The following is a 72089-nucleotide window of genomic DNA, read 5'->3' on the forward strand; positions in this document are numbered from 1 at the left end:
ATCAGGATTGTCATTGAAAGACTACCGAGCCTCGTACAGTCCATTGATTATTACCCGCTGCTGTTGTTTCACATGGGCACCAGTGATGATACAGCCAGGAGCAGTCGTCTGAGGAGTATCAAGAAGGACTACAGAGCCCTGGGAGCAGCAGCAAAGGACTCTGAAGCGCAGGTAGTTTTCTCATCAGTCCTCCCGGTCAAAGGGAAGGGGTTTGAAAGGGCCAATCAAATTGGGCAAATCAACACATGGCTACAGGACTGGTGCCACAGCCAGGGATTCGGCTGCCTAGACCATGGAACTCGCTTTGAGAAACCTGGTCTACTGGCGGCCGATGGGGTCCATCTGTCAGAGAGGGAGAAGAACATCTTGGGTCATAGGCTTGCCAAGCTGGTGAAGAGGGCTTTAAACTAGAGTTGCTGGGGGAGGGAAACCTCAGTCCATCCCAGTTCAGCCAGCTTGATGTCAGGGCCAGCAATAAATGCCCAGAGCCTGGAGAAGGATGGCAGGTCATCAGGAGAGCACCAGAAGAGCAGCGGAAAGGAATTTCAGGCAGTAAGTTAGCTTTGTCGGGGGCCCAACTGAAATGCCTCTAAGCAAATGCACGGAGCATAGGGAACAAATGAGGAACTAGAGACGTGCGCATACCTGCAAGGATAAAAACTTACTGGCATCATGAAAACATGGCGGGATGGCTCCGATGACTGGAGAGTTGGAATGAAAGGATACAGGCTCTTTAGGAAGGACAGGCAGGGGAGACAAGGGGGTGTTGCCCTCTATGTCAATGACCAGTTGGAGTGCATGGAGCTCTGCCTGGGGATGGAGGAGAAGCCAACCGAGAGCTTATGGGTCAGGATTAAAGGGAAGGCAGGGATGGGAGACATTACAGTGGGCATCTGCTACAGGCCATCCGACCAGGAAGACCAAGCGGATGAGGCCTTCTATAGACAGATAGGTGTAGCCTCACATTCACAGGCCCTGGTCCTCATGGGGGACTTCAACCACCCTGATATCTGTTGGAGGGACAACACAGCAGAGCACAAGCACTCTAGCAGGTTCCTGGAATGCGTGGATGACAACTTCCTTCTCCAAATGATAGAGGAACCAAGGAGGAGAGGTGCCATGCTGGACCTTGTTCTTGCCAACAAGGAGGGGCTGGTGGGGGACGTGAAGCTCAAGGGCAGCCTTGGCTGCAGTGACCATGAAATGGTGGAGTTCAAGATCCTTAGGGCAGCGAGGAGGGCGCACAGCAAGCTCACGACCCTGGACTTCAGGAGAGCAGACGTTGGCCTCTTCAGGGACCTGCTTGGTAGAGTCCCTTGGGATAAAGCCCTGGAGGGAAGAGGGGCCAAGAAAGATGGTTAATATTCAAGGATCACCTCCTCCAGGCTCAGGAGCAATGCATCCCAACAAAGAGAAAAATGAGGCAAAAATGCCAGGAGGCCTGCATGGATGAACAAGGCGCGCCTGGATAAACTCAGACACAAGAAGGAAGCCTACAGAGGGTGGAAGCAAGGGCAGATGGCCTGGGAGGAATACAAGGAAATTGTCCAAGCAGCCAGGGACCAGGTTAGAAAAGCTAAAGCCCTGATAGAATTAAATCTGGCCAGGGATGTCAAGGGCAACAAGAAAAGCTTCTAAGGTACGTTGTTTAATAAAAGGAAGATTGGAGAAAATGTGGGCCCTCTCCGGAAGGAAACGGGAGACCTGGTTACCCAGGATATGGAGAAGGCTGAGGTGCTCAATGAATTTTTTGCCTCAGTCTTCACCAGCAAGTGCTCTAGCCATATCGCTTAAGTTGCAGGAGGCAAAGGCAGGGACTGGGAGGATGAAGAACCGCCCACTGTAGAAGAAGATCAGGTTCGAGACCATCTAAGGAACCTGAAGGTGCACAAGTCCATGGGAACTGATGAGGTGCATCCACAGGTCCTGAGGGAACTGGCCGATGAAGTTGCTAAGCTGCTATCTATCATTTTTGAGAAGTCGTGGCAGTCTGGTGAAGTTCCCACTGACTGGAAAAGGGGAAACATAACCCCCATCTTCAAGAAGGGAAAAAAGGAAGACCTGGGGAACTACAGGCCAGTCAGTCTCACCTCTGTGCCTGGCAAGATCATGGAGCAGATCCTCCTGGGAACTATGCTAAGGCACATGGAAATCAAGGAGGTGATTGGTGACAGCCAACACGACTTCACTAAGGGGAAATCATGCCTGACAAATTTGGTGGGCTTCTACGATGGGGTTAAAGCAGTGGTGGATAGGGGAAGAGCGACTGATGTCATCTACCTGGACTTGTGCAGAGCATTTGACACTGTTCCACATGACATCCTTGTCTCTAAATTGAAGAGACATGGACTTGATGGATGGACCACTCGGTGAATAAGGAATTGGCTGGATGGTCGCACTCAAAGAGTTGCGGTCAACGGCTCGATGTTTAAGTGGACACCAGTCACAAGCAGCGTTCCTCAGGGGTCAGTATTGGGAACGGTCCTGTTTAACATCTTTGTCGGCGACATGGACAGTGGGATTGAGTGTGCCCTCTGCAAGTTTGCCAAGGACACCAAGCTGTGTGGTGCGGTTGACACACTGGAGGGAAGGGATGCCATGCAGAGGGACCTCGACAGGCTTGAGAGGTGGGCCTGTGCGAACCACATGAAGTTCAACAAGGCCAAGTGCAAGGTCCTGCACGTGGGTCAGGGCAATCCCAAGCACAAATACAGGCTGGGTTGAGAATGGATTGAGAGCAGTCCTGAGGAGAAGGACTTGGGGGGTGTGTGGAAGACCCTCGGCCTGCAAGCAGCTGTGCTTTACTTGGGGAGCAGAAGATTTGCTTGGGAACACAGCACTGAGAATAGTTCTTGCTTGCTTTTAAGATAAAGGAGCCAAGACCAGTTCACAGGGCCTTTTGAGGCATGAAAGAAGTAAACATGTGTTGAAGGTCAGTTCTGAACACGGAACTGAAAACAAGGAATGGTTGTTGATGTTTTGAGCCCAGAACACTGTGGCTCTTCCCAGAATGGGTGATGAGTGCTTAGTGTGTGAATGTTGATGTTATCTTGAACTGCATAGTCCAGCTCCTGCATTGTAGCAGTTAAATAGGGTAGTAGAATAACAATAAAAAAAGCCTTAGGCCTTTTGGCTTATGGCCCTTGCATCCTAGATCTGAGTCTGTGCTTCCTTTTCCACCGCCCCAGGGGTGATGTTTGATGAGAAGCTCAACATGAGCCAGCAATATGCACTTGCAGCCAAGAAAGCCAACCATATCCTGGGCTGCATCAAAAGCAGCATGGCCAGCAGGTCGAGGGAGGTGATTCTGCCCCTCTACTCTACTCTCCTGAGACCCCACCTGGAGTACTGCATCCAGCTCTGGGGCCCCCTACATAAGAAGGACATGGAGCTGTTGGAGGGAGTCCAGAGGAGGGCCACGAAGATGATCAGAGGGCTGGAGCACCTCTCCTATGAAGAGAGGCTGAGAGAGTTGGGGCTGTTCAGCCTGGAGAAGAGAAGGCTCCAGGGAGACCTTATAGCAGCCTTCCAGTACCTGAAGGGGGCCTACAGGAAAGCGGGAGAGGGACTTTTTACAAGGGCATGTAGTGATAGCACGAGGGGGAACAGTTTTAAACTGAAAGAGGGTAGATTTAGATTAGATAGGAAGAAATTCTTTTCTGTGAGGGTGGTGAGACACTGGAACAGGTTGCCCAGAGAAGTTGTGGATGCCCCCTCCCTGGAAGTGTTCAAGGCCAGGTTGGATGGGGCTTTGAGCAACCTGGTCTAGTGGAAAGGTGTCCCTGCTTGTGGCAGGGGGGTTGAAACTAGATGATCTTTAAGGTCCCTTCCAACCCAAACCGTTCTATGATTCTATGACTGCACCCCATGGAATGGACCCACACTGGAGCAGTTTGTGAAGAACTGCAGCCCGTGGGAAGGACTCGCATTGGAGAAGCTCATAGAGGACTGTCTCCCCTGGGAGGGACCCCATGCTGGAGCAGGTGAAGAGTGTGAGGAGTCCTCCCCCTGAGGAGGAAGCAGTGGCAGAGACATCATGTGATGAACTGACCACAACCCCCATTCCTCATCCCCCTGTGCCACTCTGGGAGAGGAGGTAGAGAAATCAGGAGTGAAGTTGAGCCTGGGAAGAAGGGAGGGGTGGGGGGAAGGTGTTTTAAGGTTTAGTTTTATTTCTCATTACCCTACTCTGATTTGGTTGGTAATAAATTAAATTAATTTCCCCAGGTCGAGCCTGTTTTGCCCGTGATGGTAATTGCCGAGTGATTTCCCTGTCCTTATCTCGACCCATGAGCCTGTCGTTATATTTTCTCTCTCCTGTCCAGCTGAGGAGGGGGAGTGATAGAGCTGCTTTGGTGGGCACCTGCTGTCCAGTCAGGGTCAACCCATCACACCTTGGCTGGAAGAGCACCAGAACTATAAAACTCAGCACCCACAGGTACAGGGAGTCCACACATGTTCGCAGCACGCTTCCCGCAGCGATCAGCCAGTGGAATCCGGCGAGGACCCCCCCATGGTGCTCGGCTGAGGCGGTGCCACCTCCAGGGGCCAGATCTCAGCTCAGGCAGGGGGACATAGCCAGCCACCACTGCAGCCAAGCTCCCACTGCCGTACCTGAAAGCCGACTCCACCGCCCTTTACAGCCTCCCAGCAGACAAACCCTGGGCACAAGTGGCCCGCCCTGGATCATGGGCCTTAGCATCACCACAGCCCCTGGCAACTGCCCGCCATTTGCCTGACTCACTTTTTCCCTCATGCGGACGGTGGGCTTCCCTGCTTCACCTCACCGTCGGGGGAGGCAGCAGGCCTGCACAGCTCCTGACACGCCAGCTGAAGAGGCATAACCTTGGACAACTCCAGCAGCAGAGGACTGCGATCCCGTGACCAGCTGTCACCTGCCATGCACAGCCCCCCACACCCCACTTAGACCCTTCCAGGTCTGCACCCTAGGAGCTACAGGCTGCACCCTCTTCTTAGTTTCAGTTCTTTTAGTGGTACAATTATTTCTTCAAAAGGCCACCAGCCCTCATATCTAAAGGAATCAGAAAGACAAGCCCCCATAGAGACATTTATAGATATTAAGGTAGGGAAAAAAATCCTGTCAGGCAAAAGTATCAGGGAGCTGCACAAGCATTTCTCACAGTGAACACAAAGCCATGGCAACGATGCAAACACAGGCATGCTCCCAAAGTTGGGTCCAGCTATTGCTGAAGCTGGACTAGGTCTGAACTGGTGAGTCAGGAAAGGGCTCCAGCTTCTGTTGTACCTGCCTGAGCTGTCAAGTGTTTGACAAGTTACTTCTATTTTCATTAAAAACAGGTTGTTTTAATTTTTAAATTATTTGCTAGCAGCAAACACTATAGCTTAAGAATAAAGTTGTTAGAAATAACAAAAAAAAAAAATCTAACTGCACACTACATTTTCACAATACTTCAATCCTTAAAAATAAGGAACCAAATGAAACATCTACTTAAACGTTTTCCCATTTGAAATAATAATGACTTACAGAATTTGTGTAAGAGTACCATATTCTGCACTGTTAGCTAATTAAAAGTTCCACTGCAAAGCAGAGGCTGCACAATCCTCCTCTAGTGACCATTTCACACAGGACTGAGATCCTATTTCATCCTCATAAGTCTACAGATGACACTTGCTTTGGCAACTGTTTTCAAAAAAAGCAGCTAATTCTTTCTTATATTGTCCAAATAATTCAGCAGCTCTCAAACTATTGATCAGCTCCCTTTCCCCTCCTTGCCCTTCTTTGAGACATAGCTTGTGGCCTCTCATGACTATTATATATAAATCTACAAGTCTACCACTAACCTCAATCTCAATTTAATGCTCACTTCTAATTTTGTATCCAGACACACCTCACAGGTTTTTGTTCATTCCCACTTTTCAATTTCTCACTGCCAAGACCCCACTGCTTTAGCTGATTAGTTTCATTCAGCATAAATTCAAGCATTCACCCCACGTGACACAGCCCACCGCAGGCCCCAGGCAACAAGTTCAGCCATGTGCCACTCCATTGTAAGCTACAGACCAGTACCTGCATAACACAGGGCACTCTGAGAACTAGCAGTATATGCTTAGAGTAAAAAAACTCCTCCAATGGTGCATAGGTCTCTGTTTAGCCCGCACCCAGGGCTAAACAATAAACAGTTTTTTTTATCACCAAATGTCCCTTCCCCAAACAAGGAAGGGAATTGGGAAAAGGAGGGAGACTCATGGGTTAAAATTAAACAGATTTAATAAAATAAGGAAACCAATAACACCACAAAACACACAAAAGTATACTTATCTATAGAACACTTGCAAGCTGCTCAAAGAATGAGGAACACATAGCAGAGGAAACAAAAAAAAAAAAAACAACCAACACACCCCACCTCTCCTCACCAAGCCCTCCCTTTTATAGTGAACTTGATTGTTAATGATACAGAATACACCTGTGGGCCAGCCTGGGTCAGCTGCCCTGCATTTAACTGCTAAGAGCCTTGATCACCATGGCTGGCCACAAACTGAAACAAAATCCCAATGAAACCAGGACAGGATTCCACCCCTTATTCTATATCATTTACAACAAGTCACTACTATTTTCCCCATCCCTCAACACATAGACACAGAGATATTCTCTCCAGTCCATGGGCCATCTCTCCAAGAAGTCTATTAAATCAATTCAGTCCAAATCCATGGGTTCCATTCCTCATCACAGTCTCTCAGGGCAGGAAAAACATTGGTGTGGGACTCACTCAGTTGGCAGATCGGGACCAGGCCTCAATATAGTGTTATGGACTGTTGAAGTTGGGTGCAGCAGGATGGTGTATTGCATCTTGATCTTGCAGTGCATGTATCTGCTGCAGCCCATGTTCAGGGTCTGGGGTGATTCTTACTGTAATAAATGACACTTACCATCATACAGTTATTGGCTATTCTTACCCAGAATCAAATCTCCTTGGAGTACACATCTAACTTCCCCATCCTCCTGCATCATCCACCACATGCACCCAGATCCTTGAGCAAAAGCAATTCCATGCATGGGTTTGCCTTTGCTCAAGGCAGGAGCAATCCAAACTGTTTTCCCAACATATTTCTTGCATGAACCACAGGGCGCTGACTCCCTCCCAGTGCACAAGGCGAGGAAGGCGCCAAGGAGCTGTGAATCTTCTGCTGTCAGTCGGCAGCAGCGGTGGCAGCGATAGCGACTGAGGTGAGTGCGGGCGAGGGTGAGATCAGCCTGTACCGGGTGGGTTCCGTACTCAGGGCCACCCGAGCAGCAGCCCCCGAGTCCCGTCCCAGGAGAGGAGGGGGCGTAGCCAGAGGCACCGTGGGAGATTTGAAGGGCCCCCTGGGGCGCGCGAGCGACCCGGAGCGTGGTGAACAGGAGCGCGCAAACAGGGGCGTGGCAGTTTGCGCGGCAGTTTGCGCAGCAGTTCGTGCAGGCAGGGCGAGCAGAGTAGGTGGGCAAGAAGGTATGGTTTCCACTCGACGGGGCCCTAAGTCCCTTGCGGGTGCCAGAAAAGACATGGCAACCCAAACGGACCTGCCGCGGAAGCACGCGGAGGTGCAGGTGGCAGGCTGCAGGGAGTGCCAGAGCCTGGCCCTGGCACTCGAGGGTAACGGAGACCTCACCTGTGTGAGGTGTGAACAGGTCAATGACCTGATCTCCTTGGTGGCCCAACTCAAGGAGGAGGTGGAAAGGTTAAGGAGTACAAGAGCATCCCAGAAAGAGGATGGCGAGCAGTGCTGTTCCCTGCCTGTCCTGGGGAAAACGGACGGGCCTAATGCTCCCCAGGTAGTGGAGGATCCTCTTCCTCCTCCACAAGGAGCAGGAGGAGACCTAGGGGATGGGGGGGAATGGAGGCAGGTCCCTGCTCGGGGTGGCAGGCGAATCCCATCCCGACCTTCCTCCCCTCCCCACGTCCCCCTGCAGAATAGGTATGAGATGCTGGAGCCTGAGCGTCTTCCTGAGTGTCAGGAAGGCACAAATCTAGGTGAAAGACCCTCTACGGGGCTATGTAAACAGAAGCAACCAAGTAAGAGGGTTGCAACCAGCTCCAAAAAGGAGAAAAGAAAAGTAATTGTTATAGGCGACTCCCTGCTAAGGGGAACGGAGGGCCCCATATGCAGGCCAGACCCGACTCACAGGGAAGTCTGCTGCCTCCCTGGGGCTCGGGTAAGGGATGTTGCCAGGAGGATTCCTGAACTGGTGAGGCCCTCTGACTACTACCCACTATTAGCATTCCAGGTGGGTAGGGATGAGATTGAAGAGAGAAGTCCCAGGGCAATCAAAAGGGACTTCAGGGCCCTGGGGCGTTTGGTGAAGGGGGTAGGTGCGCAGGTTATATTCTCTTCAAATCCTTCGGTGTTTGGTGAAAATAGGGAAAAGACTATGAAAGTACAACAGATTAATATGTGGCTAAGAGACTGGTGCCGTAGGTGGGATTTTGGGTTTGTTGACCACAGGGTGGCTTTCATGGCACTGGGCCTGCTTATGCCGGATGGGGAACAGCTGAATCAGAAGGGGAAAAGGGTTATGGCCCAGAAGTTGGCAGGGCTGATCAAGAGGTCTTTAAACTAGGTTCGATGGGGGAGGGGGATAAGACCAGGGCAGCCACAAATGAACCTAGGGGTGACAGGCCTGTGTCAGGGGCAAGGCCGCTAGCCCAGCTGAAGTGCGTTTACACCAATGCACGCAGTATGGGCAATAAACAGGAAGAGCTAGAAGCCACTGTACAGCAGGAAGGTTATGATGTGGTTGCCATCACAGAAACGTGGTGGGATGACTCTCATGACTGGAGTGCTGCTATGGATGGCTATAAGCTCTTTAAGAGGGACAGGCGAAGCAGGAGAGGCGGTGGGGTAGCGCTGTATGTTAGGGAGTGCTTGGACTGTGTCGAAATTGAGGAAGATGGTGAGGATGACAAGGTTGAATGTCTATGGGTGAAGATCAGGGGGAAGGTCAGCAGGGCGGACATTACGGTGGGAGTCTGTTATAGACCACCCAACCAGGATGAGCAGGCGGACGAGGCGTTTTACAAGCGGCTGTCAGAAGCCGCCCGGTCGCCGGCCCTTGTACTCGTGGGCGACTTCAACTTGCCGGATGTCTGCTGGAAATACAACATGGCAGAGAGGAAGCAATCTAGGAGGTTCCTTGAATGTGTGGAGGACAACTTCCTCATGCAAGTGGTAAATGAGCCCACTAGAGGAGGGGCCCTGCTTGACCTGTTGTTTGTGAACAGAGAAGGACTAGTGGGAGATGTGAGGGTCAGTGGCCGTCTTGGGAGTAGCGACCACGAAATGTTAGAGTTTTCGATAGTGGGGGAAGTAAGGAGGGGCAAGAGCAGAACTTTTGCCTTAGATTTCCGGCGGGCAGATTTTAGCCTGTTTAAGAGGCTGGTGGACCGAGTCCCTTGGGAATCGGTCCTGGAGGGCAAAGGAGTCCAGGAAGGCTGGACATGCTTTAAAAAGGAATTGCTAAATATTCAGGAGCAGGCTGTCCCAGTCTGTAGGAAGACAAGCCGTCGGGGAAAAAGACCGGCCTGGTTAAACAGAGAACTTAGGCTAGAACTTAAGGGAAAAAAGAGAGCCTACTTGCTCTGGAAGAAGGGTCGGGTAACTTGGGAGGTCTATAGGGACGTGGCCGGGTTGTGTAGGGAGAAGATTAGAAGGGCCAAAGCTCAATTAGAGCTTGATTTGGCTGCTACGGTCAAAGATAACAAAAGAAGCTTTTACAAATACATCAACAGCAAAAGGAGGGTCAAGGAGAGCCTCCACCACTTGCTGAATGAGGAGGGTAGTGTAGTGTCAGGGGACGAGGAAAAGGCAGAGGTGCTCAATACCTTCTTTGCCTCGGTCTTTAATGTCAAGACCGGTTGTCCTCAGGAGACTCGGCCCCCAGAGCCTGAAGTTAGGGACAGGGGGCTGTGTGAACCTCCCATAATCCAGGAGGAGACGGTTAGTGACCTGCTGTGCCAGTTGGACACCCACAAGGCTATGGGCCCGGATGGGATTCACCCCAGAGTAATGAAGGAACTGGCAAGTGAACTTGCCAAACCACTCTCTATTGTCTACTGGCAGTCCTGGTTAACTGGAGAAGTTCCAGCTGACTGGAAATTAGCGAATGTAACGCCCATCTACAAGAAGGGTTGGAAGGATGATCCAGGGAACTATAGGCCTGTCAGCCTGACCTCGGTGCCAGGCAAGGTGATGGAACAGATCATCCTGAGTGCCATTACACGGCACATGCAGGACAATCGGGGCCAGCCAACATGGATTCATGAAAGGCAGGTCCTGCTTGACCAACCTGGTCTCCTTCTATGACCAAGTGACCTGCTTAGTAGATGAGGGCAGGGCTGTGGATGTAGTCTATCTAGACTTCAGTAAGGCATTCGACACTGTCTCCCACAGCATCCTCCTAGACAAACTGGCTGCCTGGGGCTTGGATGGGTGGACTCTTTGATGGGTTAAAAACTGTCTGGATGGCCGAGCCCAGAGAGTGGTGGTGAATGGGGCAAAGTCCAGCTGGCGGCCGGTCACTAGCGGTGTTCCCCAGGGCTCAGTTCTGGGGCCGGTGCTGTTCAATATCTTTATAGATGATCTAGACGTAGGGATTGAGTGCACCCTCAGCAAATTTGCAGATGACACCAAGCTGGGTGGGAGTGTCGATCTGCTGGAGGGTAGGAAGGCCCTACAGAGGGATCTGGACAGGTTAGATAGATGGGCCGAGACCAACGGCATGAGGTTCAACAAGAACAAGTGCCGGGTCTTACACTTTAGCTACAACAACCCCATGCAGCTCTACAGGCTGGGGGAAGAGTGGTTAGAAAGCAGCCCGGTGGAAAGAGACCTGGGGGTGCTGATCGACAGCTGGCTAAACATGAGCCAGCAGTGTGCCCAGGTGGCCAAGAAGGCCAATGGCATCCTGGCCTCTATTAAGAATAGTGTAGCCAGCTGGTCTAGGGAAGTGATCGTCCCTCTGTACTCGGCACTGGTGAGGCCGCATCTTGAATACTGTGTTCAGTTCTGGGCCCCGCACTTCAAGAAAGATGTTGAGGTGTTGGAGCGAGTCCAGAGGAGGGCGACCAAGCTGGTGAAGGGTCTGGAGGGTCTGACCTATGAGGAACGGCTGAGGGAGCTGGGGTTGTTTAGCCTGGAGAAGAGGAGGCTCAGAGGTGACCTTATTGCAGTCTACAACTACCTGAAGGGAGGTTGTAGTGAAGTGGGAGTCGGCCTCTTCTCCCAGGCAACTAGCGATAGGACAAGAGGACACAGCCTCAAGCTTCGCCAGGGGAGGTTCAGGTTGGACATTAGGAAGCATTTCTTTTCAGAAAGGGTCATTAGACATCGGAACGGGCTGCCCAGGGAGGTGGTGGAGTCACCATCTCTGGATGTGTTTAAGAAAAGACTGGACATGGCACTTAGTGCCATGGTCTAGTTGACAGGGTGGTGTCAGGGCAATGGTTGGACTCTATGATCCCTGAGGTCTCTTCCAACCTGGTTGATTCTGTGACTTTATCCCCCTCTACAGTGCACAACAGTTCGGATTGAGCAGGACCAGCCCAGTTGACAGATCCCTGGGATTAACTAACCAGGTGGCCTTTGCCAAGTGTTCATCCCAATTTTTGAATGTGCCATCACCCATTGCTTTCAGTGTCATCTTCAACAGTCCATTACATCATTCCACTTTCCCAGCAGCTGGTGCATGGTAGGGGATGTGATATATCCCTTCAATACCATGCTCTTTACTCCAGGTGTCTATGAGGCTATTTAGGAAATGAGTCCCCTTGTCTGACTCAGTTCTTTCCAGAGTGCCATGTCACCACAAAATGTGCTTCTCACGGCCCCCAATAGTGTTATAGGCAGTGGCATGAGGCACAGGGTATGTTTCCAACCAACCGGTACTTGCTTCCACCATCGTGAGCACATAGCCCTTGCCTTGGCAAGTTCGTGAAAGCAAGATGTAATCAGTTTGCCAGGCCTCTCCATACTTATGTTTCAGCCATCGTCCTCCATACCACAGGGGTTTTAGTTGTTTGGCTTGTTTGTTTGGCTTGTTTAATTGCAGTACATGTTTCACATTTGTGGATGACCTGTGCAATGGTGTCCATGGTCAAATCCACCCCTTGGTCACGTGCCCATCTGTATGGAGCATCTCTGCCTTGATGGCCTGATGTATTATGGGCCCACCAAGCTAAAACTAATTCACCTTTATGCTGCCAGTCCAGGTCTACTTGGGACACTTTGATCCACCTGATCCAGCTGGACACTTTGATCCAGCTTGATCCACCTGCTGGTTGTTTTGCTATTCCTCAGTGGCTTGACTCTTGGGTACGTGAGCATCTACATGATGTACCTTCACAACCAGCTTCTCTAATTGGGCAGCAATATGCTGCCACAATGGAGCTGCCCAGATGGGCTTGCCTCTGCACTGCCAGTTGGTTTTCTTCCAGTGCTTCAGCCATCCCCACAGGGCATTTGCTACCATCCACAAGTCAGTATACAGGTAGATTACTGGCCATTTTTCTCACTCAGCAATATCTAGACCCAACTGGATGGCTTTTACTTCTGCTGACTCGACTCACCTTCTCCTTCAGCTGCTTCTGCCACTTGTCACGTGCGACTCCACACAGCAGCTTTCCACCTTCACTGCTTGCCTACAATACGACAAGATTCATCAGTGAACAAGGCATGATGCTTCTCATTCTCTAATAGTCTATTGTATGGTAGGGCCTCTTCAGTGCGCATGACATCCACCGCTGGCACCATTCCACAATCTTTGCTTTCAGGCCAGTCCATGATTACTTCCAGAATTCCTGGGCAATTAAGGTTCCCTATTTGGGCCACTGAGCAATCAATGCAACCCACTTACTCCACTTCGCATCAGTTTCATGATGTGTAGAGGGGGTCCTTCCTTTAAACATCCAGTTCAACACTGGCAATCCAGGTGCCAGAAGGAGCTGTGCCTCAGTGCCATTTACTTCTGAGGCAGCTCCAACTCTGTCATAGGCTGCCAGTATCTCTTTTTCTGTTGGAGTATAACAGTCCTCTGATCCTCTGTATCCCCGGCTCCAAAACCCCAGGGGTCAACCTTGAGTCTCCCCTGGTGCCTTTTGCCAGAGGCTCCAGGTAGGACCATTCTCACCAGCTGCGGTATAGAAGGCGTCCTTTACTTCTGGTCCCATCCGGACTGGTCCAAGGGTCACTGCATGGACTATTTCTTGTTTAATTTGCTCAAAAGCTTGTTGTTGCTCAGGGCCCCATTTAAAGTCATTCTTCTTTCGAGTTACTTCATAGAGAGGGCTCACAATCTGACTGTAATGGGGAAAGTGCATCCTCCAGAAGCCTACTACACCTAGGAAAGCCTGTGTCTCCTTTCTGTTAGTTGGCAGAGACATGGCTGTTATTTTGTTGATCACATCCATTGGGATCTGACAGCAGCCATCTTGCCACTTGATCCCTAAAAACTGGATCTCTTTTGCAGGTCCCTTGACCTTAACTCATTTGATGGCAAAACCAGCTTCTAGAAGGATTCCATTTACTTTTTCCCCTTTCTCAAAAACTTCTCCTGCTATTTTACCCCATACAATGATGTCATCAATATATTGCAGGTGTTCCAGAGCTCCACCCTTCTCCAGTACAGTCTGGACCAGTCCATGGCAAATGGTGGGGCTATGTTTCCACCCCTGGGGCAGTCAATTCCAGGTATGCTGGATGCCCCTCCAGGTAAAAGCAAACTATTGCCTACACTGCTGCCAAAGGTATGGAGAAAAATGCATTTGTGATATCAATCATGGCATACCACTTCACTGCCTTTGACTCCAGTTCATAATGGAGTTCTAATATGTCTGGTACAGCAGCACTCAGTGCTGGTGTGACTTCATTCAGGCCATGATAGTCCACAGTTAGTCTCCATTCCCCATTGGACTTTCACACTGGCCATATGGGACTGTTGAAGGGGGAGCAAGTTTTGCTGATCACACCTTGGCTCTTCAGTTGACGGATCAGCTCTGGATGGGGATCAGTGAGTCTCCATTAGTACGATATTGGCGTCAGTGGACCATTGTAGTAGAAATAGGCACCTTTTGCTCCTTGACCCTCAGCAGCCCCACAATAGAAGGGCCCTCTGATAGGCCAGGCAGAGTAGACAGCTGTTTCATTTCTTCCATCTCCACAGCCACTACACCAAACACCCACCTGTACCCCCTCAGGTCCTTGAAATACCCTCTTCTCAGGTAATGAATAACAAGAATGCGTGGGGCATCTGGGCCAGTCACAATAGGGTGCATCTGCCACTCAGTCCCAGTCAGACTCAATTCAGCTTCCAATACAGTCAGCTCTTGGGAGCCCCCTGTCACACCAGAGATAAAAATTGATTCTGTCCCTTTATAGTTTGATGGTGTTATGGTGCATTGTCCACCAGTGTCCACTAAAGCCCTATACGGCTGTATCTCTGGTGTGCCAGGCCATCGAACCCAGACAGTCCAAAAAACACAGTTGTCCCTGTCCTCCACCTGGCTGGAGGCAGGGCCCCTCTGATCCTGGACATAGTGTTCATTATCAACATCTCGGTTCGAGCAGCTCACGTAGATTTGATCCCCATTAATCACCTCTGGTAAATAGGGATCCGAAGCCCATCTACACTGTCTGGAGAGCTTCCTGTTGGAAACTGGAGCAACAAATCTTCTGGAAGAAGCCCCATTCCTAATCAGTTCACCTTGCAACTCACATACATAAAGCCGAGGTAGGTTTTCCATTCCATTTCCTCACGTCCTCTCCATGGTCACGCAGGAAAATCCACAGGGTGCCTTGTGATGTGTACTGTCTCTCCCAAAAAGGTCTTGCAGGGGAGCACTGTCTCCTGATGGCTGAGACATTCATCAGTGCAGGTGGGGAGCTGGGTTTGTCCTCCACCTGGGACAATTTTTGCAACACCTTACCAAGCAATTCTGTGGACTTGTCAGATGGTTTTTCCACAGCAGAGACGCTGGCCCATGGGGAGGAAAAGAGACTGCCTGCATATTGCTGCATCCAATTATCCATGTCGCCCACCGTTGGTACGTCGGCATCTGCTCAGCTAAATAATGCTAACGAGTTGCCATATGACGGTGGCACGGTCTGTACCCACTTGCGCCACATGAGTCTAGTAACTTTGAGTGCATCTGGATCTACTGGTGTCTGCAGGTCATCCAGGTCAGCAAAAATCAGCTCCCACACAGCTATTTCCCTTAGATTCTTAACACCTCTCTCAATGGTTGTCCACTTGCCTGGGTGGTATATGACATCATCCCTAAAGGGATACCTGTTCTTCACGCTTTGCAGGAGTTGCCGCCCTAGAGTGATGGGCTCTGCACCAGTTACAAGACCCCTATCAATACCCACTTCTCTAGCCATTGGTCCCAGCTGCTTGGCTTCTCTACCCTGTAACTCAAAACCATTGGCTCCATTATCCCAGCAGCAGAGCAGCCAAGTAACAAGTTGCCCGCCTTCACAACGCCTGTAATCTCTACATATATCTTGAAGCTCACTGAGGGATAGGGATCAAGTAGTTACCTCTGGTTCAGCCTCCTGTGATGTCCCTGGTCGGCCATCATGACCTGCTCTTTTTGTGGTTTCCATCTTCTGCACAGGGGCAACCAATACTGGCACTGGTTGAGTCCCTAGGTTAGCTGCATCACCCATCACTGGAGGCTGATTAGCTACAGCCCTTGTTGCCAAAGTCTGGCTCATCACAGCAAGTGCTTCCTGGAGTTGAGTAATCACAGTACTCAGTGCAGAGATGTGAATAGCCTCTGGGGTATCCAGGATGTCTGCTGCAGGGACTAGCAGGGTCTGAGTATCTGCAATTCCAGTTGTGGGTGCCAGGGCAGCTGCAGTGTTTGTTACAGTGGTAGTAGCAGCTGTCCTGTATCCACCCTTATACTGACATTTAAGCAAGAGCAGGAACTGAAAAACATTCAAAAGGCCTGACAATATGAGCATGGTGGTCAAAACATCCCACAGGTATTCAAAATTCTCAAAAGCCATTAAGATCAGTTTTGAGGGAAAAAGAACATTCATGTCACCCACTCCCATTCCATAGAAATCAGAAATGGTCACAGTTCCAAAAGAATTTATAATACCATAAACCAATGCCAAACCACATAGCAGAGTAGTACCTTTAAGTCCCTGCCTGGAAGTGATAAACTGCACAAAACCAGTCATAAACAGCAGCAAAACCACACATTTGATAAGCCACCCCAAAGGCAAATATAAAACAAAACACCCGAGAATTCTACCCAGCAGCCCTCCTACCAACACCAACATGATGAATGCTCGTAACAAAAGCAGTGAAATCTATGAAAACTTCAACCCTCTAAGACTCTTAGGTCAAAAGTCTATGGCTCTCCCAGGTAATCTATTTACACTGGGCACCAAATAAACTGTTCTCATTTAGCCTGCACCCAGGGCTAAACAATAAACAGTTTTTCTATCACCCAGTGTTCCTTCCCTAAAACAAGGAAGGAAATTGGGAAAAAGAGGAAGACTTGGGGGTTAGAAGTGAAACAGATTTAATAAAACAAAGAAACCAATAACAACACAAAACACACAAAAGTATACTTATCTACAGAGGACTTGCAAGCTGCTCTAGGAATGAGGAAGAGGAACAATAGAACGGAGGAAAGCAAAAAGAGGCCCACCCCTCCTTACCAAGCGCCCCCCCCCCCTTTTATAGTGAACTTGATGTTAATGATATAGAATATACCTGTGGGCCCACCAGGGTCAGCTGCCCTGGATTTAACTGCTAAGGGCCTTGATCACCATGGCTGGCCACAAACTGAAACCAAATCCCAATAAAACCAGGACAGTAATATCAAGTTGGGAGAGGTCTGTGTGTCTATACAGACATTTGGGGCAGAAAGAGGATGGTAAGGTGGCTGTTACAGAAAACAACCAGAACTTTTGACTCTCCAAGTCAATCATACCTTCATCAGTATCAGCTGTTGCAGTAAGGAGGCATAGGGGACTCCACTGGTGAAAGCAATTTGGGCTTTAGACATTTGGAAAGGAAATTCTAGGGAACATGGGGTTGCAAAGGTTGCTCTCCAGTGGAGTTATTACTTGAGGAGAGCCTTTCACCCTGTCCCTCAGGCTGAGGAGGGGATTGCTCATGGTCCCACCATGCTCCCACCCAGGCTCAGCAGGAGTCTGGATGTAGGCAGCACTGGGCACAACCACAGAGCATTGTTTCTCTCTTACCAAATTTGGAAGCTGTTGTTGAAAAGGGGAGATCAAACACAACAAAAAAAAATAGCCCAACTGTGCTTACCAAATGTCACGGTTTAAAGCTGGGCCGGCTATTAAACCTGTGGCAGATGCCCTCTGTTATCCCCCCCCCTCCCCCCAAAGGGAAAGGGAAAAGGGAGAGAGACTTACGGGTTGGAAAGTTAAAACCGTTTTAATAAACTATAATAATGGAAAAGAGTATAATAATAATAATAGAAATAATAAAATATATACAAATATATATACAAAACCAAGATTGAGCTCCCCTGAAGTCAGCCACGTCACCACCGGCACTGCAGGGCAGGCTCCGGGAAGGCCCAGGCTGGGCCTAGCGATGGTCGAGAGCTGGATTCAGGGATGCACGGATCGGGATCGGGGGCAGCAGGAAAACAGACGGAGTCCTCCCTGGACACCGGCCATAGCAGAAAGAGGGCGAGACCCTCGTGATCCCCCCGCTTTATACCGAGAATGACGTGTATGGGATGGAATACCCTCGTTGGTCAATTTTTGGTCACCTGCCCTGTCTGCTCCCCCCTGCAGCTGCGACCCCCCTTCGGCTCTTCACTTGTAAGCAGTGAGGAATTCAGCAGTGACCTTGGTTTCTCTAAGACTAAGTACAGCAAGAGCCTTACTGCACAACATCCCTACCGGTGCCTCAGTGATAACTACAAACTTAGTAGCGTTATCAGTCCTGGAAGCAGACACTGTCTGCAAAACATGCAGTTAGTTTCAGAAAGTGCAGTTACTTAGAGGAGACTTAGCTGAAAGTAAAAATCACTGAAAGGAAAATCAGCCTGGTTTAGGCCAAACCAGGACACCAAACCACGGCCCTGTTACCAATACCACATACCTTCTCAATTTACATTGGACTTTAAATTACCTAAAAGTTAGTTTCAGTGGTTAGACAGACAGCCAGATTGTTCCTTTAATTCCACAGATATAGACCTTGTGTCTATATGCACAAATACCTAAAAAATTAGAGTTATGCAGCTAAACAAGCAGGCCTGTCCCCCGTGTGTTATCAAAAGACAGGCTTCTTATTAGAAGCCAGGTATAAACACAATATCCAACTTTTACTTTCATGATTAACATTGGGCCACATTCTTCCCTCTGCACAGAATTTCATCACATATTACTTGCATCTCAGAAAACACAAAACATCATAAAAAAAGAATGCAAGTTACGTTAATCAAATTGTTTGAAATTTTAATTGAGATCCATGTTTGTTTTGCAACAGTTTCTCAAAGGCTATGCTACGATGAAACACAAGAATAATTTTCAATGAGACTAAATAAAAGCACAAATCTCAGGAAATAATTCTGCATTTGGAGAAGACTTAATAGAAAAGCCTGATTTTAATGAAGGTCTACAGGATTACCAAGAGCATTAGGGAACATCCTTGCAAAAACTCCTCCCTTTAGTTAAGGCTTTGAAAAGAACGTTTTTCAGAAGTATGGAGGCACCTCTAATCTCAAGGCAATAATTGAGAATTAGAAGTCCTTAGCATCCTTAAACATAGAGCTAGACAAGTATTTTCTAAACAAATTTAACTTTACAGTAATGAGCTATTAAGCTTATTAAAATGAGATTGATTCTTGCCACTGGGATCTGGCACTGTAATTGCCAGTCACTCAGTTTTTCCTAATTTATTGGATGAAGCAAATAATGCAACATTTCATGGCTGGTATTGTTTTAATGTCTAATATTGATTAAAATATTTACACTCCTACTTTTCAATCCACATTTTAGCACTCATACCTATGGCTTTTACTTTTAGTACAACATCTGTGTGTCAAGTGTCAGAATTTCATTTCAATAAAATGAACCTGATACCACATAGACAAGTCTTCTCTGTATTTATGCTTAAAAATATTCATTTTCAAAAATGACAATTTATAAAAGAAGAGCCTGCTGGTAGCTTTCTTCCAGCTCATGTTTACCACAGATTCTACTGAGCTTTTCCTAGTTTAAAGCATCCCTTTTAGAGTATACTGCTGCCTCCGCGTGGAATCTGTTTCCTCCCTCACTCCTCCACTAAATTTAATAATAAAAAAAAATTAGTAGCTGACAATTTTAAGCAAAAATATAAAGCGCTATAACATTCCTACATTGCCTTTTACTCAACTAGGTTCTTGAACGCTCTAGGAGCTTTGCAGAAATTTAACCAGTCAGCGTTGAAAAGGTACAGGATTTTTGTGCTCCGAGACCTCCAGCAACAATGTTTTTTCCCCAGCCTGAGAGTTAGGGACTGCTGTTAAGAAACAGCAAACAGTCTGCCCAGAAAATTCACAGGTACCCAATTGGCCACTTACATTAGAACCCACCAGATTTTACTGATTCTTCTGCCACAGACACCCTGCAAACCTATAACAAGAGTTTGCTTCTATGACAAGAGGAAAAGAGGTAAAGTTACTCTTACATATACCCAGGGATAGCATAACAGTGGCACAAGCTATTCATTATTAAAATCCTCACAAAGCTGTTCATCTCTGTGGTAGTTTCTGTTCCATGGTATTACATGAATGGGAAAGTTATTTTTCACATATGAGAGAAGTTTAGTTGTACATGAAGAAAGCTAACTTTGGTCCACTTGTCCAGCTTCCTAAGGACAGCATATTGGAAAGATGACCACTGACGGTTCAAAAACCAATGTAAAAGCTAACAAAAATAATTGGGTATTTCATTCCTAAACCTGCACAGTGTCATTATTTGTCCTAGTCATCCACCTTTTCATTCTGTGTGTCCACTAATTGTTGAGTGTTTAAGTCTTCAGCTTGTTCATGATCTTCCTTATCTACATCATCTACTTGACTAGTTTCCTTTTCTTCTGCTTCTCCTTGATCAACACTTTCATATTCTACTTGTTCCAGATCTGTTCCATCTATAAGCTCTGCCTGTACTTCTTCCATCTGTATTTGATTTACATGTTCAACATGTAACTGCTCCACATGAACTTCAGCACCTTGTTCAGTCTGAATGTGTTCAACTTCCAAGTAACTAATTTGCACCTGTTCTTGCAGTTCCTCCATCTCTGTGCCTTTCACTTGACTGTCCTGTATGAGATCCTGGTGCATCTGTTCCACAGTTACCTGTGCAGGATCCACTTGTACCTGAATTACTGGTAGGACATGGACTTGCTCCACTTGTTCTATTATAGTCATTGATGTTACTGGTTCAGCTTCCACAGCTTCCACTGGAAGAACCTCTTCTGCCACCATTCGTTCTGAAATATTGTGCGTGTCTTTGAGATGCCTTCTCAGCTCACTGCCTTGCATAAACCACAAATCACACAAGGTACAGTGGTTGGGTTTGTCACCGGTGTGTATTACCAAGTGATCTTTAAATTGATCCCAGCTGTTAAACACACTGTTACAAACCTGAAACAAAAGATACAGTATGTTAAACGGTGCCAACAAAAATATGACAAATTATAGTGCCTATTTCAGATCATAGCTTCACATAGTGTAGCTTCTTGCTAATTGGATTAAAAAAACATGTACGTTAGAGGTAAAAGCTGAGAAGTCAGCTTCAGATGAACAGAAGACCTGGTATTTATTTATTTTTAAGACACGGTGTGCCATTTTGAGTTGTGCATACACAGGATACCTACAAAATTTATGAGTCAGTACAGCATTTGAAAATTTTCTTATTTCAACCTTATGTGAAATTCACATATAGATTCATGCCCCAATAAATGTCTGGTGCTAGAATTTTGGGTGGAAAGCTATTTATGTAATAATATCATATGATGAATGTGTAATACAAACTGTCCTTTTACTGAAGTTCTAGATGCAGTACTACTAGCTGTTGGGGTCCATGCGAGGAACGGACTACAGCACACCAATATGATGCTCTAATAGTCCACTTTATTGTAGTTAACACACTCTTTTATAACATACATACTTTTCTTATCTCTCGGTTACGCCTTAAGCTATTGGCTGCAAGCACTGTGCACACTCCGGCTGTGCGCCACTTCTACTGTTCTGATTGGATACTTGCTATGAGCCTAAGCAAGCCACATCCTTATGCTTTCTTGCTGACTCATGCTCTTACATAACAGTGTACTCGTATGTTCTCTCTATAGTTCTTCCATGATCCAGGCCCCAACAACTAGCCAACTTTTCCTTATCAGCTTTCATTTGTTCATGGCATTGTAAGATTTACCTTGCTAGACTAAACTCTCCCATTTTGCCATTTCAAAAAAATACTTGAGTGATTTCAGCAGATAAAAATCTCTTAAAACTCCATCCCTTTAAGTCTCTTCTGGCTAAAAGTACTGCTTTGACTGCAGACATACTATTTTCACAAAGCACTTGAGCACACTTCCTTCCCTTCAGCTGGCACTGAGGTAAGTAGCCTGAAAGCAACACACAAGGACACTGCAGAAATGAATGAGGTGCCAGGGCAGAAGAGAGAGAAGAGTAGGGTAGAGTCAGGCTTCGAGTAGAGAAACATGCTCAGGGGTCTTTGTCCATGCAAGTGTTCTTGGCTGCAGAAAGCAGCAAAGAATATGCATTTCACTGTTGGCACCCCTTCACTGTTGGCAAATATTTTTGAAACAGAATGTTCTATCTCCTCAATTTTCAGCAACAGCACAGAAGGATGATAGAGTATCTGACAGGGATTAACTCAAGGAACAGGTCTGTGCAATGGAGCTGAATATCCCCATTTTGCTGTTGAAGTCTTAAAACCATGTTTGTGATGCTAGTGACATGCTTTTTGTCCCCCTCCAGGCTCACGCTTTAGAAAGAAGTTGCACACGCACTTCTTAAAATATTAACCTTATAGATAAGCACTCAAAATTACTTAGTCATACATAAAGGTAATGACTATTAGCAACGCCCAAGCACATAATTACTGTTCCTGCCACGTGGAGTCCAATTCGGTATTCAAGGCATATGCTGAAGAGCACCAAAAGTGCTCATCAAGCAAGCACAATTTTGTTTTCTCCCCTTTGTTCAGACAGACAAGATTTTATTTATTGAACACTATTCAAATTTATTTCTAAAGAGGAAAAAAAAATCAAGAAAAATTTATCCAAGAATTGCCGTAGTTGCTGCAGGCTGAAATAACACTAACCCACATTCACAATATCTGTAACAGAGAAAGCTATGAGGTGAAGCCATTAAACCAAAGGGTCACAAAGACAAAACAGTATCTTCAATGAAGCTATTAGGTACAACTTTGTGTTATACAGTAGTTCTCATGTTCAAAACAAACTCATCTTTAAGACAAAGGTATGCTCCCAAGAATTAACTTCAGACTAGCATAACAACTAAACGATGCAACAGCATCGGTGAAACTTCTGATTAAATGATTTGATTAGCAACACAGAATTCATTGATCTCCTGCAGTATTCAGTGTTTTCTGTGAATAAGATCACTCTCTTTTTTTGGAACAAATAAAGCTGATATCCAGCAGTTTTCTTTACTACACAACCCAATTTAACCTCAAACCACAGCCATTCTGTGAACTGAATAAGGCAAGAGCCTTAAGGGGGGGGAGAGGGGGAAGTGTGTTCTTATTTGAGACTGTCACAGCAGTGGAGCAGCAAAATGGCAAATAAAAATGCTATAACCAACCTCAGCTCTCATATTTTCCAACTTTTCAGAATCAACTTCTAAAAGCTAAGTAACATTCTTCTGAACAGCTTTTCAAATGTCAGCTACGTATAGTGATCAAGTACCCTAGCTATCCATCTACAGCATTTATATTTGCTTAAAAGACATTACAGATTGTCATCATAAGTTGGAATGACTTTCCAGGCAAAGTCAATATATTGGTATCAAACAGAAGAATAGTAAAATAGGAAATAAAATAGTACTTTGTATTTTGGACTTTAGTGAAATGTGCTTACAAGCAGGAAAGGCCTAGGTCAGTGCATCAAGAACCTTGAAAAGGAAGCAGAAAGATCAGTAAGATGCAGATGAACACTTACCTACCCATAACAATCTTACATAAGAACACTTACCTACCCATAAGAATCTCTCCGATTAACAAAGTATTATGAAGCTCCATATCAGTAATTCCATATTTTAAATGGAACTACTTAGATATAAGAATTTACCCTCATGTTGTGGTTGAATGCAATCTTTATAATTTATTTTACTAAAAGTTCTTGGAGACATAAGCCTGCTCTCGTTGCCTTTCCTGCTCAGTACTCCCACACTCCCTCAGCACAGGAAGGAGGTATCTCTCAGACTCTGCTACTTCCATTACCCACCTGACATTCGTACAGCTTCTTTCTTCCTTTTTTAGCTCCAGCTCCAGACTGACAGGCTGTCAGGTGACATTTGAGTGTGCTATTCCTAGCAAAACGTTCATGGCAGTTTGGACATTCAAATGGTTTTTCACCTGTTAAGACAGACACAGGGATTTGTAAGCGTATAAAACCAGACAGTTTTCGGTCAGCTCTCCCTTCTTCCTCTCTCCCTTTTGTGTAGGTTGATAAATATGCTGTAAAGACATGGCCAAGTGGATTATTCTACAGAAGAAGAGAAAGATGTTCTGTGTAAACTTTACTTATGTAAATAAAAGGGCAAAAATCTAATGTGGAGTCATAATTCTCATTTATAAAAAAAAAAACGAACGACAATGTAACAATTACCAGTGCCATTTAAGGTGCATGTAGGTTTTTATGGAAGTTAGATTACTATTCTGACAAAATATCTTAAAGAAATAGCAGCTTTTTCTCTCTTTCACCTGATAATATTAACATTTAAAGACTCAACATTAGTATATACAAAGGGACACATTATAGAAGGAAGTTTTTAAATAATAAAAAGTTTTATTTTCAAGAACAATAACAGCTTATGCTTGAGAGCTGAAACTGAGCTCCAGAAAAAAGTTGGCACAGAATGACCATGAAGTAACAATGCATCAGTATTAAAACAAACAAAACAAACCCCAAAACTTTCATCCAAAGTAGTATATTGTTATTACCATCATCAAGTAATAACAAAGAACTGGTATCTCTGTTCACTAATTTCATCATGCATAAATGCAATGAAATTCAAGGAAATTAAAGTACAAAAAATTAGGAACAGTGTGTTTCTTCTGAAAGTCTGATAATTAATCTGTGGAGGTATTGATATCAACATAACCACTGAAACAAACTACTTAATGAACTCCAAAAGAGGCTGAGACATTTCAGTGAGTAATGTAAGAATCTATTCTAGATAGATTAAGTTTAAAAGCCTACATTTTCAGGAATGCAGTAGTTGTTGACTGAGATGGAAAGCCAATAAATCTGTATTTTCAGAAATAAAGATATTCAGAAGTGCCTAACTAGCTTTTCCAAAGAAATCCACAAGTAGCCTATAATTCTCGCTTATACACCTAAAGGCCACAGAAAAATGTTAAATGGTGGGAATATTTCCCTTAATGGTTATAAAAGGCTATGTTTTCGGAGACTGTTGTACAGGTAATGCAGAGGACGCTGAATTGCCATCAGTTTTGTAGATTAAAAATCACGGACTTTGCGCGAGCAATCAAATACATTGGTGAGCCAAGAGGATACTACAGAACAAAACTCACCACAGACCTTCACCTGCCCTGCAATCTGGTCACATTTAAAGAGTTACTTGGAGCAAGGCACCACCCAGTCAAGGACAGATTTATTCTATTCTTACTCAAATTCTTCAATAATCTTCAATGTATTCTGCCAGAAGTATCTGAAAGTGACAATTCAAAGACAACAGTGGCAATATCTAAAGGCCAAAAGACATCACGTGACTTCTTGCACAGTGCAAATCAATGCTGCAACCTTGGCTGCACTGGTCACAGCAGCGATGGAAAACACAGACAGCGTGTCAGCCTGCCTCTAGCTTGAGAAACGCACTGGCAAGCTGGGGGATAAACTCCTCTGCTAAAGGTGACAACTTGCTTCTCTTCCCTCGGGTGTCATCCAGCTACAAGTTTAGTCTCATCTAAGCGAGATTTTATAAAGAGGGAGGGTTCTGGCCTGATCTAACGATTATTTTTTTTTCCATTTATGAGAACAGGTGAGATTTCACTTGCCAATTGTAACTAACTCACAGGACAGAAATTCTGACCTAAGATAGTCCAATATTGTGCTGGTCCTTTATAATCCTACAGCCACAGGAAGGAGATTGCCCAAAATAAATATCTTTTAACCCAAAGACATTCATAACAACACAGTGACTTTTATTTGCCTAATATGTAAGAAATACCAGGGAATTCAACCATAACCATAAAGCTGCCATATCATTACTTAAATTGGGTTTAAAGAGAAATAGTAAGCCTAGTTGGGTTGTTTGGTTGGGGTTTCTCCCCCCTCCCCAAACACACCAAAGGCAGGCATTTATCAAATGAACTTCTTGGGATCATTTATTCAAGGTATGTAAATAAGAGTCCATTTATTCACTCCTATGGAAGATGTTATTTGCAGTTCAAAGTACACTTCCTGTAAAACATATTTTAGATTTATGAAGAACGGCAAAGACCTCACCTTGAGTACTGTGTGCAGTTTTGGGCGCCACAGTATAAAAAGGATATGAAGATACTAGAGAGTGTCCAGAAGAGAGCCACAAAGATGGTGAAGGGTTTGGAGGGGAAGCCGTATGAGGAGCGGCTGAAGTCACTGGGTCTGTTCAGCTTGGAGAAGAGAAGACTGAGGGGAGACCTCATTGCAGTCTACAACTTCCTCACAAGGGGAAGTGGAGGAGTAGGCGCTGACCTCTTCACCCTGGCGACCAGTGACAGAACTCGAGGGAATGGCAGGAAGATATGCCAGGGGAGGTTTAGGTTGGATATTAGGAAAAGGTTCTTCACCCAGAGGGTGGTGGAGCACTGGAACGGGCTCCCCAGGGAAGCACTCATGGCGCCAAGCCTGACAGCATTCAAGAAGCATTTGGACAATGCCCTCAGACACATGGTGTGAATTCTGGGGTTGTCCTATGCTGGGACAGGAGTTGGACGCAATGATCCTTGTGGGTCCCTTCCAACTCAGGACATTCTATGATTCTATGATTAATTTTTTCTGAGTGGTTTGTATAATCTGCATACAAATTACTTCAGTTACAGGATTTTCAGACAAGGACTGATTAATTTGGCTGCTTGGAGCACATCACAACTCCTTCACTTCCACCTTCGTTCATGTGAGAACACACACACTCCATAAAAGGAAAAACAAAAAAAATAATCAAGAAGGCCTAATTTTGAGAAATATTCAGCAGTCAAAATTCCCAATAAAATCAGAGGGAATCAAAGCTGTTCAGTGTCTCTTCCTGTCAGGGGATATAAGCTTTGCAAAATACCAGAATTAGACAAGCATATTGAGAGCAGTAACTTCATTCTAAGATTGATTTCTGTATGAGGAAATCACTCTTCTTGTGTAAGACAAATTAGAGCCATTGAACTCAACAGATATATATTAAGTGCAGCCTTGCAGAATTTCTGTCCTATGAGTTACTTATGATTGGCAAGTGAAATCTCATTCATTCTCATAAAGGGAAAAAAAACATTAGATCAGGACAAAAAACCTCCCTCTTCATAAGTTCTAGAGATGACTTTGGTAGTACGTTCAGTTACATGACATAGAAGACAATTTTAAGGTTTTTTTCCAGGGACTGAGAAGCTGCTTAAGGCACTGTATGCATGCGCGAGAAAGAAACTCCATAGTTCTCCTTCCTTTCATTGAGACAAAGATAATAGCCATTGGTAATGTCAAATTCCTACATCAAAAAGAATTACCAACCCTGATAAGATGTTAAACAGGACCAGTCCCGATACCAACCCCTGAGGAACGCCACTCGTCACTGGTCTCCACTTGGACATCGAGCTATTGACTGCAACCCTTCAAGCGCGACCATCCAGCCAATTCCTCATCCACCGAGTAGTCCATCTGTCAAGTCCATGTCTCTCCAATTTAAAGAAAAGGATGTCATGCGGGACAGTGTCAAATGCTCTGCACAAGTCCAGGTAGATGACATCAGTCGCTCTTCCCTTATCCACCAATGCTGTGACTGCGTTGTAGAAGGCCACCAAATTTGTCAGGCACGATTTGCCCTTAGTAAAGCCATGTTGGCTGTCACCAATCACCTCCTTGATTTCCGTGTGCCTCAGTATAGTTTCCAGGAGGATCTGCTCCATGATCTTGCCAGGCACAGAGGTGAGACTGACTGGCCTGTAGTTCTCCGGGTCTTCCTTTTTCCCCTTCTTGAAGATGGGGGTTATGTTTCCCCTTTTCCAGTCAGTGGGGACTTCACCAGACTGCCACGACTTCTCAAAAATGATAGATAGTAGCTTAGCAACTTCATCCGCCAATTCCCTCAGGACTCGTGGATGCACCTCATCAGGTCCCATGGACTTGTGCACCTTCAGGTTCCTTAGATGGTCTTGAACCTGATCTTCTCCTACAGTGGGCGGTTCTTCATCCTCCCAGTCCCTGCCTCTGCCTTCTGCGACTTGGGTGGTGAGGCTAGAGCACTTGCCGGTGAAGACTGAGGCAAAAAAGTCATTGAGTACCTCAGCCTTCTCCATATCCCAGGTAACCAGGTCTCCTGTTTCCTTCCAGAGAGGGCCCACATTTTCCCTAGTCTTCCTTTTATCACTGACATACCTATAGAAGCTTTTCTTGTTGCCCTTGACATCCCTGGCCAGATTTAATTCTATCAGGGCTTTAGCTTTCCTAACCTGGTCCCTGGCTGCTTGGACAATTTCTCTGTATTCCTCCCAGGCTACCTGTCTTTGCTTCTACCCTCTGTAGGCTTTCTTCTTGTGCCTGAGTTTATCCAGGAGTTCCTTGTTCATCCATGCAAGACTCCTGGCATTTTTGCCTGACTTCCTCTTTGTTGGGATGTGTTGCTCCTGAGCCTGGAGGAGGTGGTCCTTGAATACTAACCATCTTTCTTGGGCCCCTCTTCCCTCTAGGGCTTTATCCTAAGGGACTCTACCAAGCAGGTCCCTGAAGAGGCCAACATCTGCTCTCCTGAAGTCCAGGCTAGTGAGCTTGCTGCACACCCTCCTCGCTGCCCTATGGATCTTGAACTCCACCATTTCATGGTCACTGCAGCCAAGGCTGCCCTTGAGCTTCACATCCTCCACCAGCCCCTCCTTGTTGGTGAGTACAAGGTCGAGCGTGGCACCTCTCCTCGTCAGCTCCTCTACCACTTGGAGAAGGAAGTTGTCATCCACGCATTCCAGGAACCTCCTGGATTGCCCATGCCCAGCTGTGTTGTCCGTCCAACAGATATCAGGGTGGTTGAAGTCCCCCATGAGGACCAGGGCCTGTGAATGTGAGGCTACACCTATCTGTCTATAGAGGGCCTCATCCGCTCGGTCTTCTGAATTTTATATTCAGAGAGCTATCTATATAATGCTCATTACCTATTCAGATAGTACAGACTTTTCAGTGAGGTGAAGAAATAGCATCTTAACCTCCCATATTATATAGAAGAAGCACAAGTAATTTTATACTCAAAAGATGCTATCCAGATTTCAGAGAGGCAGATTTTACAGTAATAAAAGTCTACTATAGTCACTAGAAATGTTTTGCTATGTTAATTACCAAAGAAAATGAAAACATAGATGAGATGTCAAGAGCAAGGATGAAACTTTCAAACAAGATGGTACAAGAGAGGGTTGTTAGGGGGATATTTTATGCCTAATGCATTAATAGGCATTTGCTCAGAAGTTCTGTTAGTTAAAGAAAACCTTTAAACTGTGTATTCCACCGAGAATCTCACAGTTCAGATCATATTTCAACAGAAACATTTACTAGTAGAATTATGAAAATAAGAGTAGCTCCTCAGCTTGGTACTTTTGAAGAAAACATGCTTTAAGAAATTATTTTGAAAAAAATCTTTAAGATTTAATAGACTTGAGAGAAAAGCTTCATTAGTGCTTTCTGGTTTTAGGTGCTTGTTTTTAACCACCTCAATCCCTCAAAGTTTATATCAATGGAAAACAAAAAAATAAAAAGCAAAACACCAGTATTTTAGTTGTAACTAGAAGTCAAGTATTTCTAGTACTCAGGAGTCACGTGTTCTCTTCAGCATATTCTCTATTTCCCCAAAACATGCAAAAACCCAAAATGCTAGAGCCAAGGCCACAAGTACAGGACTACAGCAGTGTTCTTACCTGTGTGCTTCCGGAGGTGCTCTTTAAAATGTCCAAAGTGGTCAAACTGCTTATCGCAGTACTGGCATATATGTATTTTTTTTCCAGGTCTTTGCTTCTTGCTGGCACCACCTTCATCAAGGTGGTAACAGGTGAGGTGCTGTTTCAAAGCACTCTCTCGTAGGTACCTTTTATCACATGTGTCACACTTGTAACTCTCAGTAGAGTGTGTTTTCATGTGTTCCTTAAAATGGTAAAACAATTTAAACGAACGGTTACATTTCTCACAGTGGAATAAATTCTTCACGTGTGACAGCTGAAGTTCCACAATTTCAATACCTTCTACCTGTTTGCATGAGGGATCAGTTGCGCTATCACCTTCTTCTTGGATCTGGCATTTTGTCTCTCCCTGACGATACTTACTGGTGATATCTGCCAAAAGAGCCAAAGCAGATTCATCTGATATACCCGTTGTCTGTATGTACTTTATAGATTGCTCTGCAGAAGCTACTTCAAGTGTTTTGATGCTGTCATTTTCCACTTCAATTGTCCCCTCAGCAATCTCAACCTCAATTTCAACAGGCTCCGATTCTGCAGATGGCAGTGTTTCTGTGATAACTTTAGAGGTTTCAGCTATCTTCCTCTTTTTCAGTTTATTTTTACTTTGCGTTTGATTTGATTCTAAGGGTGATGAATTTTCTTTGTTCCTGCAAAGCATTTGCATAAACATAGTTAAGATCCATAAGCACTTACATAACAATTCCTGCCTGATACTGAGCTTCTGCAATAAACACTCGCTAGCTGTTTCTCAAAGAAGCTGAATGATGAACGACCACATAACCTGCATGCATTTCAGAAGCTAATTTGTCCTTAATTCATACTCCTTAGAGCTGTAGAATAGCACAGTTAAAGCTGTGGAGCCTTTGACATAAGGTTACTGAAGTGTTTTAAATAGCTCCCCTTGAACAATACACACCACTATCAAGAAGGCCAGTTAGCCTAATGACATAGGTTTATCTAAGAAACTTGTGAAATTCTGTACTTGGAAAGAAAACTTCCCTGAAGGAAGGAGTTCTTTGGCCTGCTTACTCAGAAATAAGATTCAAGTCCTTCCTACGCTATTCACCTCTTAAGCTCTGGAGTGCATGCAATTGCCTGCAGCGCTTACAGCTTTTTAGAAAACACTACAGCTGTGACTTCACGCAATGATTATTATAACATCTTGTACTTCAGGAAAGCACACAGCTAACAGCTGAGGTAAAAAAAAAAAAAGCCACTGGGATGTGGAAAGAGTATTCTAGTTTAATTTTCTGGGCTTAAACACAACCCCCAGCTCTGTTCCTCTTCTCCTTGCACCATACACACACAACCCCCTTCCTCCAAGATGTCAGGGATAGCATCCCATCTCAAACACAGACAGAGCTGAGTGGGCCAATGCTTTCAAGTCACGCCCTCACAATTATCCACAGCACTTACATGCTGGAGGTTTTGCTACTGATAATCAGTTTTGAAAATGAATGTATATCTTCCCCTCAAATCAGAATGACAAGAGTAATCTCTGCTTTTACCTTCCTTTGCAGCCTGATGAATCCTTTTATGTAACCTACTCCCTATCACTTTCAGGTTTTCTAGTAATAGGAGAGATAAGGTATTTTAGTAATAAGAAAGATAAGGTTTTTCTCCAGTATCTGTACGTCATATGGCAGAGATGTGTGGCTAATGACCGAATGCAGGATACAGCTCATTAAACTGCACCTTACTATATTCAGATACAGGAAGACAGAGTAGCTAAACATACAGTTTCATGTAGCCTGGATTTCTGATGTTGTCCTGATTTGGCCTAAACCAGGCCAATTTTCCTTTCAGTGATTTTTACTTTCAGCTAAGTCTCTTCTAAGTAACTGCACTTTCTGAAAGTAACTGCATGTTTTGCAGACAGTGTCTGCTTCTAGGACTGATAACACTCAAAGTTTATAGTTATCGCTGAGGCACTGGTAGGGATGTTATGCAGAAAGGCTCTTGCTGTACTTATTCTTAGAGAAACCAAGGTCACTGCTAAGTTCCTCACTGATTACAAGTGAAGAGCCGCAGAAGGGTCGCACCTGCAGGGAGGAGCGGACAGGACAGGTGACCCAAAATTGACCAACGAAGGTATTCCATCCCATACACATCATTCTCAGTATAAAGAGGGGGGATCACGAGGGTCTCACACTTCTTCTCCCTTCTCGCCCTTTTTCTCTTTATAGAGTTTCTTTCACAGTTGAGTATTGCAATGCTGCCTTACCTGCCGTGAGCACTGTGTTATTGCGTGCTTCTTATTAATGTTTACATATGGTTTAGCAGAAAAGTATCGAAATATATCATTTTGCTATGGGGTTTCATGCTGATTTATGCTGTGATAAACTGGGCAGTTACTATTCCGATCTCTTATCTCTATGACACAATGATGGGCAGCTTTAATCGCGAATCGGTAGCAGCGACTTTATCTGCGTACTTCGGGCGTCCTTTAGCTGATTGTATTAATGATTACACCTTCAATTTTACTTCGGGAAATAGTACCTTCCCCTTTTCTGCCAAGCTGATTCCGCTAGATTTTGTGAATTTCGGATGGGGCTATCTAAATGGTATGTTTTTATTATCAGTTGTCCTTAATGTGTTTCAGGTGTACTATAAAATTAAATATCGGTGCAGGTGTAGGTGTTATGCAGCCACCTCAGCTCCTACAGCCACTGCAGCTACTCAAAGCCTGGCAGCCTACACCGCAGCTGCTGCACCCCCCAAGATGGCCAGTGCAGCTACTCAGACCCCACCGAGTCTCAGCACTCCCACAACAGCCACTGCGTCTACTCGAACTCGGACAATGGGTACTGCAGCCACTCCAGTTCCAACGACGGATCCTGCAGCCACTCCAACTCCGACAACGGGCACTGTAGTTACTTAAACCTCAATGATGGCACCGCAGCTACACCAACCCCGGTGTCTGCCACGGTGATTCTACCCCCATCTGCTACTGGTGCTCAGTGCAGATGCAAGTGCTCTATGCCTACTTCAGGATCAGAGGACCAATACGTGCCAGTACCAATCGCCCCTGTAATCAGGAAGAAACACCAAAAGAAATCAACTCGAGAAACGAAGGATGATGACTCAGAGCCTTCTAAGGCAGAGCCATCACATGACACAGGTGAGGGCCCTTCTCAGGCAGAGTCAGGGCCTGATGAAGATGAGGGCTGTCTTGGTCGTCCTTTAAAATGAGACCCATCACAGAAGAAAGGTCCTTCTAAAGCAGAACTATCACAGGAGGAGGACTCGGACATAGAGGTAACCTACCACTCCTTATCCCTGAAGGACCTGAGAAATATAAGGAAAGACTTCAGCCGTTATGACGGTGAGCCAATTATTACCTGGTTGCTCTGATGCTGGGATAATGGGGCAGACAGCATGCAATTAGATGGCAGAGAAGCCAGACAGTTGGGATCCCTGTCCAGAGACGGTGGTATTGATAAGGCGCTTGCGAAAAAGCCAAACACTATCAGTATCTGGAGGCTACTCTTGTCAGCTGTAAAGAGCAGGTATCCCTATAAAGATGATGTTCTGAGCCACCTAAGCAAATGGACCACTATAGAAAAAGGTATTAACTACCTTAGAGAACTAGCTGTGCAAGAGATCATTTATAAACACCCTCAGGACATTGTAGATCCTGTAAATCCTGATGAAGTGGAATGCAACCGATCCATGTTCCGGAAGGTTGTGAAGAATGCTCCACCGACATACACCCATACATTGTCAATATTAGTCTGGGGAGAATATGCTACGGCACGATCTACTGTGGGCAAAATGGCTAACTGTATGCGACAGTACGAAGATAGTATTTCTTCCCCACTGCAGGCCTGCATCTCAGCTGTGGAAAAACTGACTAAGGAAAACAAGGACTCATTTAAACAACTGTCAGACAAACTGTCCAGGATCGAGAATAAACCTGACTCTCTACCTACAGAGGCCCGCGTTGCAGCTGTTAGGAGAAAATGCCCTCCTACAAGACCAGCTCAAAGGAAACGGAACATGTCATGAGGTATCCTGTGGTTTACCCTGTGTGATTATGAGGAGGACATGAGCAGATGGCATGGACAACCTACCAGTACCCTACAGGCATGAGTACGTGAGTTGCAAAGTAGAAGAAAAACTACAGAGAGTTTTCCTAGGAGGATGGCTGCTCCAGTTACCAGTGAACAGGACTCCAGTCAGGGTAGATGGGCCTCAGATCCCTATTTCCCAAATGTGAATAAGGGGAATGAGGGTCCAATATCTGTGAGCAGCAGGAATCCATTCCTTAATTAGGGGGGGCCTTGCCTCCAGCCAGGTGGAGGAGAGGGACAACCGAGTTTATTGGGCTGTGTGGATTCGATGGCCTGGCACATCAAAACCACAAAGGTATCGAGCCCTGGTAGACACTGGTGCACAGTGCACCCTAATGCCGTCGAATCATGAAGGGACAGAATCCATCAGTATTTCTGGAGTAACAGGGGGATCTCAAGAGTTATCTGTATTGGAAGCCAAAGTGAGCCTAACTAGGAATGAATGGAAAAAGCACCCCATTGTGACTGGCCCAGATGCTCCGTGCATCCTTGGCATAGACTACCTCAAAGAGGGTATTTTAAGGACCTAAAAGGGTATAGATGGGCCTTTGGTATAGCAGCTGTAGAGACTGAGGACGTTAAACAGCTGTCTACCTTGCCTGGCCTCTCAGAGGATCCTTCTGTTGTGGGGCTGCTGAAGGTTGAAGAACAACAGGTGCCAACTGCTGTGGAAGACCCTCAGCCTGCAAAGAGCTGTGCTTTACTTGGGGACCATAAGATTTGCTTGGGAACACTGCACTGAGAATAGTTTTTGCTTGCTTCTGAGATAAAGGAGCCGAGACCAGTTCACAGGGCTCTTTGAGGCATGTAACAAGTAAACATGTGTTGAAGGTCAGTTCTGAACACAGAGCTGAAAACAGGAATGGTTGTTGATGTTTTGAGCCCAGGACACTGTGGCTCTTCCCAGGATGGGTGACGAGTGCTTAGCGTGTGAATGTTGATGTTATCTTGAACTGCCTAGTCTGGCTCCTGCATTGTAGCAGTTAAATAGGGTAGTAGCATAACAATAAAAAGCCTTAGGCCTTTCGGCTTCAGGCCCTTGCATCCTCGATCTCAGAGTCTGTGCCTTCCTTGCCGCCCGCCGCAAACTGCTAACACAACAGTGCACCAATGACAATATCGCACCAATCGAGACTCCCTGATCCCCATTCATAAACTGATTAGACAATTAGAAAATCAAGGAGTCATTAGCAAGACTTCCTCACCCTTTAATAGTCCTATATGGCCAGTGCGAAAGTCTAATGGAGAATGGAGATTAACCGTAGACTATCGTGGCCTAAATGAAGTTATGCCACCATTGAGTGCTGCCGTGCCAGACATGCTAGAACTTCAATACGAACTGGAGCCAAAGGCAGCCAAGTGGTACGCCACCATAGACATTACTAATGCGTTTTTCTCTATTCCCTTGGCACCAAAGTGCAGGCCACAGTTTGCTTTTACCTGGAGAGGTATTCAGTACACCTGGAATCGACTGCCCCAGGGGTCGAAACACAGTCCTACTATTTGCCATGGACTGATCCAGACTGCACTAGAAAAGGGTGGAGCTCCAGAACATTTGCAATACATTGATGACATCGTTGTATGGGGTGATACAGCAGCAGAAGTTTTTGACAAAGGGGAGAAAATAATCCAAATTCTTCTGAAAGCTGGTTTTGCCATAAAAAGAGGCAAGGTCAAGGGACCTGCCCGGGAGATCCAGTTTTTAGGGATTAAATGGCAAGATGGGCATTGCCAAATCCTGATAGAGGTGATCAACAAAATAACAGCTATGTCCCCACCAACTAACAAAAAGGAAACACAAGCCTTCTTAGGCGTTGTGGGTTTCTGGAGAATGCATATTCCAGATTACAGCCAGATTGTACGCCCTCTTTATCAAGTGACCAGAAAGAAGAATGATTTTCAGTGGGGCCCTGAACAACGATAGGCTTTTGAACAGATCAAACGAGATTGTACATGCAGTAGCCCTTGAACCAGTCCATATGGGACAAGATGTTAAAAATGTGCTCTATACCGCAGCTGGGGACAATGGTCCTACCTGGAGCCTCTGGCAGAAAGCACCAGGGGAGACTCGAGGTCGACCCCTAGGATTTTGGAGTCGAGGATACAAGGGTTCTGAGGCCAATTACACTCTAACTGAAAAAGAAATACTGGCAGCATATGAAGGAGTTAGAGCTGCTTTGGAGGTAACTGGTACTAAAGCACAGCTCCTCCTGGCATCCCGATTACCAGTATTAGATGGATGTTCAAGGGTAAGGTTCCTACTACTCATCATGCAACTGATGCTACATGGAGTAAATGGATTGCATTAATTACACAGAGGGCTCGAATAGGAAACCCTAATCGCCCAGGAATCTTAGAAGTGATCATGGACTGGCCAGAAGGCAAAGACTGTGGAATGCCACCAGAAAAGGAAGTGACACGTGCTGAAGAAGCCCCACCATATAATGAACTACCAGAGGATGAGAAGCAGTATGCCCTGTTCACCGATGGATCCTGCCGTCTTGTAGGAAAGCATCAGAATTGGAAAGCTGCTGTATGGAGTCCTATACGACGAGTCACAGAAGCCACAGAAGGACAAGGTGAATCGAGTCAATTCGCAGAGGTAAAAGCCATCCAGCTGGCTTTAGACATTGCTGAACAAGAAAAGTGGCCAAGGTTGTATCTCTATACTGACTCATGGAGGGTAGCAAATGCCTTGTGGGGGCGGTTAAAGCAGTGTAAGCGAAGCAACTGGCAGGGCAAAGGTAAACCTATTTGGGCTGCCAAATTGTGGCAAGATATTGCTGCTCAGCTAGAGAAACTAGTTGTGAAGGTACGTCACATAGATGCTCACGTACCTAGAAGTCAGGCCTCTGAGGAGCATCGAAACAACCAACAAGTGGATCAGGCTGCTAAAGTATTCCAAATACATAAAGGTGAACTATTTTTAGCTCGGTGGGCTCATGACACTTCAGGTCATCAAGGGAGAGATGCAACATACAGACGGGCTAGTGACTGTAGGTAGATTAGGGTACGGCGACCAGAAAATCTTGGGCTGTAACGGAAGGTAGGCGTGGCGAAAGGAGCAGGATGTGCAAGTATCGTGCGAGTTCGTACGGGACAAGACGACTATATAAGGCTGTTGCGCAGTTAAATAAACGCCATTTGTTGCATCCTCACATTGGTGTCTGTGCTCAATGGCCCTGGGGTGCGGATAGCCTCAGGCCAGCCAGCAACCGAACGGAGCTTGCCGCAGACAAGCGGCAACAAATGGTGACCCCGACGTGATTGCTGGGCTGGCAGACCGCAGGCGGTCGGAGTGGGTTCGCGAACCATGGAAGCCTTGATAAAGGTGATTTCGTTACTGGGCGGGGAATTTAAGATTTCTGTGAAATCGAAAGACGTAGCCCAGTGTGTGGACCGTCTCGTTAAAGGGGGGGGCGGTGGCAGGACCGGCTGATTGTTTACAGCCGAATACCTGGGAGCGGTCCTCGATGAAGCTCGCTGAGCGAGCTATGGCAGCGGGTTCTGCCAAAGAATTAAAAACATGGGGAGTTATCTTGTGGCTGCTACGGGCTGCGCGGGAGGACTGGGCGACATGGGATGCGGCTCGGACGTGTTTACATGGGGTCTACCCTGACCAAGACAGAAGTGACAGTGGTGAAACTCCTCCAACATATACTCTCTGAGAGAGGAATTAAATATGACGAAGCTGCGTTAAAGCAGTTACTGTTTTGGGCAAAAGATAAAGGACATTTTACAACCTTTAATGATGTCTTTGAAGTGCCTTTATGGGAGAAGATTGGTGACTCTCTCTGGAATGCGGTGTCAAGTGGTGATAAGGAAGCCTTTAAATTGTCTGCTACATGGAGGCTGGTTAGCGAAGCGTTAAAAGGAATAAAAGCAGAGAGAGAAGTCACACATACAGCTTTTATGGCTTTAGGACCGCAGACATCTACTACCCCCTCACTGTTTGCGGGACCAACACCTCCCACGGCCCCGGTGGCTGTACCCGTGGCAGCTCCTTTATCGCCGTCAGTACGGACGGCTCCGAAAAAAGCCGAGGAGCGGGGAGCGAGAAAAATAGATACAGATCCATCAGAACCGGTAGTGCACCCTAAAACACGAACTCGATTTGAACTAATTGATTCAGACGCTGAACAGGAGACTTGGCCGAAACCCCCTCCTCCTCTCATTGATCTCTCTACGGATGAGGCTGAGCAGGAGGACAAGAAGGAGGGTAAACATGCTTTGTATCCACCTTTACCGGATTCGCCATTTACGGAATCAGCAGTACCAGAGTCACAAGGACTTAAAGGACTGTTACCATCACGAAATGGACACAAACTTGACATGACAGAGCTTGGTAGACGACTGGAAGAATTAAAGACGGAATTGCAGCAGCATCGTTCAGCCAACGCACCGGAACATGTGACTATGTCTCCCCCAAACCCCCCTCTGTGTTCGGGACAAGTATTAGGGCCACCTCAACCTCCTTTACAACTCCCTACTCCACCTTTAGATCAGGGCGGGGGGGGAGGTTTGCGTCCATCTGGTAATGTGGGAGATGAGGGAGAGGGTCAGCGTCCGCCCGCGTATACAGGGGAAGGGGGGGGAGGTGAGGGAGGAGTGAAATGGAAAGGGGTCATTCGAGATGCGTTATTAGAAGGAGTTATAATTCCACAAGCATATCCGGTGATTGTGGGTGCGGGTCCTGAGGGAAGAAATATTTGGCAACTGTTAGATTGGAAAATTGTAAAAGAAGCATTGCCACTACAGTTAGCGAAGGACAACACAGGTGAGGACTGCAGGAAAGTTGTTGCAGGGATGGCAAATAGTAATGCCACCTTAACTGAGCTAATGGATGCTTGTGAGAAAGTAGGAACCACCACATTTCAGATGGAGCATTTAGCAAAAACTTTTGCGGCGGCAATTAAGGTAGTTCATCGTTGTTATACATGCGAACAGGAAGGTCACTTTAAGAAAAACTGCTTTAAGAAGTTGAAGCTGAGTGGGAGAGATAACTCTGTTTTGATGTGTCATTGCTGTGGGAAGCTAGGGCATTTCGTGAAGCTGTGCAGGTCTCAGTATAATGCTCAAGGTCAGCTGATAAAAACCAGCTGCAGAGTGCAGGGAAACTGGAGAAAGAACACGGGGGGAAAACCGTGTGCTGACACAAATGAATCTTCCCAACCAGTTCCAGGCCTAAGCAGTTAACTCGCAGCCCAAACCGCAGGGAGCACAGGACTGGTGTTTCCATGCAGGGTTAACCTGCGTGGCTGCCAAGCCTTGGACCTGTGGCAAACAGGGATAATGCTAATGCTGATTGTCAAAAGATCATTGAAGCTTTACCTGGAAAAACAGATTTGAATGCTATGATAAAGGCATGTGCAAAAGTGGATACTGTGGAACATAAGGCTCAAGTTATGGCTGCGGCCGTACTTGGGGCTTACGTCGTCACAATTGCAGCCTATATTCCAATTGTTAGCAGGGGACACAACTTTAACAGCACCACGACACACTACTTCAGAGGTACAGCAACTGATTACAGAAATAGAAAGCAGGCTACATTCCAAATTTCTACATCGTATTGATTTGAATCAGGAAATACAAATTATCACTTTGTTTGATAGGCAAATTCCGTATGCAATAATTGGTCAATGGAATTCAGAATGATCAGATTCGTTACAGAGCTATTGGCACAGATTATTCATCAAAGGACGGATGCGATGTCGGGAGCTTGTGGCCAGAGATCCCTGCATCACTAACCGTTCCTATTGCAGCTCAATATTTTGAGTGGTGTATGGCTAATAGCTTTGCTTTGCAAACAGCTATGGAGAATTTCTCGGGACAGGTTGTTTACCACTTGCCCTCCCATCCTGTTATAAAATTGAGTGTGGAACTTCCAATTGCCACAGGAGTGTGGTGCGCAGACACTCCTGTGGATGGAATTACCATTTTTACGGATGGATCTGGGAACACAGGCAAGGCGGGCCTTGTCTGGTATTCTGATGGCAGGTGGGAATCTATGGTAGTACAACAAAAGGGTTCACCTCAGGTGGTAGAATTACGAGCTGTATTAAAAATATTTCAGAATTTTCCCATTCCCTTTAATTTGATTACTGATTCAGCATATGTAGCTGGCATTATAAAGCAATTGGATAGATCTGTTATAGAGCATATATGTAATCAGTGTGTTTTTGAATTGCTGCGAGCTCTGTGACAAGAAATTCAAATCCGAACTGCATTGTTTTATGTTTTATATGTAAGAAATCATACTAATTTGCCTGGGTTTATTGCAGAAGGCAATGCTCGAGCGGACTCTTTGGTTTCTGACCTTAAAAATTCTACTGCAATGACTGTGCAGGTGCCGGACATTAAACAGCAAATCATAGAATGGGTTTTTCCACCTTTTCATCCTAAAACAACAATTTCTACCACAGTGGAAGCAATAGCACAATTGCTTGTCAAAGTGCGTAAAAGAATTACAGACATTACCGGACTAGACATTACCGGACTAGACACAGATTATATCTATTTACCTATCAAGAAGGAATATCTACAGTGGTTAACAAATCAGTCAACTCTTTTTCAAATGGCCTTACAGGACTTTACTGGACAATTGTTAACACATTTGCCAAAAGATAAAAAGCTACAGTTTATTTGCAAACAGGATTGGGAAGAAAAACCTATCAGATCAGAGATACCTGTGACTGGACTAACTGTTTTTACTGATGCAGGAAAGCGATCACATTCAGCAGTTATTACCTGGCAAGAGGATGGACAATGGAAACATTGCAAATTCTCAGGACAAACTGAGGACTCATTGCAGACACTTGAATTTTTTGCGATATATCAGGTTTTTGTAAAATGGAAGGATTTACCTGTAAATATTGTAACAGACTCTCTTTATATAGCAGGCATTATAAATCGAATTGAAAGAGCTTTTATACGACCAGTGAAAAATATGCGACTTTACACCATTTTGCTACAGTTGCATCAAGCAATAAACCTCAGAGAGGTACCTTATTTTGTCACCCACATTCGTAGTCATCAATTTGATCAAGGTTTGAGCATTGGAAATAATAAAGCAGACACACTTGTGTCCTATACGCAAATATCACCAAATTTATTTGAACAAGCGCGCCTATCCCATCAATTCTTTCATCAATCAGCGAAAATGTTAGCGAAACAATTTCACCTCACCATGGCACAAGCACGTGAATTAGTTAGTGCTTGTCCTAGGTGTCAGAAAATTGGCATGGGAATTGGAATAGGGGTAAATCCTCGAGGATTGAGTGCGTTGCAACTGTGGCAAATGGATGTTACTCACATTGCAGAATTTGGAAGGCTCAAATATGTTCATGTATCTGTTGTTCACAGATTTTTCGTCATTTTGTCAACTATGGGGTATTACACATATCACTGGGATTCCTCATTCGCCTACGGGTCAGGCGATTGTGGAATGTACTCATAGTACATTGAAACAGCTTCTGCAAAAACAAAAAGGGGGAGAGGAAACTGAACCTTCTGAGAGACTTGCAAAAGCTGTTTATGTACTTAACCATTTAACTTTAGCAGGAGATAAGGAGCGACCCCCAATTGTAATACATTGGGAGGCAGTTCAACAGGGAGCAAGCTATGTGAAAAACAAAGGCAAAGTGTGGTATAGGGAACCAGGCACTAACGAATGGTTGGGACCAGGGGAACTATTACTAATGGGTCGAGGTTATGCTTCTGTCTCTACAGGCGCAGGAGTACGGTGGATTGTCTCTAAAAGGATGGTTAGCCACATTATTAGAGGGAATAGTTTATGTAGTTGTGATTATAGTTATCATAGGGATCTGCATGGGTTGTGTTAAGACAATCATTGAGAATAGTATATGGAAGTAGTGAGATAATAAATCTAACTACTTCCAAAGGGGGAAATTGATACCGGATGGTTTAGCAACGGTTTAACAAGAGTAGGCCTCAGAGTAGGCTCTAAAAGGCCTGCTCTGTGTTACCTTTAAACAGAATCAGCTTTCCTGTCAGTAATTTTCCTTTCAGCTAGAATAACAGAGAATAACAGTATGTTCTGAAGTAAACTGTATGTTTTGTAGATAGAGTCTGCTTATGGGAATGTTTATAATAGGCATTATCCTACTTGTGTTACCCTGTTTGTTTGCATATTTGCAGAAAACTGTGCAACGAATGGTCAATACAGCCTTTTTGGCACAACAACAGAGAGCAGGATTTATGGGTAACCAAGGCTGGGATTCTCTGACTGGGCTCTGCGAGACACAGGGAACCGGGTCTGAGTAAGAAACAAAAACAAAAAGGACGAGATAGGACATAGCTCGTTCAAAAACAAAAAGGGGGATTTGTGGATTTCCCACAGGACAACAGTCAAGTACTGAACGAGCTATGTCCAGGCATGTCCAGGGGGTGGTAATGGGGTGGTGATGAACTAGCCAATCATAATACAGAACAAGGGCCTTGGCTATGAGACCAACAAGATATGGGGGAAGTTGAAAAATAAGAAAGAATGCTGCACCTGCAAGATATAGCTTTTTAGCATAAGCCAATCAGAACTAATATAGAGGCGTGTGGACACTTACAGTATGATGATTGTGGCCACCCCGCATCGGAAACAAACAGCACGCTCCATTCAGCTACATTGGAATCTTGCAATCGCTTGGCTAGGCCTACCTGTCGAGATCAAAACTGATAATGGCCCCTGTTTTATTGCTCATACCACACGTCAGTGGTGTCAGCAGTGAGGTATCACGCTCAAACACGGCATTCCGTATAATTCTACCGGGCAGGCCATTGTAGAGCGCGCTAATCAGACGCTAAAACACAGAATTAAGACTCTTGGGGAGGGGGAAGGATTCCCAGACGTAATTCCTGTCAACTACCAATCTCACATTTTACATAGCGTTCTTCATTCTTTAAATCATTTTGTCCGGGGAGACCAAGAGCGTGCCCCAATTGAGCGACATTGGGGTCCAGGGGTGCCAGAAGTGGGCCCCCCAGTCAAGGTTCGGTTCCCTGGGACAGCGGAGTGGGAAACAGGTTGGGAGCTGCTACATCACGGGAGGGGGTATGCCGCCATCAAACGGGATGATGTTATACAGTGGGTCCCTACACGCTGTTTGCGCCCTGATTTAAAACAAAATCCTAACCCGAAGTAATATGTACGCTGTCCGAGCTTTATGTTTTGCAGGAGTACCTGTGGGGGAAGCCGAAACAGCACCAGCCTCGACCTTCAGACATGAGGAGTCGTGACAGTACAGAGAGTCTGGTAAAGTGGCGGGGCGCCAAGAAAGATGAGGAACGGCGACCGTTGCTGAGTGAAACAAAAGCTTTGAACAATGCACTCATGATTAGCTTGCTTTTGCTTTGCATCTCAGGAGTTGCAGGGGAATCTTACTGGAGAACCTGGGCTCGGGATGTTGTATCCGCCAGCTACGCTTACGCTTTGACGCAAGGCTCCAGAATCAGCGATACGCTTTACTTCGCATGACTTGAAGCATGGGGAGGGGGAAATGTAGGTAGATTAGGGTACGGCGACCGGAAAATCTTGGGCTGTAACGGAAGGTAGGCGTGGCGAAAGGAGCAGGATGTGCAAGTATCGTGCGAGTTCGTACGGGACAAGACGACTATATAAGGCTGTTGCGCAGTTAAATAAACGCCATTTGTTGCATCCTCACATTGGTGTCTGTGCTCAATGGCCCTGGGGTGCGGATAGCCTCAGGCCAGCCAGCAACCGAACGGAGCTTGCCGCAGACAAGCGGCAACACGTGACCAAGGGGTGGACTTAACCATGGACTCTATTGCACAGGTTATCCACGACTGTGAAACGTGCACCGCAATTAAACAAGCCAAACGGTTAAAACCTTTGTGGTATGGGGGGCAATGGTTGAAACATAAATATGGGGAGGCCTGGCAGATTGACTATATCACACTCCCTCAAACCCGCCAGGGTAAACGCTATGTGCTTACCATGGTGGAGGCAACCACTGGATGGCTGGAAACATACTCTGTGCCCCATGCCACTGCCCGGAACACTATTCTGGGCCTTGAAAAGCAAATCTTGTGGCGACACGGCACACCAGTAAGAACTGAGTCGGACAATGGGACTCATTTCAAAAACAGTCTCATAGACAACTGGGCCAAAGAGCATGGCATCGAATGGGTATATCACATCCCCTATCATGCACCAGCCTCTGGGAAAATTGAAAGGTACAATGGGCTGTTAAAAACTACCCTAAAAGCAATGGGGGGTGGAACCTTTAAAAATTGGGATAAGCATTTGGCACAAGCCACCTGGTTAGTTAACACCAGGGGATCTATCAATCGAGCTGGCCCTGCTCAGTCAGACCTTTTACATACAGTAGAAGGGGATAAAGTCCCTGTGGTGCATGAAAGGAATCTGTTGGGAAAAACTGTCTGGGTTCTTCCTCCTACGGGCAAAGGCAAACCCATTTGTGGGATTGCTTTTGCTCAGGGACCTGGATGTACCTGGTGGGTGATGCTGCAGAATGGTAAAGTCCGATGTGTCCCTGAAGGTGATCTAATCCTGGGTGAGAATACTTAATTCTGAACTATATGATGTTAATTGCTACATAATACTAACAGTGTTCATAAGTGTCTTTCAGGTTAAGGCAGTGGTGATGAGACCGGAGCTAGCTTCATCAAGTGGCGTCCAGTAACCTCCTCGAGAATGACACCTTTAACCTGCAACCCGTGGGCACGAACCGTGACAACACTCATACCATCTCTCCTGCCCCTAGAGACTGCTGTGCTACATGGAAACCCACAATCCTGAACTAAATGAACTTAATGAACTTTTTGTATAGAGATGAACCATAAACTAATGTTATCTGTATATATTTGAAAATGAAAAGGTAGTGGTGATCTGAGTATGACGTGAATGGTATGGAATAAGGGGTGGAATGTCCTGATTTGGCCTAAAACAGACCAATTTTCCTTTCAGTGATTTTTACTTTCAGCCAAGTCTCTTCTAAGTAACTGCACTTTCTGAAACTAACTGCATGTTTTGCAGACAGTGTCTGCTTCTAGGACTGATAACGCTCAAAGTTTATAGTTATCGCTGAGGCACCGGTAGGGATGTTATGCAGAAAGGCTCTTGCTGTACTTATTGTTAGAGAAAGCAAGGTCACTGCTAAATTCCTCACTGCTTACGAGTGAAGAGCCGAAGGGGGGGTCGCACCTGCAGGGAGGAGCGGACAGGACAGGTGACCCAAAATTGACTAACGAAAGTATTCCATCCCATACACGTCATTCTCAATATAAAGCTGAGGGATCACGAGGGTCTCGCTCTCTTCTGCTATGGCCAGCGTCCGAAGAGGACTCTGTCCCTTTTTCTCCTGCCCTCGATCCCAATCCGTGCGTTCCTGAATCCAGTTCCCGTCTATCGCCGACACCAGTCTGGGCCTTCCCAGAGCCTGCCCTGCAGTGCTGGTGGTGACGTGACCGACATCGGGGGAGCTTGATCTTGGTTTTGTATATATTTCATTATTTCTGTTATTATTATTATACTATTTTTTATTGTTATAGTCTATTAAAAGTGTTTTAACTTTCCAACCCGTACGTCTCTCTCTCTCTCTTTTCTCTTTTACTTCCCCTTCTTGCGGGGGGGCGGGGCGGAGGAAGGTTAATAGAGAGCATCTTCCATCAGTTTAATAGCCAGCCCAGCTTTAAACCATGACAATGGGGATACACACATACAACACAACTGTACTTCAAGGAATAACAGCTGGTTGTTTTCTTTCTAGTCTAGATTATGTGATGTGCAACTCTGATGCATTACACAAATGGTTAGTTCTATAATAATCTCTACTTTAGCTGAACTTTTGGAAGCTTACCCCTTTCAGTCAAAGCTCAGATGGAGGAACTGTACTGCAATTCTTCTCCCTCCTACTGTGGAGGAGAAAACCGAGACTGACAATGGTACTCAAATTTATTTTTCTAACAAAAAAAAAAAAAAAACACACACCAAACAAAACACCAAAATAATAAAAAAAACACTTTTCAAAATCTATGAACAATGGAAATAACTGTAAGAATAGACTGGCTTGCACGTGTGTTTGTTAAGCAAAACATTTGTTTCCTTGTAACATTAGAATTACCATGTTTACTAGTGATGTATAACCAACAAACTGCTGTCCTGGTTTCATTGGGATTTGGTTTCAGTTTGTGGAAAGCTGGGGCTTTTTTTGCTTTCCTCTCCTTTTCTCCTTCTTCCTCATTTCCAATGATTGTGATTCCTGGAGCAACTTGCTGGTGCTCTGTAGATAAGTATAGCTTTGTCTCTTTTGTGTTGTCATTTATATTGATTTCTTTACTTCATTAAATCTGTTTAACTTCAACCTACAAGTCTCCCTCCTTTTCCCAATTCCCTTCCTCATTTGGGGAAGGGACATTGGGTGATAGAAAAACTGTTTATTGTTTAGCCCTGGGTGCAGGCTAAATGCGGACAACTGCATAATGTTATACAATAGTGGGAAATAATTGCAGGCTGGACAGTTTAGCTTAACTGACTGATCTGAATCCTGGTTCAACAGCTCTATCTATGTACACAGACTCAAAGTGATACAAATTAGAACATACTTTTTCAGTTTCAAGTGTCTTTTAAATTTCTCAAGCAGACAGCAACGGTCTGCTTTTTTCCTGAATGAAAAAGAAGTTCTTTGAGTGATATCATACTTAATACTGCCAAAAAAGGGGTGTTGGTGGAGTTGGAGGGTAGGACTAGAAATGCACAATCCCATCTTTCATATTAAAAAAATACATACTTATTCAGCTCTGCTACCAATCCACAGAATAAGCACAGAATAAGTTGATTCAAAAAAAATCAAAACTGGTATTGAAAACCAAGTTTCCAGTGTACCATGTCATGGAGGTTTTGTTTGTGGTTTGTTTTTTTTTTAAAAAAAAAAAAAAAAAGTAGTTAACTGGCTACTAGAGGAACTCAGGGTCAATGCCACTCTCCTTAGCTAGTGTGTCTATGGGGAGATAAAGAGGAAGCAACAGTCTTTACTTAGTCTGAACACAAAGACCTTTCAGCTGGTCTAGAAGAGAAAGCAAGGATAACCATAATGCTGGGAGGCATTTATTGCCCCTCCCTCTGCTTCATGACAGAAGAAGAGTGTAGCACACAAAGAATGAGAACATGACAGCACTTTGTGAAAGGGAAAGAAGGAGAAGAAAAACAGCATGATGGGAATGGCACTTGCTTTTGTCAGGCTGGAGTTTGGTAATGGAGTACAGTTCCTGGTACTGGATAAAAGGTGCCACAGCAACATTTGATTAAGTACTGATCCCATATAAAACTGATTATAACAATTACATTCATTCAAAAAGTTTGAGAGATTAATTTTGCACTGAGAAGTTTTAAAATCACTGCCTATTCTCTTGAAAGCAGACAGCTGCATGAAATCAAAACACCAGTACAAACTTTTAAAATGTGGTCTAATTACCTGAGACACATCCTCACTGTACACCCAGCTGTCAATCAGGTATGGGCAGTCAGATAGCGCAGAGACCTGGTATTAGTTACCAAAGTCACAGCCCTACAATGTCTGCAACATTTACTAGCCCTGTCACTTGTCATCAAGTTCCATCCCAAAGAACGTGATGCTCAATTTTTAGCCTTTATAATTCTGACCCATATCTTATAGTAGAAGAGTATACAGTCCCACACAAGTTTAGGAGGCTCCGGGATAAAGAACAGCACTACAAAATACTGGCAGTCAGATCTTGTAAAAGGATTCTTAAGACTCTACATTTCAGTTTTGGGAAGAAAAAGAGGCTTATGTGTTTACCTGATTTCAAGTGCTTTGATTGCTTCTAACATCTGTAGATACTCAGCTGCTTTCCAAACGTCATTTGCTTCTTCCTCACCTTGAACCATTAGTTTTGCTGTATAGGTGAACTCAATTAGGTGACGAAATGCCATGTTACTTACACCTGTTTACAAGCAAGAAAACCTCTTTTAGCAATTCCTCAGTCTCATATATCTGCTGAATCTTGCACACTTGCCTGCTCACCATGTTGCTCACAATACTTTGACAGCCAGTTTCATGAAGATGCCACCCTTGAAAGGCTCACATTGGAATAAAAAGTCTACTATAGTAACACGTCAATCTGGAACAACTAGAGAGTCTTGCCACGACAAAGATAAAAAGTATAAGATGGACAAAAAGCTGTTTGTACATAATAATAAAAAGTATAAATTTAAGAATAAAAATATGATCTTTCTCTCAAGAGACCTCTGAGCAGCAAGTTACTGGAAGCTGAAGTATTGCTCCAGGAAATTGCTCCTTGCCTACCAGGCAAGTATCATTCCACATCTATCCTGTTCTTGCACCCCAGCCAAAGCATCTTTTTCTTTTTAATTTTTCTTCAGAGGAAGTTTTTTTCCAGTGGTGATAGCTACCTGTACTGGTTTTGGCTGGGATAGAGTTAAATTTCTTCATAGTAGCTTGTATGGAGCTATATTTTGGATTTGCACTGAAAATAGTGTTGATAACACACTGATGTTTTAGTTACTGCTGAGCAGTGCTTACACAGAGTCAAGGCCTTTTCTACTCCTCACACTGCCCTGCCAGCGAGTAGGTTGGAGGTACACAAGAAGTTGGGAGGGGACACAGTTGGTCGGGACAGTTGACTCTAAATGGCCAAAGGGATATTCCATACCATATGATGTCATGCTCAGCAATAAAACTGGGGGGGAGGTGGGCAGAGGGGCTACTGCTCAGGGACTGGCTGGGAATCAGTCGGTGGCCAGCAATCATTTTCATTTGCATCACTTGTCTTTCTTGGGTTTTATTTTCCTTTCTCTTTGTTATTTTTTCCTCTTTTCCTTACCATTTAAAAAACAATTTCTTTTTAATTATTAAACTGTCTTTATCTCAACCCATGAGTTTCTTTTTCACTTTTACCCTTCCGATTCTCTCCCCCATCCCACTGAGTGGGAATGAGCGAGCCTGGCTGCGTGGTGCTTAGTTGCCGGCCAGGGTTAAGCCGTGACACTACCTCAGAACAACTCAAGAGCTGAGATACAGAAAGCCAATCGATATGACCAAGCATGCATTTAAGCCCATACCAAGGATACTACATTCATTTTGAGCTTGGGCACACAACTCTGAAGGTTTTTATTTGCATGAATCAGATTACCTTCAATCTCCACCAAGGGCTCCTGAGTGAAATCTTGGAAGAATTTGTAGAAGAACTGGCTACAGGCAGCAAGAACAGCCTTATGAGCTTTGAAATGGTGACCTACAAAAAGAGACAAATTTTGGTTTAAGATAACACCTTCCTTACAGTGCAGAATAAGTGCAGATACAGAGAAGAGAATGGCTGCAGAACCACCCAGTCTACAAATCTCTTCCAGCAGCATATAGTCACTTAGTACATCTCCTTGTAACATGGGATACCACTGCAGCTAGCCTGTCCCATCTCATGCAAACCCTTGCTGACATCACTGACCTTGTTGAAGTTCTGCAACTCAATCAGCTGGAGGACTCCCTTACTCCAGAGTGTTTCTCTTTTCAGATATTTAAGTTATGGGAAATTCCTGTGCAAACTTTTTCCTGTATGTCTTGGGCTCAGCTCTCAGGTTTTATCCAGGCTCTCCTTGTTTTTTGCTGCTCTTACATACGGATGTATTTTATCATCACTTCTGCCAGCATAAAGACTTCTGCAGAACAGAAGTAGTCCTGCTCTGTTCTTCCTGTTTTCCACACTGTGTGTTCCCCATCACTCTGGTGCAGGTGTGAACACTGATAAGGCTCCATGGGACAGAGGTAAGAGAAGCATTAGAAGGATTAGAACTACACAGCTGCACACAAAAACAGTTTTGAGCTCAACACATGGATTTGGTAATACTAGAGCAGGAACAAACATTCGGGGTAAGTTTTGTGCAAGAACTGTCAGTAAAACTACAGTGATTCCAGAACACTAATTTTTTCACATTTGCTTACTTTTTTCTAATACAGGCTCTGTAGGACCCTTTTCCTTCAAGTGACTCCTTGCTATCCTTTTAAGGATCAGGTGGTACTCCTTTAGCTAGGTCTGTCCTAGTGGACAATGCCTATCTTCCTTGAAGTGCTCATCCATTCTAAGACATGATTAGAAAAAGAAGCAATCTTAGCTGATCTATCAGACACCACCTTTGCTAATGGGATAATAAGCACTTAGAATCATAGAATGGTTTGGGTTGGAAGGGACCTTAAAGATCATCTAGTTTCAACCCCCCTGCCACAAGCAGGGACACCTTTCCACTAGACCAGGTTGCTCAAAGCCCCATCCAACCTGGCCTTGAACACTTCCAGGGAGAGGGCATCCACAACTTCTCTGGGCAACCTGTTCCAGTGTCTCACCACCCTCACAGAAAAGAATTTCTTCCTAATATCTCATCTAAATCTACCCTCTTTCAGTTTAAAACCATTACCCCTCGTCGTATCACTACATCTCCTTGTAAAAAGTCCCTCTCCCGCTTTCCTGTAGGCCCCCTTCAGGTACTGGAAGGCTGCTATAAGGTCTCCCTGGAGCCTTCTCTTCTCCAGGCTGAACAGCCCCAACTCTCTCAGCCTGTCTTCATAGGAGAGGTGCTCCAGCCCTCTGATCATCTTCGTGGCCCCTTTATGTTGGGGGCCCCAGAGCTGGATGCAGTACTCCAAAAGGTCTCATGAGAGCGGAGTAGAGGGGTAGAATCACCTCCCTCGATCTGCTGGCCATGCTTCTTTTGATGCAGCCCAGCATACGGTTGACCTTGTGGGCTGCAAGCGCACATTGCCGGCTCATGTTGAGCTTCTCATCAACCACCACCCCCAAGTCCTTCTCCTCAGGGCTGCTCTCAATCCATTCTCCACCCAGCCTGTGTTTGTGCTTGGGATTGCCCCGACCCACATGCAGGACCTTGCACTTGGCCTTGTTGAACTTCATGCGGTTCGCACAGGCCCACTTCTCAAGCCTGTCAAGGTCCCTCTGGATGGCATCCCTTCCCTCCAGTGTGTCGACCGCACCACACAGCTTGGTGTCCTTGGCAAACTTGCTGAGGGCGCACTCAATCCCACTGTCCATGTCGCCGACAAAGATGTTAAACAGGACCGGTCCCGATACCGACCCCTGAGGATCGCCACTCGTCACTGGTCTCCACTTGGACATCAAGCCATTGACCGTAGCTCTTTGAGTGCGACCATCCAGCCAATTCCTTATCCACCGAGTGGTCCATCCATCAAGTCCATGTCTCTCCAATTCAGAGACAAGGATGTCGTGCGAGACAGTGTCAAATGCTTTGCACAAGTCCAGGTAGATGACATCAGATGTTCTTCCCCTATCCACTAACGCTGTGACCCTGTCATACAAGCCCACCAAATTTGTCAGGCATGATTTCCCCTTAGTGAAGCCATGTTGGCTGTCACCAATCACCTCCTTATTTTCCATGTGCTTTACCATAGTTCCCAGGAGGATCTGCTCCATGATCTTGCCAGGCACAGACTGACTGGCCTGTAGTTCCTCGGGTCTTCCTTTATTTGCCTTCCTTTATTTGCCTTCTGTGACTTCGGCGATGTGGCTTGAGCACTCGCCCATGAAGACTAAAGCAAAAAAGTCGAGTACCTCAGCCTTCTCCATATCCGGGGTAACCAGGTCTCCCGTTTCCTTCCAGAGAGGACCCACATTTTCCCTAGTCTTCCTTTTATCACTGACATACCTATAGAAGCTTTTCTTGTTGCCCTTGACGTCCCTGGCCAGACTTAATTCTATCAGGGCTTTAGCTTTCCTAACCTGGTCCCTGGCTGCTTGGACAATTTCTCTGCATTCCTCCCAGGTTACCTGTCCCTGCTTCCACCCTCTGTAGGCTTCCTTCTTGTGCCTGAGTTTATCCAGGAGATCCTTGTTCATCCATGCAGGCCTCCTGGCATTTTTGCCTGCCTTCCTCTTTGTCAGCATGCATCGCTCCTGAGCTTCGAGGAGGTGATCCTTGAATATTAACCAGCTTTCTTGGGCCCCTCTTCCCTCCAGGGCTTTATCCCAAGGGACTTTCCCAAGCAGGTCCCTGAGGAGGCTAAAGTCTGCTCTCCTGAAGTCCAGGATGGTGAGCTGGCTGTGCGCCCTCCTCACTTCCCTAAGGATCTTGAACTCCACCATTTCATAGTCACTGAAGCCAAGGCTGCCCTTGAGCTTCGCATTCCCCAACAGCCCCTCCTTGTTGGTGAGAACAAGGTCCAGCATGGCACCTCTCCTTGTTGGTTCCTCTATCGCTTGCAGAAGAAAGTTATCATCAATGCATTCCAGGAACCTCCTGGATTGCTTGTGCCCTGCTGTGTTGTCCCTCCAACAGATATCGGGGTGGTTGAAGCCCCCGATGAGGACCAGGCCTTGTGAATGTGAGGCTACTCCTATCTGTCTGTAGAGGGCCTAATCTGCTCAGTCTTCCTGGTCAGGTGGCCTGTAGCAGATGCCCAATATAATGTCTCCAGTCCCTGCCCTCCCTTTAATCCTGACCCATAAGCTCTCCATTGGCTCCTCCTCCATCCCCAGGCAGAGCTCCATGCATTCCAGCTGGTCATTGACATAGAGGGCAACACCCCCTACTCATCTCCCCTGCCTATCCTTCCTAAAAAGCCTGTATCCTTCAATTCCAACACTCCAGTCACAAGAGCCGTCCCGCCACATCTCCGCAATGCCAATAAGATTATAGCCCTGCAGGCACGTGCACGTCCCTAGCTCCTCTCGTTTATTCCCCACGCTACATGCGTTTGCATAAAGGCATTTCAGTTGGGCCCTCGACAAAGCTAACTTACTGCCTGAAATTCCTTTCCGCTGCTCTTCTGGTGCTCTCCTGATGACCTGCCATCCTTCTCCAGGCTCTGGGCATCTATTGCTGGCCCTGGCATCAAGCTGGCTGAATTGGGATGGATTGAGGTACCCCTCCCCCGGCAACTTTAGTTTAAAGCCCTCTTCACCAGCTTGGCAAGCCTATGACCAAAGATGGTCTTCCCCTTCTCTGACAGATGGACCCCATCGGCCGCCAGTAGACCAGGTTTCTCAAAGCGAGTTCCATGGTCTAGGCAGCCGAATCCCTGGCTGTGGCACCAGTCCTGTAGCCATGTGTTGATTTGCCCAATTTGATTGGCCCTTTCAAACCCCTTCCCTTTGACCGGGAGGACTGATGAGAAAACTACCTGCGCTTCAGAGTCCTTTGCTGCTGCTCCCAGGGCTCTGTAGTCCTTCTTGATACTCCTCAGACGACTGCTCCTGGCTGTATCATCACTGGTGCCCATGTGAAACAACAGCAGCGGGTAATAATCAATGGACTGTACGAGGCTCGGTAGTCTCTCAGTGACAATCCTGATACGAGCCCCCGGTAAGCAGCACACCTCTCTAGAGAGTGCGACGGGTCGGCAAATGGGCGCCTCCGTGCCTCTCGGAAGAGAGTCACCTACTATTGTCACCCGTCACTTTTTCTTAGTTGTGCTGGTTGTTATACGGGGAGTACATCGGGCTGCCTTACTAGGCTCCAGAGTCTCTCCTGATGTGACAGGTCTTTCCTCTTCAGTCTGCAGAGGAGTGAAGCGGTTCTGCAAGGGCACCTCAGGCTTCGGGGGAAGTCTCTTCCTCCTGCTGGTCCTTGCCATTGCAACCATCCATTCTTCTGCAGTATTGGCCCCGTCCCTTCTGTGTGCCGCTGGGGGAGTTTTTGGCGGTCTGGCTGTGGGGCCACTGCAGACTGCACTTGGACCCAGCTATCTAACTCCTCAGCCTCCCTGATGTTACGCAGCCTTCTCACCTCCTCCTGCAGCTCAGCCACCTGCTGCAGGAGGTCCTCCACCTGGGCACACCTTTTACAGGCAGGTCTGCCCCCTGTCCCTGCCCCAGGACAAAGGTCTAGGCACTTCCTGCAGCCTCTCCCTTCAGCAGCTCCATCTGTGTGAAGGCATCGGCCACCACTGGGGTAGATGGTGCAGATCCCCCAGCCAGAACTGCAGCCTTTGCTCTCAGGCGAGTGCCCACCATTCTGCCTTGAGGGTCAGGTAGGATGTACGCCCTTGACCTGTGCGGATGGTCACTGAACAGTGCCTGGTTGCTGGCTTATGTGTACTCCAAGTCCCCCGCTCGGCCAGTGGAACGCCTCTCCTTCGAAGAGGTGCCCTTCCTGCGTGCCCTTCCACACAAACTGACGCACCACGCTCTGGTCACAGCGCTCCTGGTCGCTAGCGCTCCCTAGGCCACTTTTTGTAGGTGTGGGGGTGGCCGCAGTTGCTCTGGCAACACCCAGGCCTTGTCCACGTCTCCCGCAAAAGCTGCCGGCTCCTGGTGGGTCTCTTTGCTCCCCTGGCGTTTCCCTGCCTCAGGAAAACCCCCTGTGCACCAAGACCTGCTGCTCTGCTGCGGATCGGGCCAGCTCCAGAGCCCCTTGGCGACTAACTTATATCTCCATCTTCCTTTTAAACTAATTGTTATGTCTTTAGAACACATAGAAAAATAAAAGTGAGCTGTTCTACCCTATTTTAACTATATATTAAAATAGTAGGCAGGTACCAGAGAAGCAAGAATGTAATCTTATTTCAAGCTGTGTTTTGGGGTTTTTTTAAACAACCAACCAATATTTGTATAAGTTCTCTGCACGCAAACAGTCAGCTCAAGTTAGGGAAAGATATTTTTACAATGTTTTGGAAATCCTTAGACAACACGTTAAATATAGTACAGCAGTTTCAAAGTGGGCTTATATCTGAAAATATTTAGCCTTTTATTTGGAAAAGCAGAAGCAAAATTATTAATCACTGCTGGAGACTCTTTTCACCCCGAGATTTTAAATGAAACTCTGCAAGCAACTCGCACACCAATACAGAACCAAGAATTTGTTAGCAACCCAGTTTGACAGCTGACCTGTGACAAACCCAACAGCTTCCCAGCACAGCTTTCAGAATTCTCTGTGTACCGACTGGTTCTCAGGCCTGTACATACCATCGACAATCAGAGTGATATCCGTAAACTTGTCCTGCTCACGTTGTTCATTCAGTCTATCCAAAATAACTTTATAGTGTTCAGGGAATTCCTGGATACATTCCATCATTTCTTCAGCTTCCATGGCACAAGGACTAGCCTGCAAAAGATGTGGTAGGACAGTAAGAATACTGTGTCATTCAGTAAATGCTATGCAGTCAAGTTAGTATACAAACATGAACTAACTAGCACTTTTCAGGGACAACCAAACTGTCTTGGTAACAGGTTTACCCGATTTTAGCTGACAGGTAGGAAATGTTAGGGTTAATGAAGTGGAGTATGGCCTTATTTATACACATGAAAAAACCAGTCAAAGTGGGTAAGTGCATTTCTTTATTCTACAGATTCAGCAGGGACCCACCTCCCTCAAAGCAAATACTGCAAGGATGTAACATCTCCACAGCTAACTATTCTACAACATTTCAGCAACATAACGTCAAAATCTATATAAAGTTACTTCTTGCAATTCTACTGATCCCATTTGGTGGAAGAACAGTTCTGAAAGTTTTCATACTCGAGTCACATTTTGTATCTAGTGAACACAAGATGTTTACTTCCTTTAAATAAGAATATAATAAAGCAGCACTTTTCAGCTTCTGAGTACATAGCAGTTGCCAGGGATTTAATGTGTTGTTACACCCAAGAGCAGAGAGTTTCTTATTCACCCAGCCTTCCTACACTTCTCCCCCTGCAAAGTGAAATATTCTTTGCCAACCTTTTGAAAGAGACATGAAGGCTTGTAATCTGATGGCTCTTCCTCCCTTGCTTATACAACAAACATAGCTGGGGGTGGGAGTTGCAGAGGTTCTCAAACCTGAAGAGGTTTAGCAGAACTCTCTGCCTGTGGATGAGACACAGAAGTTAGTGTGCTGCTTATGCAAAAGAATCTCTGGAGAGAGTCCAAGTGCTTCAATGAAAGCATTTCACAAATTAACTCCAGGCAAAATGACTTCAGATCTGTGCAGAAGCACTCATCACTCATCTTCAACTCCCACATTCACATGGCTCACACTGGGAATGCCACAGAAAAAAACAAAGACATTTCAAAGTCACATTAATGCAGAAACTTTGTTTCTTTTCACAGTCTAACTCACTTTGAAGAGCATATGGTTTCTGAGAGAAGACAGTGATCAGGCTTGAATGAGTCTTAAAGGAATTTGAGACATACCCTTCACTATATTGTTATACTTAGTATGGACAAAAGGAAGAAAGTCGGGGGAGCAGCTAGTATCAAACCAAACACTGAACATAGAGATGGAAAATTCTGGCATGGCAAAGAAGCAGTTATCTTCACAGTGCTAGAAGAAACTAGATAGCAGGTGCTCCCTAACTTCTGGTGCAGATTTTTTGTGTGCAATTGGAATTGGAAAGTCCTGAGCACAAACCTGTTCCTTACGTGTACTAACCACAACTGAGCTGATGCCACCGTGTTTGCTAACTCCCCTGTACAGCTGTGTAAATTCTATCTCGCTTCCAGCAAACACGCATACTGGTATATGGGGTTCAATAGAAATAGAGAGGAGAAGAATTACCTGGTTATGATAAAAGCAAAGTTATTTTCTTACGACTAACAGACATCAAGTAAAGGAGATTGTGGGATTTCTATTTTTACCACAAAACACACTCTTTCTTGCATCTGAGAAAAACTGTCCCACGGAGAAGTCATTTTGCCAAGAGCATGAACAAAGAAGAGCAGAAGCAACTGCTTATGGAAGTCTAGTTCTATCTGCTATCACTGCTTTGCCAAGCAGATGCTGAAATACATATCAGGATCTTGTGAGAGCAAGGGGGAAGGTGAGGTTGAAGGGAGAGAATGCTGCTGCCTTCACTTCACCTCATCTGTAACGATGGGTCTAATACGGATGACCAGCAGCTCCTGCCTTTCTTCCGTCACCTGGTATTCCACATAAAGTCTCATGTGGGAAGTTGTCAGCCATTTACTTCACTGTTTAATTCTTCTTGCCCATTTTTGACACATCGTACAAGGATAGATGACTTGCAGTTAAAAGCGTAATTCCCTAAAAGTAATTCCAAACAAAATTTCGACCCCCAAATCTCGTTATTTCCACCTATCCAAAATTTAGTTCCAAATTGCATGTTTGTAGGAAGATCTTACAAAAAAACCCCTCAAAATAACAGAGCGAGCCCCCCCCCCAATCTAAGAAATTTTTTAAAGTCTCAGTCTTTCTCAGAACACTGAAAATCATGAATAAGGAAACAACAACTTATGATAGGTAACTTATTGTCCTGAATTAACATAAAACTAGTAAAAAAAGGTGAATTTATCACATATCTAAATACAGTTGCAGCATTCATCGAGTATTCTCATTTCAAACTCAGTGATATTGCAGAAGAAAGCCCAACAGAACAGCATATGTTCAATGAGAGCATGACTACTTTGGAGCAAGAAGTGAAAGGCACAGTCCTCAGAAAAACCAAGAAACCAGGGCAGGCAGACAAAAGTGATCCAAGTTGACACTTGCATGCAGGCTCATAGACGAGTGATAGAAACTGGACTAATTCAGTTAGTTACCTGGATTTTCTTGGAGGACCTGCTTGACTACTGATGTAACCTTATCAACTTCTGACACTGGATGCATCTCACATGATAGGCATGCAATTTGCAGATCTGTTCTTATAAATCTACCTCAATGAAGCCATCTTATTATTTCCATACTCCTGGACTTCAACAGGAACTCCTCTTGTTTTAGGTACTAGACATTTGTTTTCTTTGCCTATATGGATCATACACAAATGTAGGCAGGCAGGCAGAGCAGAGTTATGGCAATTCAGACAACACAGATCAGCAGACTGAGCACTGGCCAAACCACTGCCATCTCCTTGTAGTCATCTCAGGAAAGGAGAACGAGGGGTGTTTGGTGTGTAACAGCAGTGGTTGCTTCAAGATAACACAGACATGAGAACTTCTTGTGCACTTTGCTATATATTTTTCTTCAAAAGTAACAACCGCAGAGCAAGGATACAAGCCAGTCCCTCGGCCCCCTCTCAGCCACAGGCAAGGCCTCGCTCCCGCTGAGGCAGTGGTGACCCAGGCACCCACGCCCTCCCGAGCCGAGCAGGGCAGGGCACACGCCGGGCGCCGCACTGCCAATGGGCAGGAGAGGCCTCTTGCTGCCCATAGCGACTGCGAGACGGCACCACGACCTGCTGTCCGTGCCCCCTGCAGCCCCCACCGGCGCGAGGCGAGGCCAGGCCAGGCCAGGCCAGGCCGCGCGCATCACCTCCAAGCTTCAGCCCGCGCACTCCGTGGTCGGCCGCAGCCTCCTGCACCCCGGCCACAGCCCCATTGGCGGGCGCTGATAGCAGTCAGCGCGACCCCCGCCAATCGTAAGGAGGCAGCAGAGCCCGCCCCAGGCGGAGGAGCCAATGAGCGCCCGCCGAATCCCAGGAGCGGGAGAAGGCGGAAGGCCTAGCCAGCGCCGAGTGCTCGCCGAGCACAGGCGCCCTGAGAGCGGCGCGGGCGACCGCCGGCAGGCGTGAGTATCCCACGGGGGCGTCCCCGAGAAGGGGACCCGACCGGTGCCGGCCCGAGCCATGCGTTTAGCAGCACCGCCGCCTCGTTAGTCGTTATTACGTCATCAAAGCGCGCATTAAATCCATCCCTTTTTAATTCCCAGCCAGGTCGCGCCTCGGCGCTCCGCGGGGTGGGAAGGTGGTTCTACTAGGTACTCACCGCGAGGAGCCCCTCGCCCTGCTCCACTCGCTCCGTCGTTACCGCTTCCTGCTTCCCCAGCACGTTGAAAAGCGGGACAGGCACCGGCCAATCGCGACTCGCATTCCCGGCCTGCACCACGCGGCGGAAGTGACGGCAGAGTTACCTTTCACGCGACAGGGCGCGGAGGTGCGTTCTGGGAGTTGTAGTCTGGGTGGGGGGGAGTGTGTGTGTGTCAGCACCGCACGGCTGCAGGCAGGGAGCGGCCGTTGGGGGTGGGCGGCGGCGCCGCCGTGAGGAGCCGCAGCCGGGGCGGGCGGACGGGACTGCCTTCCCCCAAGGCAGGCACACCCCCGTGCTGCTGGCGCTCCCCACAGAGGAGCAGGTAGTGCCCGCGCGGGTTGGGGCAGCCGCGGGAACCGGCGGCTCCGGCGGTCACTTCTTGCAGTCCTGGCCCAGAGCTGTACCGGGAGCTCCGGCGGTGGCGGGCGGTCGCTCCGCCCGGCAGGAGGGTTGGCTAGGGGAGCGGCCGGCGGCGGCTGCCTGGCGCCCCGCCGGAGGGCGGTGTGGTGGCGGGGAGGTTTCCTTGGCTGTTCCACCCCTGGGAGGGGCATGGCTGCTTTCTGAACATGAAAGAAAAATGCAATTAAATTCACCATTAAGATAAGATTAAACACCGTCGTTTTTCCCAGACCTCAAGTCTATGCGTTCACCAGTTTTATAAATGAACCAACAAGTCCGTGCAAATTACCATCGTAACAAAGTGCCTGCAATATTTGAGCGCCCTTACTGTGAGATCAAAGCAAATAAATACATAGATGTGTTCTGATTGCTGAAGGAAAATGCATGTGTTTCCTCTTCTAGATGTGCTTTGGAAAGTTATGTTGCTGTATTTTGTGCAAGTGATTATGTTACTTAATGGGATCTGCCAAAATATTCTGGAAGCCTGACTGGTGGACGGCCTGGGAGCGCTTACACCCCCAGCCCTTACCAGCATGAATCAATACACATGATTCTCTTCAGCTTCCCCTCATTGAACCAACCTCCCTTCATTACATAACCATTCTTATATGCAGGGCATGCACGCCGTGTTGTTTTTCTTTTATAATTTAAATTGAGCGGTACTTGAAATGAGTATCGTTAAGTGGCATCAAAAACTGCACTGAAATACTACTCGGCAAATCTAAGCATTCCTTTCTGTGGTGCCCAGCTCTGCTCCTGTAGCTCCAAGTCCCCACAGCTGAAGAAAACAGCTGAGCAACACCTGAAACGGTTGGGGGCTCCAAGAACAAGGAGGATGTTGTAAATACCTTAGACATTCGACTAACCTAGTTATATAAATAAACAAAGGGGAGCCTTTTTTTAATTTAGATGGGTATATCTCACTTCAGACGACTGGGCCTTGAAAAGATAGTTTCTAATTAGGATGGCTGTATTTCACTTCAGACAACTTGGCCTTGGGAAAACAGAGGCACAGAAACCTAAAGATAAGGGAGTTGCAACAGCTGCCTTGAAGGACATAGCTTACATGACCTACGTGACCCATGGACTGAGTTTGTGCGAAGCAGGGGTCAGTCAGCGAACACAGTGAGGAAGACTACAAGCCTTCATCTGAAGACCCCTGACGACCACCAGAGAAAACGACTGCGCATGCGGAATGGACATTTACATATATTAATGAGTTCTGGGAAATCTCATGACTATGCAAATGAGTTCTTTGGAATCTTATGACTATGTATAACTTTATATAATCTCTGAAAATCTGCAAAATCGGCGGAGCGCTCATGGTGGATAATCCCCAGTGCTGCCCAGCGCTGCAATAAAGAATGCCTGCTTAATAACACGCTCTGGTGTTATTGAGTTTTCTTTTGGACTCCTTACCCAGCCGCACCTAGCTTCCCACTTCGGTGAGGAAAGTTAGAAAGCAAGGGGGTTTGGAGATCTCCGATTTTTGTATCACACCTAACAGCTCCAACAGAGCTGCTGGTTTATTTGGCTGAGGTGCCTTAGGAAAAGATAACAAGTGAGCAGCATTAGCTGTAACCAGCCTCTCTGCTATCCTGTCTGAATGTTGGCAACATGAAATGCAAATTTCTCTTCTAGGCCACAGCCTTCAGGGGCATCCATAGTCATAGAATCATAGAATGGTTTGGGTTGGAAGGGACCTTAAAGATCATCTAGTTCCAACCCCCCTGCCACGGGCAGGGACACCTTTCCTCTAGACCAGGTTGCTCAAAGCCTCATCCAACCTGGCCTTGAACACTGCCAGGGAGGGGGCAGCCACAACTTCTCTGGGCAACCTGTTCCAGTGTCTCACCACCCTCACAGGAAAGAATTTCTTCCTAATAGTCAGCCAGGCTTCGTGTGTTGTCACCAGATGAAAACATATTCATCCACATAAACAAGCATAATAATTTAATTTGTCAAAACAGACACAATGATCATACCTTTGACAGCCTTTATGTCAGTCATAACAGAAGAGCTGCCACATGCAATGACTACATGTTCTTATGAGCTTGCCCACATAATTCCTGGGAATGAACTTGTTTTATTAACTTCTCCAGCACTTTTCCCTAGTGCCAAACCTACATGATTACCTTTACTATGTTTGTCCTTCACTAGAAGGGTAAATGCATACTTTTCTATTTTTTTCCTTTTAACCCAGAATATAGAATGGGTTGGATTGGAAGGGACCTTTAAAGATCATCTAGTCCAGCTCCCAATATAAATTCAGCAGGCCTTGGCTAGGTCAGTATTTGCTGGGAAACCTCTTAAGGAAAACCTGTGTTAAAAAGTTACCTGTGTTTATTGTTAAAATAAATATATACCATGCCAATTTTGTATGGGTATGCACTGTGCATCATGAGTAGAAATAACATACATACACATTGTTTATAAAGATTTTGTATATGTAGATATTACCTCTTCAGAGGTAACCCAGATTTTCACAAGGAAATCTTCTGTAACCTGATTTGCAAAAATGTTTTTGTTTTCTGGGTTTTTTTTTGATAAGCAACAGTGAACATGGTGCATCAGGACATGAAATGTGGTGATTTTTCTAGTTCTCTTTAATAATCCATGGAAATCTACAGGGTCTGGAAAGGATTAAAGCTAAACTGGCAGAAAAGGTTTTGATCTAGCCCACTATCAGTGCTGCAGTTCCATGTATTATACATGCAGAAACATTAACAGATAATTTTAGATTACTCCTCCTTTCAGGCCATGTAATCTTCCTAGAAAACTGTAGACCTATGGACTATATTATTGCTGGGAGAAATAATGCCTGACTGATACGTTCATAAAATGTTCACTATAGATTAAAGTTTACTTCAGAACCTAGAGACAATCAAGGAAACGTCCCACATGCAATTAAGATAATATTAAGAGCAATTAAGTGGGAAAGTGGGCAACCTGGAAATAATTCTTTTCAATATCTGGGGGAAGATTTTTTTCCTTCAAGAACTTTTTTCTTTCTAGCATAGCCTTCCATCCATCTGTGCAATACCACAGAATCATAGAATCATTTAGGTTGGAAAAGACCTTTGAGGTCATCAAGTCCAACCGTAAACCTAACACTGCCAAGTCCACCACTAAACCATATCCCTAAGCACCACATCTACACGTCTTTTAAATACCTCCAGGGATGGTGACTCAACCACTTCCCTGGGCAGACTGTTCCAATGCCTGACAACCCTTTCGGTGAAGAAATTTTTCCTGATATCCAGTCTAAACCTCCCCTGGCGCAACTTGAGGCCGTTTCCTCTCGTCCTATCACTTGTTACCTGGGAGAAGAGACCGACACCCACCTCGCTACAACCTCCTTTCAGGTAGCTGTAGAGAGCAATAAGGTGTCCCCTGAGCCTCCTTTTCTCCAGACTAAACAACCTCAGTTCCCTCAGCCGCTCCTCATAAGACTTGTGCTCTAGACCCTTCACCAGCTTCGTTGCCCTTCTTTGGACACGCTCCAGCACCTCAATGTCTTTCTTGTAGTGAGGGGCCCAAAACTGAACACAGTATTCGAGGTGCAGCCTCACCAGGGCCGAGTACAGGGGGGCGATCACTTCCCTAGTCCTGCTGGCCACGCTATTTCTGATATAAGCCAGGATGCTGTTGGCCGCCTTGGCCACCTGGGCCCACTGCTGGCTCATATTCAGCCGGCTATCGATCAACACCCCCAGGTCCTTTTCCACCAGGCAGCTTTGGTGCTATGTGGCACATTGACTGTAACTGTGCCGATTATGACAGCAATTTAAGTACTCCCTTTGCAGACACACAGATGGAGCAGCTACCAAAGTGCATGTGCTACTGAAAGAGCACCCGGCCTCTGTCTGTTCTGTCATTTAAGTTTTTAAAACCAGCCTCATGCACGATCCACACTGTAGGCCTCAAACAGTGCCTGAGCTGCTGCTGACTGCACAATGATTTGCCTGAACAATGCAGAATGAAGTCCTACATTTTGCTTCAGGAGAACTAGATATCTGAAATCCCGCATGATCCTTTAATTATATATTTTGTAGCTTACCTCAGGCACATGTCTGTGTTAAAGAATCAACAGAAATTTTATCATTAACTTAAAACATTTACAAACAAGACATCATGAAGTCTTTGCAATGAAAAGGGGAATATAATTAAAAAGCATTTATTGTTAATTATTACTATTATTGCAGTCATGGGATCACTTATGCGTTTAGTTTTCTGGTCTGTCTCTCCTTCTGAATGCCTGCTAGCTGTGTTGGAGAGAATGTTCTGCAGCTTTATTGCCATGATTTTTAAAGTTCTACAAGTTTTTTTCACTTCACATTGATATTCTGTTTCCTCTTCTTGAGTTCTTACAGGAAATCTGGCAAAGATTGTGATGCAGGATCAGCACAAATCCCTATTTTGTTTTTCTTCTTTTTTCTTTTTTTTTGCTGACAAGCAAAAGTTCAGAAAAATTCAGCTTGCAGTTTAGAGGGCTGGTTAAAACTCTGATAGTCAAAGACGGATGTGGGAGCTGCTCAGCTGTTCCACGATGAGACACTGACTTTGGGCTCTACTGGGGACACTATCACCTCCTTAAATTTAATTCTTAAGACTGTTATATGCCTGATATGTAAATAACATAAGGCGTAGGTGAGCAATATTTTGAACATGTCTTCCTGCCAAGAGATAGCCAGAAAAAAATGAAAATGAAGGTCAGCTAGAGATGAGGACTTACCAAAGTAAAATGCCAGCCTGGGACCTCTCTCTCCTGTAGGTCTACAAGAGTCCTTACAGGTGAGCAGCCGTGCAAACCTCTATTGACTGGAGAGATTTTTGAGGCATGGTGTGATGACAATTTCTTGTCAGGACCAGGACTCAGTCACTTTTTAAGTTCCACAAGTTGAGCCAATGGTTTTGGAACTGGATGATGAGGAGATTCAAAAGTGAGTATTGCTGTTATTGCCTGTAATTAGAGAACATGATATGAAGCCTGTTCAGTGTGAATTCTCAGACAAGCCAAGAGGTCCATCCAAGCACATGTGAACATATGAAATAAAAGCAATTTCATAGAAGCAACCAATAGTGGCTGTTAGTGAATTTTGCAGGACAGATTTTTTCATGTCTTTGCTATTTGGCGTGATGTGGAGTAGTGTGATGGCTTGTGCAGGTGGCTTCCAAAGGTGTCCTCAGGTAAGATGTCATCGTATCTTCTTCTCTACTCTCACTTCTCTTTCTTTCAAACACTGTTTTATTTGCTCTGTGTTGCATACCGTGGCCTTTATTCTGGAATGCTATTACAGTTCTACTACTCTGATTTTGACTTTTCCCCCAACCACTCAAAACCTAGGAGACCAAAGCCATAGGAAAAATAGGAAAACTGCCAGTGTCAAGGTAGGGCTAATATGTTTGTCAGATATAATGGTCCCCAATCTTTGCTGGCCCATTGCCAATGCACTACAGAAATAATATTCTGTAGTCAAAATTTTACTTTGCCTTCATTGTTACCTTCAAGGACTGCATCTGTGGAAAATAAAATATAGGACTGTAATATCAGAAGATTGGAGACTTCTGTTATACTGCTTTCATCCAAAACACACACACAGAAATGTACGTTACTTAATACTTATCATTTTCAGAAAAAATGTCAACTCTTCAGGAGAATAGGAAGTACTTGGAAATTTGAAGCTAGTGATGGTCTTTCCATCTTTTATTTTTTCACCAGTTAGTATGAATTTACAAAAGATATATTATATTGTCACGGTTTAAAGCTGGGCCAGCTATTAACCAGTGGCAGATGCTCTCTGTTAACCCTCTCCCCCCCCCCTGCCAAGGGAAAGGGAAAGGGAAAAGGGAGAGAGACTTATGGGTTGGAAAGTTAAAACAGTTTTAATAAACTATAATAATGAAAAAGAATATAATAACAATAATAATAGAAATAACCAAATATATACAAATATGTACAAAACCAAGATCACGAGCTTAGAAATCCTCCTCAGGCAGAATTGCTCCCCCCAGTACAGGCAGAGGGGAAAAGGCAGTAGCTCCCCCCAGCACAGACAGAGAGCAAAATGCAGTAGCTCCACCCAGCACGGGCAGAGGGCAAAATGCAAAAGCCCCACTGCCATCACACCTGCAGGCTTTTAACAGGAGATTTGGCAAAGCTGGTACCAATCAGTGGGAGACAGGAGGGCCCCTCCCTCCTGGGCCCCACCTCCAGGAGGCAGTGGGTTAGTGATAAACAGGAAAGTGAGAATGACATGTATGGGATGGAATACCTTGCTGGTCAATCCTGGGTCACCTGCCCCGTCCACTCCTCCCTGCAGGTACAACCCCCTTCAGCTCTTTACATGTAAGCAGTGACCTTGGGTTCTCTAAGACTCTTTGGCCTGGTTTGAGCCAAACCAGGACATTCCACCCCTTATTCCATACCATTCATGTCATACTCAGATCACCAGTACCTTTTCATTTTCAAATATATATATACATATCACTAGTCTATGATTCATCTTTATGCGAAAAGTCCATCAAGTTCATTTGGTTCAGGATTGTGGGTTTCCATCTGGTTAGCAGTCTCTCAGCAGTCTTTCTGGCTAGCAGTCTCTCTTTTGTCATGGTTCGTGCCCACGGGTTGCAGGTTAAAGATGTCAGACTCGAGGAGGTTACTGGACGCCACTTGATGAAGCTAGCTCCGGTCTCATCACCACTGTCTTAACCTAAAAGACACTTATGCAGTAACAACATACAGTTCAGAATTAAGTAGTCTCACCCAGAATCAGATCACCTTCAGGGACACATCGGACTTCACCATCTTGCAACATCACCCACCAAGTACATCCAGGTCCCTGAGCAAAAGCAATCCCACGAATGGGTTTACCTTTGCCCGTTGCAGGAACAATCCAGACAGTTTTTCCCAATAGATTCCTTTCATGCACCACAGGGACTTTATCTCCTTCTACTGTATGTAGAAGGTCTGACTGAGCAGGGCCAGCTCGATTGATAGATCCCCTGGTGTTAACTAACCAGGTAGCTTGTGCCAGATGTTTATCCCAGTTTTTAAAGGTTCCACCCCCCATTGCTTTCAGGGTAGTTTTTAACAGCCCATTATACCGTTCAATTTTCCCAGAGGCTGGTGCATGATAGGGGATGTGATATACCCATTCGATGCCATGCTCTTTGGCCCAGTTGTCTATGAGACTGTTTTTGAAATGAGTCCCATTGTCCGACTCAATTCTCTCTGGCGTGCCGTGTCGCCACAAGATTTGCTTTTCGAGGCCCAGGATAGTGTTCCGGGCAGTGGCATGGGGCACAGCGTATGTTTCCAACCATCCGGTGGTCGCCTCCACCATGGTAAGCACATAACGTTTACCCTGGCGGGTTTGAGGGAGTGTGATATAGTCAATTTGCCAGGCCTCCCCATATTTATATTTCAACCACCGCCCCCCATACCACAAAGGTTTTAACCGTTTGGCTTGCTTAATTGCGGCGCATGTTTCACAATCATGGATAACCTGTGCAATAGAGTCCATGGTTAAGTCCACCCCTCGGTCACGAGCCCATCTGTATGTTGCATCTCTCCCTTGATGACCTGAAGTGTCATGAGCCCACCGAGCTAAAAATAGTTCACCTTTGTGTTCCCAGTCCAAATCTATTTGGAACACTTTAGCAGCTTGATCCGCTTGTTGGTTGTTTCGATGTTCCTCAGTTGCCCGACTTTTAGGTACGTGAGCATCTACATGACGTGCCTTCACGACTAGTTTCTCTAGCCGAGCAGCAATATCTTGCCACAATTTAGCAGCCCAAATAGGTTTCCCTTTGCGCTGCCAGTTGCTTTGCTTCCACTGCTTTAACCACCCCCACAAGGCATTTGCCACCATCCATGAGTCAGTATAAAGATACAGCCTTGGCCACTTTTCTCGTTTAGCAATGTCTAAAGCCAGCTGGATGGCTTTTACTTCTGCAAATTGACTTGATTCACCTTGTCCTTCTGTGGCTTCTGTGACTCGTCGTATAGGACTCCATACTGCAGCTTTCCACTTCCGATGCTTTCCTACAAGACGGCAGGATCCATCGGTGAACAGGGCATACTGCTTCTCATCCTCTGGTAGTTCATTATATGGTGGGGCTTCTTCAGCACGTGTCACCTCCTTTTCTGGTGGCATTCCGAAGTCTTTGCCTTCTGGCCAGTCCATGATCACTTCTAAGATTCCTGGGCGATTAGGGTTTCCTATTCGAGCCCTCTGCGTAATTAATGCAATCCATTTACTCCACGTCGCATCAGTTGCATGATGGGTAGTGGGAACCTTACCCTTGAACATCCAGCCTAGTACTGGTAGTCGAGGTGCTAGGAGAAGTTGTGCTTCAGTACCAATTACCTCTGAAGCAGCTCTAACTCCTTCATATGCTGCCAGTATCTCTTTTTCAGTTGGAGTGTAATTGGCCTCGGAGCCCTTGTATCCTCGACTCCAAAATCCTAGGGGTCGACCTCGAGTCTCCCCGGGCACTTTCTGCCAAAGGCTCCAGGTAGGACCATTGTCCCCAGCTGAGGTGTAGAGCACATTTTTAACATCTTGTCCCGTACGGACTGGTCCAAGGGCTACTGCATGCACAATCTCTTGTTTAATCTGTTCAAAAGCCTGTCGTTGTTCAGGGCCCCACTGAAAATCATTCTTCTTTCTGGTCACTTGATAAAGAGGGCGTACAATCTGGCTGTAATCTGGAATATGCATTCTCCAGAAACCCACAACGCCTAAGAAGGCTTGTGTTTCCTTTTTGTTAGTTGGTGCGGACATTGCTGTTATTTTGTTGATCACCTCTATCGGGATCTGGCGACGCCCATCTTGCCATTTAATCCCTAAAAAACTGGATCTCCCGGGCAGGTCCCTTGACCTTGCCCCTTTTTATGGCAAAACCAGCTTTCAGAAGAATTTGGATTATTTTCTCCCCTTTGTCAAAAACTTCTGCTGATGTATCACCCCACACAATGATGTCATCAATGTATTGCAAATGTTCTGGAGCTCCACCCTTTTCTAGTGCAGTCTGGATCAGTCCATGGCAAATAGTAGGACTGTGTTTCCACCCCTGGGGCAGTCGATTCCAGGTGTACTGGATACCTCTCCAGGTAAAAGCAAACTGTGGCCTGCACTTTGGTGCCAAAGGAATAGAGAAAAATGCATTAGCAATGTCTATGGTGGCGTACCACTTGGCTGCCTTTGACTCCAGTTCGTATTGAAGTTCTAGCATGTCTGGCACAGCAGCACTCAGCGGTGGTGTAACTTCATTTAGGCCACGATAGTCCACAGTTAATCTCCATTCTCCATCAGACTTTCGCACTGGCCATATAGGACTATTAAAGGGTGAGCGGGTCTTGCCAATCACTCCTTGATTTTCTAATTGTCTAATCAGTTTATGAATGGGGATCAGGGAGTCTCGATTGGTGCGATATTGTCGTCGGTGCACCGTGGTAGTAGCAATTGGCACCTGTTGTTCTTCAACCTTCAGCAACCCCACAACAGAAGGATCTTCTGAGAGGCCAGGCAAGGTAGACAGCTGTTTAATGTGCTCAGTCTCTACAGCTGCTATACCAAAGGCCCATCTATACCCTTTTGGGTCCTTGAAATACCCGCTCTTGAGGTAGTCTATGCCAAGGATGCATGGAGCATCTGGGCCAGTCACAATGGGGTGCTTTTTCCATTCATTTTTAGTTAGGCTCACTTCGGCCTCCAATACAGATAACACTTGAGATCCTCCTGTTACTCCTGAAATGCTGATAGATTCTGCCCCTTTATGATCCGATGGCATTAGGGTGCACTGTGCACCAGTGTCTACCAAGGCTCGATACCTTTGTGGTTTTAATGTGCCAGGCCATCGAATCCACACAGTCCAATAAATCCGGTTGTCCCTCTCCTCCACCTGGCTGGAGGCAGGGCCCCCCTAATCAAGAAATGGATTCGTGCTGCTCACAGGGACTGGACCTTCATTTCTCCTATTCACACTTGGGAAAAAATGATTTGAGGCCCATCTCCCCTGACTGGGGTCCTGCTCACTGGTAACTGGAGCAGCCATCCTCCTAGAAAAATTCTCTCTGGTATTTCTTTTAGCTTGCAACTCACGTATTCGTGCCTGTAGGGTACTGGTAGGTTGTCCATGCCATCTGCTCATGTCCTCCCCGTAACCACGCAGGGCAAACCACAGGATACCTCGTGATGTGTTCTGTTTCCTTTGAGCTGGTCCTGTAGGAGAGCGTTTTCTCCTAACAGCTGCAACGCGCGCCTGTGTAGGTAGAGAGTCAAGTTTATTCTCGATCATGGACAGTTTGTCTGACAGTTGTTTAAATGAGTCCTTGTTCTCCTTAGTCAGTTTTTCCACAGCCGAGATGCGTGCCTGCAGTGGGGAAGAAATACTATCTTCATACTGTCGCATACAGTTAGCCATTTCGCCCACAGTAGAATGTGCCATAGCATCTTCTCCCCATACTAATATTGACAATGTATGGGTATATGTCGGTGGAGCATTCTTCACAACCTTCCGGAACATGGATCGGTTGCATTCCACTTCATCAGGATCGACAGGATCTACAATGTCCCGTGGGTGTCTATAAATGATCTCTTGCACAGCCAGTTCTCTAAGGTAGTTAATACCTTTTTCTATAGTGGTCCATTTGCTTAGGTGGCTCATAACATCATCTTTATAGGGATACCTGCTCTTTACAGCTGACAAGAGTCGCCTCCAGAGACTGACAGTGTTTGACTTTCTTGCGAGCGCTTTATCAATACCACCATCTCTGGACAGGGATCCCAACTGTCTGGCTTCTCTGCCATCCAGTTGCATGCTGTCTGCCCCATTATCCCAGCATCGGAGCAACCAGGTAATAATAGGTTCACTGTCATAACGGCTGAAGTCTTTCCTTATATTTCTCAGGTCCTTCAGGGATAAGGAGTGGTAGGTTATCTCTACGTCCGAGTCCTCTTGTGATAGTTCTGCTTTAGAAGGGCCTTTCTTCTGTGATGGGTCTGCTTTAAAAGGACGATCGAGGAAACCCCCATCTGTGTCAGGCCCTAACTCTGCCTGAGAAGGGCCCTCACCTGGGTCATATGATGGCTCTGCCTTAGAGGGCTCCGAGTCATCATCCTTCACTTCACGAGCTGATTTCTTTTGGTATTTCTTCCTGGTTACAGGAGCAATTGGTACAGATTCGATAGATGCTGGGGTCTGAGTAGATGCAGTGGCTGTCGTGGGAGTGCTGAGAGTCTGAGTAGCTGCAGTGGCCATCTTGGGGGGTGTAGCAGCTGTGGTACAGGCTGCCAAGGTTTCAGTGGGTTGAGTGGCTGTAGCAGCAGTAGACACTGTAGGATCTGAGGTGGCTGCATAACACCTACAACTGTCCCTGCACCGATATTTAATCTTATCCCACATCAGAAACACATTCAGGACAACCAAAAATAAAAACATGCCACCTAGACAGCACCATCCTAATTTCGCAAAATCTAGTGGAATCAGCTTGGCAGAAAAGGAGAAGGTACTATTTCCCAAAGTAAAACTGGAAGTGTAATCATTAACAGAATCAGCTAAAGGACGCCTGGAGCGTGCAGATGAAGTCGCTGCTACTGATTCGCGATTAAAGCTGCCCATCATTGTGTCATAGAGATAAGAGATCGGAATATTAACTGCCCAGTTTATCACAGCATAAATCAGTATCAAACCCCATACCAAAACAATACATTTCGACCAGCGCCCACTGCTAAAGTCCATGTAAACATTCATAAGAAGCAAGCAATAACACAGTGCCCACGGCAGGTAAGGCATCATTGCAATACTCAACTGTGAAAGAAACTCCATAAAAAGATGAGATAACACAGCATTCAAAAATGACATCACCATCTTCACTATCTGTTTTAACTTTCCAACCCCTTGTAAATCTCAAAGGAAGAAATCTGATATTCTCTCAGCTGAGCTCTCTGGGTCTCCTCCCACCAGAGCCAGGATTCAACTTATCAGAGCAACCTGTTGGAGCTTCTCTCGAGCCCCACGTTGGGCGCCAATAAATCTGTCACGGTTTAAAGCTGGGCCAGCTATTAACCAGTGGCAGATGCTCTCTGTTAACCCTCTCCCCCCCCCCTGCCAAGGGAAAGGGAAAGGGAAAAGGGAGAGAGACTTATGGGTTGGAAAGTTAAAACAGTTTTAATAAACTATAATAATGAAAAAGAATATAATAACAATAATAATAGAAATAACCAAATATATACAAATATGTACAAAACCAAGATCACGAGCTTAGAAATCCTCCTCAGGCAGAATTGCTCCCCCCAGTACAGGCAGAGGGGAAAAGGCAGTAGCTCCCCCCAGCACAGACAGAGAGCAAAATGCAGTAGCTCCACCCAGCACGGGCAGAGGGCAAAATGCAAAAGCCCCACTGCCATCACACCTGCAGGCTTTTAACAGGAGATTTGGCAAAGCTGGTACCAATCAGTGGGAGACAGGAGGGCCCCTCCCTCCTGGGCCCCACCTCCAGGAGGCAGTGGGTTAGTGATAAACAGGAAAGTGAGAATGACATGTATGGGATGGAATACCTTGCTGGTCAATCCTGGGTCACCTGCCCCGTCCACTCCTCCCTGCAGGTACAACCCCCTTCAGCTCTTTACATGTAAGCAGTGACCTTGGGTTCTCTAAGACTCTTTGGCCTGGTTTGAGCCAAACCAGGACATATATACTCTAGTATTAAAGCTATTCCTGTCTATTCAATCAATAAGCATTTAACACTTCCAGAAGGTGTGCAGTTATCCAGCCGACTATAGGCATGCCTATTACATTCTGAGTGTGGGTTGCAGATACCAAGTAGCTATATATCAATAACTGATACTGTAGCTGCTGAGCGTCTGACAAAGTACTGTCTGCTGAAGGCATAACTTGTAAGTCAGTATAGCTTTGTTAACAGAAATCAAATCTAGGCAGGGGCTGAATGCTAGTCACTATTGCTGACTCTTTAAATAATGGTACTGACAACAACAGGAAAGGTGTTACTGTAAGATAGCTGCTATAAGTCCTCTCATTTCAAATTAGGTTTACTGATATAAATCAGATAAAGATCTGACTCTTCCAGGCTTCATCAGCTTTCAAAAAAACAGGAGGAGGCAGTTAGTCTGTTCAGGATTTGATCATTGCAAGCAGATGTATCGGCACAGCTCTCCCTCTGCTTTTATATAGAACACATTTAATAAACAGTTCAGTTCTTCCACCAGTCCTCAGAGGGTCAGTATTGCTTTACGATATTTCTTTATCTAGAGAGACCACTTGAGGTACTTACATTTGAAGTTCATTATGGTACTAGGAGGCCCCTTTTTTGTGAAAATAGTTTTTACTCATGGTGGGAGTAGATTGCTATCAATCTCAGCTTACTGTGTGCTGCAGCAGCAAAGTATATTTTGTTAAGTGAAGACTGTCACTTAGACTGATCTGATCTATTTTTGTATTTCATCTGCAAA

General features: G+C 45.8%; 1 protein-coding gene and 1 long non-coding RNA gene across 3 annotated transcripts; one reads left to right on the plus strand and one right to left on the minus strand.

Moving 5' to 3' along the window:
* Positions 1-18564: 18564 nt before the first annotated feature.
* Positions 18565-57084, minus strand: LOC137675749 (zinc finger protein 131-like). 2 transcript variants are annotated; one of them, XM_068421948.1, is made up of 7 exons: positions 57010-57084; positions 54438-54576; positions 48642-48743; positions 47288-47432; positions 29365-30050; positions 23486-23616; positions 18565-20639 (listed from the first exon to the last, which is right to left on the minus strand). In XM_068421948.1, exons 2-7 carry the CDS (start codon positions 54559-54561, stop codon positions 19977-19979), a joined length of 1851 nt encoding a protein of 616 aa, XP_068278049.1. In that variant the 5' UTR covers positions 54562-54576; positions 57010-57084; the 3' UTR covers positions 18565-19976. The 2 variants fall into 2 exon arrangements, with proteins under 2 accessions (XP_068278049.1, XP_068278051.1); XM_068421950.1 differs by lacking the exon at positions 57010-57084 and adding an exon at positions 55192-55221.
* A 1289-nt stretch (positions 57085-58373) lies between these two features.
* LOC137675769 (uncharacterized) lies at positions 58374-59992 on the plus strand. Its single transcript, XR_011049994.1, has 2 exons — positions 58374-58534; positions 59596-59992. It is a non-coding gene; the product is annotated as an uncharacterized lncRNA (long non-coding RNA).
* The last annotated feature ends 12097 nt before the right edge of the window (positions 59993-72089 follow it).

This window comes from Nyctibius grandis, chromosome W, assembly GCF_013368605.1.
Source record: "Nyctibius grandis isolate bNycGra1 chromosome W, bNycGra1.pri, whole genome shotgun sequence".
Classification (NCBI taxonomy): domain Eukaryota; kingdom Metazoa; phylum Chordata; class Aves; order Nyctibiiformes; family Nyctibiidae; genus Nyctibius; species Nyctibius grandis.

Excerpts from the sequence above, each read along its gene's own strand:
- LOC137675749 (XM_068421948.1), bottom strand. The coding sequence starts at position 54,561 with ATGGAAGCTGAAGAAATGATGGAATGTATCCAGGAATTCCCTGAACAC. Across the intron at positions 47,433-48,641 it reads GCCCTTGGTGGAGATTGAAG|GTGTAAGTAACATGGCATTT; the intron begins GTAATCTGATTC and ends GCTTGTAAACAG. Across the intron at positions 20,640-23,485 it reads AGAAGCTGTACGAATGTCAG|GTTTGTAACAGTGTGTTTAA; the intron begins GTGGGTAATGGA and ends CTTTTGTTTCAG.